Genomic DNA, 72,089 nt, shown 5'->3' on the forward strand with positions numbered 1-72,089 from the left:
CACAGCGGACACACCAGGAACCGCGGTGTTGGCCGTCGAATGGCGCTAGCTGCGCAGCATTTGTGCACCGCTGCCGTCACTGTCAGCCGGTTTGCCGTGGCATACGGAGCTCCATCGAAGTCTTTAACACTGGTAGCATGCCGCGACAGCGTGGACGTGACCGCATCGCCACTTCCCAGCAAATTAGGGACACTGTTGCTCCTGGGGTATCGGCGAGGACCATTCGCAACCGTCTCCATGAAGCTGGGCTACGGTCCCGCACACCGTGAGGCCGTCTTCCGCTCACGCCCCAACATCGTGCAGCCCGCCTCCAGTGGGAATGGAGGGACGAATGGAGACGTGTCGTCTTCAGTGATGAGAGTCGCTTCTGCCTTGGTGCCAATGATGGTCGTATGCGTGTTTGGCTCCGTGCAGGTGAGCGCCACAATCAGGACTGCATACGACTGAGGCACACAGGGCCAACACCCGGCATCATGGTGTGGGGAGCGATCTCCTACACTGGCCGTACACTTCTGGTGATCGTCGAGTGGACACTGAATAGTGCACGGTACATCCAAACCGTCATCGAACCCATCGTTCTACCATTCCTAGACCGGCAAGGGAACTTGCTGTTCCAACAGGACAATGCACGTCCGCATGTATCCCGTGCCACCCAACGTGCTCTAGAAGGTGTAAGTCAACTACCCTGGCCAGCAAGATCTCCGGATCTGTCCCCCATTGAGCATGTTTGGGACTGGATGAAGCGTCGTCTCACGCGGTCTGCACGTCCAGCACGAACGCTGGTCCAACTGAGGCGCCAGGTGGAAATGGCATGGCAAGCCGTTCCACAGGACTACATCCAGCATCTCTACGATCGTCTCCATGGGAGAATAGCAGCCTGCATTGCTGCGAAAGGTGGATATACACTGCACTAGTGCCGGCATTGTGTATGCTCTGATGCCTGTGTCTATGTGCCTGTGGTTCTGTCAGTGTGATCATGTGATGTATCTGACCCCAGGAATGTGTCAATAAAGTTTCCCCTTCCTGGGACAATGAATTCACGGTGTTCTTATTTCAATTTCCAGGAGTGTATTTCTATAGATTTTTATTTTCACAGCCATTCTCGTTGTGCATTGCAATAAACTTCACTCATTACTTGGTTGTTCTTGTTACGATTATTATAGTCATTCTCTCACTCGCAAGAGGTTTCACATCCCTATTTGTATCCATGCACATGAAGAGTGGCTATGAAAGAAGGGAATAATGAATGTTACATCATGCAGAATACACTCATTTACATCGGCACCTCGTTATCAACGCTTCAGGAGAAGTGAGATACATGAAGATGTCAATGGGAGGACAGATACGCTGGCACAGGTGTGCAACAACTCCTGTTGATTTAACAGTGTTACCAGATAAACTGGTGCTGCGGAATCAAAAATGTAGTACGGACTATGCCACAGTACCTGAGAGCTGCTAATTTCGGACCTTGACCGTGAATGACCCTTGGGTCAGCTGCTGGTTAGAATGTTGCAACTTTAATGGAAGGCTTTGTCGGATAGTCTTGTGCTGATACTGTCTGAATAAATTATGCCAGTGGATAAAACGCGGTTTAGTTTTGGAACCTAACCCTCGACGGGGGGCAGCACAGCGGTCTGCTTCATGAATTCCAAGCAAAAAAAACACAAAAAACAACGCAGGAAGGGTTCGAACAACTACTTTCATGCAGAGACATGCATTTGAAATCTGTTCATCGGATAAGGGGTCAAACAAGAGAGTAACATTACAGAAACAATGATCAGACTACTTAGTATATAATAGAGCATACACATGTCAAGTGGGATACGCATGAAGACGCAGACTTCCCCAATATCCATATGTGCGGTATATCTTTCGTGTTAACGAAAGTAATATCCCGCTTTACTTCTTCTTAAATCTCAAATGAAATGAATGGCATGTGCAATCGAATATTTGTTGACTGCGTCTCTTCTTGCTTCCATCCCTACTAAGATAATTCTTCAATCTCGTGGTAATCATGACATTCTGTATGTATGCTGCAAATGATTGCGCGTGGAAACATTCGACATCGAGGTGCAAAGCGTTTGATATCTTACATTATACTAAATTTAAATAATTTTTCGATGTATTTTTTTCTTCGTTTGTTTTTTGAGATGACTATGAACGTTACGGAAAATTATCTCACATGCTTGATGCTGAATGAGAAACACTGAATCATCCGTTTTTCTTCCCCTACGTTGTAATGGTGTAATGTCGGCGTCAACAGCCTTCTTCCACACCGGAAGCCGAAACTTACATCATTTTGGATTAATGATAATTGGATGCCTCAAATGTATGCATAGCCCACAAGGCGACGTCAGAAACTGTCAGGGGAGAACGCCGCATAAAAACCAAACGTGCGTGCGCGTCTTCCCTCTGAAGAACCGTATCGGACAATCACGACAAGCATTTCGCTAAAGAGCTGTCTCATAATAGAGCTGAGAATTGGCAGCGTCGTAACAAGTATTTGTCAACACTGTGATAGTGCATTTACTTCCGGGTGTAACCCGGCATTACGTCGCTAAATTCACTTGGAATTCGTTTTTCACATCGAAGACTCTTACGATATAATCCACTGTTAGATGAGACACTTAGAAATTATATATTTAATTTCTGGACTCCAAGAACGGCATTCTTCACATAAGTAACACATGTTTGTGTGTTTAATGTTGCGTTTTGACGCTCAGGCAATATCGCAATGACTATAGTCCACCTGTTGCCGCCAGTATGTCGTTAACTCAGTGATTTCCTTATGCGTTGCGAAGCCACTGCTATATGAAATGACAGTTCCGATCTCAGTGAAGGTCGCTGAACACAACCTCTTATTTTCCATTTTAATTAATGGGGTTACAAACAACTAGTAAAAATTCCATATACGAAATCTGAAGAACGCCTTTGTACATAAATCTTCGTGCAATTTCGACTTAGTATATTATATCATGGATGTCTGCTTTGCAAATGTCACGGTGCTTCGCTGTAAAATAGTTTCTGAAAATATTCAAACCGACTGTCAACCATACGAATCTGAGCTTTGTTCGTCATATAGTTATAACATGTCAGGAGGTTGTTTATGAAGTGAACATATTGATCAATATAGTTCCTCTCTTCTAAATTTTGCAATAGCATTTAACTGTAGACGTTTCTCTGAAATCTCAAAATCGATAACTTCTTCTGGTTTAAATCTCCTAAGTGTCACTTCCGATCAACTTTAAGTACTTCATGAATCCATTCATGGAACTCCAAATGTGCAGTGTTCCTGCACTGCTACAGAGCATGCATTGCAAGGTATTCACACAGTTTATCGAATAGACTTACCATATGGAATGAAACAGAAACTATAATACACTTTACACCACAGATGCTCACTGCTGCTTGACAAAAACATCCGATATTGGCCAAAAGTTGCACAAATAATTGACTTTGAAAGAAAAAAATGAGATATGAAGCTTTTATAATTCATCGAATGTAGTGAGGTGGTTTAACTTCGTCCCAGTCTATAAAATTAAATTCGGGCCATACTCAGTTCCTGCCGATTAATGTAATACAGTACCCATTTACTAATCAGGGCGTCTATCTCCGTTGCTTTCGAGCGTGAATGGAAATTGTAGAAATCTTCTGTGGAGTAATATTTAATAATAATAAAGCATTTTAAATTATCAAAAGGGATGAGCGGTAGCAGGCGCTTTCGATAAAGAACGAGGGAGTGCACCACCTCTGCTGTCGCCACGGCCGCTGCCGGTAGCCAGCAAATGGATCCCGGAGCTTTGCCGCATACAGCGTTCAGAGGAGGACAGTCTGCAAGAAATCTGCTGCAAAATGGTTACTGGATAAAAGTTTATTATCGGTGTGTCAGAAAGTGAAATAGATTGAATCTACATTACCATTACATTCACGTCTTCAGCATTCAGACAGCAGAAGTTATAAAAATTTTTTGCTCCAGCTGGTCTCGATCCCAGATATTTTAGACAGAAACGACGCACGGTACAGCTATACCAAGGTGCGAACCAGTTTGAATTTTCCCTAATATGGGAGAAGTCTTCCTCCAGGTAGTGCCGCAGTCTACAGTGTTGCCAGATTGTGCAGATATGCGGACTTAGAGAATTAGAGAGTTGGTCAGTTTATTTGTCCTATGTCGCGATCGGCGCGGACTTAGAATCTGCAGCGAACGACTGCCGGTCGAGTTTTATGTCAAAGAGTGTACATAGCTCTTATTTAAAACTGATATGACGCCTTCTAGCATAGCACACGATATCAACATGGACATAACTTGTATAGCACCACTTAATGTACTGAAGGAGAAGATTGTATAATGATGTCAACGTAGGTATGTTATTATTCGTGTATTTGCATATCTTTTATATAATTATTTTTGCTGTTATGTTGGTTGCTGTGTCATAGCATTTTCGGTCCCATCTTTCGCAGATCCGAAGATGCCAACAGGAATTGTTGAAGCCGGTAATATATATGAATAAATGATTTCAGCGGCCTTGGCAGTTGAAAAATTATTAATATTCGTTTTCTTTCTCTTTCCAATCTACATCTTTAGGAGGTGATCATAAAAAGTTTTAGTTCGAAGGTTGTACAGTTCAAATCGGTATGTTAATCAGGCAAAATCACCTTGATCATTGAAGCAATCACACCACCGTCGCAAAATCTGAAGATACTCGTTTGGTAAAACATCATGTTCTCATATGTGAAGAAGGACATAATGGCCTGCTCCACATCCTCGTCTGGCACGAATCGTTAACCCTTTAAGGCCTGTTTTAAGTGATCGAAACCGCGATAACCGCATGGAGAGAGATCTGGACTATATGGCGGGAGCTCGATTGTTTCCCACTTGAGTTGGCATAATTTCTGCTGGCCTCCCAGATCGATCGGCGTCTTATGTCGAATTGCAATCAGCACGGAGCTTAGCGCATTATTCCATAACGGTAGCTTTCGACATACATGCTGTCCCATACACATTATTCACAATCCGACGGATGTCTACCGGTGTTTATCCATGGGAGAAAGGAATAACAGCACGTTGGTCCTGTTTGGACGCATCTGGAAAAATTTCGCCACAGTCCACGTGTCTGCAGTTTCTGCACACATATCGGAAAGACACGATGCCACACTAATCCTTTGTCTACATGTTGGAGCTTATATACCGACAACGGAGTTGCCCTACGTAGCTTATTAGTTGCAGTGACACCCCCAACCGGAAACTTTTTCAAAAATGGTTCAAATGGCTCAAATGGCTCTGAGCACAATGGGACTTAAACATCTGAGGTCATCAGTCCCCTAGAACTTAGATCTACTTAAACGTAATTAACCTAAGGACACCACACACATCCATGCCAGAGGCAGGATTCGAACCTGCGATCGTAGCAGTCGCGCGGTTCCAGACTGAAGCGCCTAGAACCGCTCTGTCACACCGGACGGCGGAAAGTTTTTGATCGAGTTGTATACAGCCTCTTCACTTTGGCTATCTTCCGTTATTTAGCTAACCAAATAGCACATCCGATTCAATACTTTTTGTAGTGTCCTTCGGTCGACAGGAAAGAACTAACGATCAAGTTGTAGCACACTTTATTTAACTAAAACGCCTTCTTGGCGTGCACTAATTTCCAAACTCAAGAACAATAAGAAACACAATAAATCCTGTGGTGGCAAAAGCCACATAAAAGTTGTAAGACAATGAAAGGAAATAATAGTAACCAAAATACTACACTACACAATTCCCAAGTGGCGAGTATCTACTGGGCTAAAGCCGGCATAGGTATTCGCTGGAGCTGTCCTATCTGTAGGTGCACACTGACTGTCTGACTCTCCTTGCATGCTTATAACACCGATTCTCCGGAGTGCTACACTTTAGATCCAATTGGTCGATCTCTGTCACATGGCTTTTCACGAAGTAGTGCTTTGTTTATGCGGAAAGTCTGTTGATGTTTACATTCACTGGCGATGTTTTGATTTGAGCTCCTGAAGGGAGGTCGTCTGCCCACCTTGCTTGTCTGTTGTGCGGCCACTCTAACTGATAAGTGGCCACTACGACACTTCTACCCCTGAAAAAACAACAACACAAACGTCCATAGGAGTGGGGCATCCTGGTCAACATCCACATGTTCATGGATATCAGGGGATGGAGACCACGACTCAGCAGGGGCAGCTGGCGGCGGAGGCAGTAGCTGAGGTGAAGCCAGAAGTGGAGGTTCTGTCACAGGGCAGCTGTCAACAGTCACTGGCAGCTTCCCTGGGGCATCGAGATCCACTTGACAGGGGTGGAGCTGGTTGAGATGCCGGCAGGTGCCAGGTCCATTGGCCCACCGGAGAGATGCCATCGCCTGGCCGCAGAGCTTGGTGATGACGGCAGGCACCCACGACGCCCAAGGCTGAGAGAAGATCCACACCCAAAACTCCTGCCCGACGGAGAAGGAGTACGCCAGAGTGCAGGCGAGAGGGTGAGAAGTCTCGGGATCAAGGACAGATAAGGGAGAGCAGAATGTTCAACCATGAAGTATCTCTACTGGACATTTACCAGCATCTGAGGTGGCGAGGTATGTAGCCAAAAAAAAAAAAAAAAAAGTATGGCCTGCTCCAGCAGGTGATGGCGCAGCAGCTTATCGAGTTGGGTCTTGAATATCAGCACAAAATGTTTTGCCTGGTCATTGGATGCAGGGTGAAACAGGGCAGCGTGGATGACGGAAATCCCATTGGCAGCACAGAATTGCTTAAACTCGGTCAAAGTAAACTGTGGAATGTTATCCATAACGATGTTCTTTGGGAGCCCCTCGACAGCAAAGAGGCGCCAGAGAATTTTGATAGTCTCAGCAGAAGTAGTGTTCATCATGCAGGATACGTAAGGGTATCCCAACCCAGAGTAGATGAGGATGAGCCACTGGAATCCATGTAACGGCCCTAGTGAAATCGAAGTGGAGACATTCCCTCAGAGCAGCTGCAGCTAGTCACAAAAAATAATGGTGTGGCAGTGCTGCATGACGTGGTTGCCATGTGGTGCAGGCCGACACGAGGAAGGAAATGCCTTTATTCAATCCACACCAACAAAGGTGTCGGTGGGACAGCTGTTTGGTGAAGACGATTCTCCAATGGTCAGTGTGGAGGAGGTCGAGGACACGGCGGTGCAATGCATGCGGTATGACAACCTGGGGAATGTCCGAATCACTATGCAAAAGGATGACGCCACTGCAGAAAAAGAGACTGTGCTGAGGATCCTAAAAATTCTGGACTTCCACACTGCGGACGTACGACGGGTGTTTGGCCCACCCACAGTGATTTGGCAACAGAGAGATTTCAGTACCTGATCCTGAGCGAGTGGCCCATTGAACCGCATCGACATCCATTGGAAGCGCGTCCAGAACTGCTTCCACGTTCGGTTCCATCCGGAAACAAACCAAGGGAGACGCATCAAAGTCACGGTCCGCCCCGGTAGTCAGCCGGGAAAAGAAATCAGCGTTTGCGTGCCTTTCAGAGGTGCGATAGACAATATCAAACAACACCAGGAAGAGCGCCCAACGCTGGAGGTGGCGCAACTGTCTGGTTGGGCATTGTGGCACCCGGGTGAAACAATGAAATGAAAGGTTTGTGACTGGTCTGCAGAGTGAAATGCCGACCCTACACGAAATTGTAGAATTTAGTTAGGGCGAAAATCAGCACCAAAGCTTCCTTTTCAATTTAAGTATATTTTGTTTGAGCGTCGCTAATTTTTTGGATGCGGAGGCCAATGACCTCTCAACGCCTTTTAACATTTGCAAGAGAGCCGCACCAGGCCATGGTCCGATGCATTGGCGGCGATGATGAGACGCAGGGAACGGTCATAAGTGGTGAGACAAGGAGATCGGGAGACTTGTGAAAGACTGCTCACACGCCGCGTCCCAAACCCAACACACACACCCTTGAGCAACAATCCAGTCAGCGGCGCGGAAATCTCGCCGGCGTGGAGTACAAAACGCCGATAATAGTTAATTTGACCAAGGATGGGTTGCAGTTGCTTCACATTGGTGCGAGGAGGCAGGTACTGAATCACCTCGACATACTCCTAGGAGGTGTGTAGGCTGTGGGCATGAGTTGTGAGCCTGAGATAACAGACCTCGCATGCAAAAAAGTCACACTTTTCTTTTCAGTAATGCAGGTTAGCCTCGAAAAAAACCCGAAACAGTCTATCCAGCTTGTCCGCGAGGACAGACTAGCCACCAACGATAACATCGTTCAGATAATTTGCCGCACCGGGCACCTGATTTGTGAGGTGTTCCGAATAACGTTGGAAAATGGCGGGGCACTGGCAATGCCAAACAGGAGGCGGTTGTTCTGGAAAAGGCCACGCACGGTATTGATGACTAGGATCTGCTGCGATTCCTCATCCAACGACAGCTGCAAATAAGCATCACCCAAATCAATTTTGGTGGAAACGGTTCAGTCTGCAAGACATGTAAGTAGGTCAGCCACCGATGGGACAGGATATACATCAGTTATGGACTGATCGCCACAGACGCTTAAAGCACCGTTCGGCTTCTCGACTAACACAATAGTCATCGCCCAGCGATTGGGCGCGACGGTAGAAAGAGTGCCTTCTTCTTGTAAGCGGCGAAGTTCCACTTGGAGCCTATCTTGGAGAGCAAGGGGGACCGGCAGGCCTTAAAAAACGAGGGATGGCAAAGGGAAGAAGCTTAACATGTGCGGTGAAACCCTTCAGTCCTGGTGTGGAGGATGAGAACAACGTTTCATATTTACTGCGCAACGGGGTGAGAAGGGTATCCGAGGTGGGGATCGAAACCACCTGTAACTCGTCCTGTACTGACAAATCCAGACGACTGAAAATGTCCAAACCCAAAAGTTTATTAGTGCCGGGGGAGCCGACTACCAAAAACTGAGTGGTGATACAACGACCGTTTTAGGAGACTTGTGTTGAAAAAACGCCGTCGACTGATATTAGGTGATTGCCAAAACTCCGCAAGTCGCGAGTGCACAGAGACAAAGCTGGCGAGCCCGAGTGTTGGTATGTCGCACCATCCACCATCTGTTGCGTGAAATACCACCATATCGCGAATCAACGAAGAGGCATAAGACAGCTTGCAGGCACCGTTGGCGCACAGGAATTTGCAATCGCGGCAGAGACCCTGGAGCGTCGTAATCCATTCCCGATATTTCTGGCCAGGGGCTTTCCTCAAGAAAAGAAAGTCAAATGGGTGGAGGTGACATATGTTTGTGCATCAAAGTACTAAAAAAGGCAACAATTAATATGGGTAAACGAGAGATCTCGCGGTGATTGTTGAGGGTTCAATTGTTGAATTAACCGATACACCTGTGGACGGAGTGTTGCTAAAAAAAGCCCGAATTTGATTTTCGTCGTAGATCCCATATGCAAGTAAATGTTGTTCCAACCATTTGACATAATTTGGTACGACAGACCTATCGCAAGCCGAAAAATGTTGTTGGGACCATGTGCAAAGTGCTCAGTTCGTCTGCGATGGAATCAACTCTATTAGCTACATCTTGCAACACTTGGGAGTGAGGGCGATGTTATGACTTTGTGAGCGCTGCCTGAAGTGGCAATAGAGTTTTCGAGAAGGACTGAAGAAATTCCTCTGAGGTAGCAATTTCGACCGAAAATGAAATTCCCATCCTCATCACCAATAACTATAGTGTTCTTTGGTTGGCAGGAAAGAACTAACGATCAAGTTTGAACACACTTTATTTAACTAAAACGCCTTCTTGGCGTGCACTAATTTCCAAACTCAAGAACAACAAGAAACACAATAATTCTTGTGGTGGCAAGAGCCACATAAAAGTTAAAGGACAATGAAAAGAAATAATAATAACCAAAATACTACGCTACTCAATTCCCAAGATTCATTATGCCCAACAAGATACAAATTTCTATGGAAGACTGTGACGAGTGTCTACTGGGCTAGAACGAGTGTAGTTATTCGCCACAACTATCCTCGCTGTAGGTACCCACTGTAAGTCTGACTCTGCTGGCGTGCTTATAACGCCGATTCTGCGGAGTGCTACACTTAGTCACATTAGTCTGGCATTTCACGAAGTTGTGCAGTGTTTATGCGGAAATTCTGTTGATGTTTACATTCATTCACTGGCGATGTTTTGATATGAGCTATTGATGGGAGGTCGGCAACCCACTTTGCTTATCTGTTGTGTGGGCCATCTAACTGACAAGAGGCCGCTACGGCACTTGTAGACTACGGAGAGTGTCTATTGGGCTAGAGCCGCCTTAGGTATTTGCCAGAACTGACCTGGCTGTAGGTAAAAGAAACCACTGAAGTTTGTGGAAAGACAAGTATGACGGCAAGAGAGAAGGAAACATCTTGGTGGAATGAAAGTGTGAGAGCAGTAATCAGGGTAAGAAATCTCTTCAGGAAAGAGAGAAATCGGGAGAAAAATAAACCAGAACTTATTACAGATGAGGCAAAGATCAGAAACCTCGAACAAAGGTACCGAATCAAGAAACTGGAAGTTAAAAGAACAGTCTCAGAAGGAAAGACCATGGCTTTGAAGATATTCACTCAGAAATTGGAGGACAGTAGAGGAAATAAGAAACTGTTGTATATAGTTATCAGAGATAAAAGGAAACCAATGAATATCATAAAAGCACTTGAAAATGAAAATGGTAATCTGATTAGGACAGAAAGTGACATGAGAGAAGTCCTGAGAAACCAGTCTGACCACCTATTACATAGATCAGTTGAAGAACCAAACACGGAACTGGAAATCCACACTTACAATGAAGAACCTCCCATCACATGGACAGAAACAGAGGCAGCCTTAAAACCTATACCTAAAGGAAAATCTTCAGGTGCAGATGAAGTGAACGCAGGCAAGATAAAGGTAGCAGGTATCCAAGGCAAACAGTGGCTGCACTGAGTACTCACTGCCATATGGGCAGATAATGTAATACCTGTGGATTGTCGCAAGGGTGTAATAATTCCCCTGTTTAAGAAAGGCAACAGACGGAAACCCACCAACTGGAGAAGAATAACCATATCGTGTCATGGGCTGAAAATACTTGAGAAAATTATAGAAAAGAGACTGAGAACTATCATAGAACCACAGGTTGAAGAGGAACTAACTGATCAACAATAGATCTAATTTTTTGCATCCTCATATTGATGGCAAAGTATTGGGAGAAAGGCAAGACACTGGTCATTATATTTCTGGATTTAGAAGAAGTCTATGATAGTTTTGTAAAAGATGAGATCTGAGAATGCCTGAGGAGAAAGAATGTGCCAGAAGGACTAATAACAGAAATTCAGATGTTGCACAAAGACTGTACTAGCTGAGTACAAATTGGGGAAAGACGATCACCATGATTTGAGACCAAGAGTGGAGTTCAGCAAGGAAGTGCACTGTCGCCACTACTATTCATCACCGTTATGGATACCATAATGAAGAACATCAAGGAGAAGTCAGGTGGACTGAAAGCATTTGCCTTTGCTAATGACATTATGATTTGTGGTGAAACTGAGGAGAAAGTAGAAATCAGACTTCGTGAATGGAAATCTCAGTTCCAGAAATATAACCTCAACTTCAGCAAGACCAAGAGAGTGGTGATGACAGTCAACAGAAATGGGCAACCAGCAATTGTAAAACTATGGACCACCAACTAGAGTGTGTGGACAGATTTCCTTACCTTGGAAGTGTAATTTCTGGTGATAACTTGGTCAGAAATGAAATCACCAACAGAGTGAAAAAAGGATCTGAATTCTACCAACAAATAAGATCACTTTTATGGGATGACTTGATCCTAAAACCGGCCAAACTGATGATGTTCAATAGCTATTTCATACCAATATTGACCTATGGAATTGAATCATGCACCCTCACAAAAAGAGAATCATAAAGGGTGCAAGCAGCAGAGACCAAATTCCTTAGATCCACCATCCAGAAGATCAAGATGGACAAGTTAAGGAATGAGGAGGTGAGGAAAGAAGCCAGGGTAAAGACATCCCTATTAGATCGAATTGGGGCATCTAGACTTCGACGGTATGGGCATGTGATGAGAATAGAGTTAACTAAAACAGCCAAAATGGATTTGGGTAGGCAAGTGGATGGTAAAAGACCTCAAGGAAGACCTCGAACCCGACGGGATGGACTTGATCAAGGCTGAACTAGTGACCAGAGGATGGGCAGTGGATTATGTTCTCTGTGAACAGGTATATCTGGACAGGACAAATTGGAAGAGGCTCATTACCAGTACCCAGGAACCTGGAACTGTTGAATGATGATGATGAATATTCATCTGAGATCTCTTTACGACACTATATTCACATCGTTCTACTGGTCTTACTGGTCCTTTGCCGCCTCTTACGGAACTGCTGTACCATCAAAATCTTTAAAGATTTAATCTGTGCTCCCTGGACTTCAATTATCTTTCTAAATTTCTCCTTAGTTTCATTTACTGCTTGCTGAAAATAAGGATTTAGTAACGTTGAGGATAGGTTACAGCCCTGTCTCATTCCCTTCCCTTCTCAAGTGCTAATTTCCTGGCATATCCTTCGTCTCTTGGAATTGCAATCAGATTTGGCTCCCTGTATTTTATCCCTGCTACTTGTAGAATTTCTGGGAGCGTATTCCAGTCAACATTGTCAAAACCTTTATACCACGACTGCAGTTCTGCGACCTGAAATTGTTGCTGGAATTCGTGTTTAGTTAATTAGGTACATCACTTCTGATTATTTACTCTGTAGTATAATTAATATCTATTAATGTTTAAGCCTTGTAAATTTCAAATTTTACTTTTTATTTGCGCAATGGTTTTATTTTTATGTGATGTAACACTGGCTGCAAAATTAAATGATAGAGAGAGAATCTGCAATGTGGAAAATTTGTTCTTGAGCACTGTATCCCAAAGTTTTGTGTTAAAAAGTGTTTCGTGATTCGTCTTCTACGCTTGAAGAAATGGCACCAGGAGCATCCCAATAATGAGTTCTGTTTTGCCCGTAATATGGCGGAGACCTCCTTCCGTGGTGACATTTTCTGGGAAGACGATTAAATTGAAGAAAAATTCTACAATCAGTCGTTTTGAACCGTAAATTATTATTTTTCGCTTTGCTTTTTTACACCAACTGTTAATATATGTACAACACTAACACCGACTGCACAACACTCATTAATCATGTTAGATATTTTGTGGAACGATGACCTGTACTTTTTTCATGGTCTTTACTTGTAATACTCGCTTCTTTCTTGTGCCTTCTACATTCTATCCCCAATGCTAATTTTATCAGTATTTTTCACGCAGTCTCACGACATCCATTATAGCTCTCTTCTCTGCCGCTGTTCGACTCACAACGATACAGCATTCCTTCTTCCGCCCGCATCTACTTGCGTTGCACGGTGTCTTCACGTGAACAGCATTCAGGGGTTGACGCCAACAAAACATGCGTCTTTTCTTTACGGTACTGTTATAATCAAACAGCTACGTCAAAGGGGCAGTGAGTTGGGGGGTGACTTTAGATATTCATTTGTGTATTAATTATGATTTGAGATGACTTCTGAGGTCTCCGCAGATATTGTCACCTTCTCTAAATTTACAAATGATATAAATCTGTATTTGCCTTTCTTCAGTCTATCTTCTAAGATTAAACATAGGGTCAACATTGCGTTCTGTGTTCCTACATTTTTCTGGAATGCCAACTGATCTTCCCCAAGATCGGTACCTACAGTTTTTCCACGCTTTTGCAAACAATTTCTTTTCAATATTTTGCAATAATGACATATTTAATTGATTTTATAATATGCACATCTGTAGTCTTTGAGCTGGAATTTTTACACTCTTCTTAAAGCCCGAGAGAAATATTTATCTTACAAGTGTAGTTTTGCTGTGTCAGTGAAAGAATAAATTTATATCATGTATCTGGAGTAGACTGTAATGCTTTGAAACATTTCATGTATACTCTTCGAACATTACTTCGCATACTAATTATTTATTCACGTCCATATGCCTCTTTGGACTGTGCATATTTGATATATGCAGGAATATTCATAAGTATCTCTAGGGTTTTACATAAAGACTACGCAAAAACTGCAAAAAACGCAGCAAACATAATTACATGCATGGAATTCCTCGAAGTCTCTGGTGCGGGAAAGCATATCACAGTCCCCTTAGGAAAGCTGTTCCTTGGGTTACCCACCTGCAGGTGCATACTGATTCTGTGGACAGTATGCAGCGAATGATTCGCCCACATGCTCTAACATGCCTGTGTCCTCTAGCGGTATGCCCTGCAACAGCGCATATCGCAGGCAGCAACTTGGACCTATTCTTGAGCACTGCTCGAGCGTTTGGGATCCCTATCAGGTCGGATTGAGGGAGGACATAGAAGCAATTCAGAGGCGGGCTGCTAGATTTGCTGCTGGTAGGTTTGATCATCACGCGAGTGTTACGGAAATGCTTCAGGAACTCGGGTGGGAGTCTTTTCTTTTCGTGAATCGCTACTGAGGAAATGTAGAGAACCAGCATTTGAGGCTGACTGCAGTACAGTTTTACTGCCGCCAACTTACATTTCGCGGAAAGACCACAAAGATAAGATAAGAGAGATTAGGGCTCATACAGAGGCATATAGGTAGTCATTTTTCCCTCGTTCTGTTTAGGAGTGGAACAGGGAGAGAATATGCTAGTTGTGGTATGAGGTACCCTCCACCACGCACCGTATGGTGGATTGCGGAGTATGTATGTATGTAGATGTAGATGAGGATGAGAGATGCTCTATCCAATGATTCTTGTCATTTTTCTGTAAGTCTTACAGTTGCCTTTTGAACCCCTGGAGGTGCTAATGAATAACAGTGTATGAAATTCGGCGTCCACTAACGCATTTAAGCCGATAACTCCTTGCTTCCCATTTATTCGTATTCATTCATTTCCCTATACCATAGCAAAATTTCTTCATCAGTTATATCTGTTAACAACACGTAAGTATACAATGACAGAAGAAAGGACTCAGCACCAAAAACCAATTAGTGAGAGTAATGAAATTTTGGGAAAACATTTGTCTAGGTAACATATTTAAGTGATTAAAACTGCAACATCACAAGTTAATGTAAGTGCGAAATTAGGCCATTGCAACTGTGAAATGTTGGTGCATTATAACCGGTATATCCACCAGAATGTTGAATGTAAGCACGCAAGGTGCATGAATGGTGATTTACAGGTATCGTATGTCAGTTTGTGGCATGGAATTCCATGCCTGTTGCACTTGGTCGGTCAATACAGGAACGGTTAATATTCTACGTGGATGACGCTGGACTGTCGTCTAATGATGTCCCGTATGTGATCGATTAGAAACATGTGGTGATCGAGCAGACCAAGGCAACACATCGACACCCTGTAGAGTATCTTGGGTTACAGCAATGTATGTGGGAGAGGGTCACCTTGTTGGAAAACACCCCTGAAATGCTGCTCATAAATGGCAGCTTAACAGGTAGAATTACTAGATTACGTGCAAATTTGAAGTCAGGGTGCTTGGGTTAGCCGCGAGAGTGTTCTCGTTGTCATACTAAAATATGCCGAAGGTAAGCCTCTTTACAGGAAGGGAAATAAAGAAATGCCATTAAACTATCGACTAATTTCACTTTTGCCGGCTTTCTCAAAAATATTTGAAAAGGTTGTGTTCAAGCGTTTCATTAAGGATCCGACTGCAAATAATATATGGTCAAAATCACAGTTTCGGTATCTTAAGGGTTCTGACATAGAGAATGATATATAAACAATGAAAATGTACTTAATTTATTAGATAATAAATTGGAGGCTTCAGGCACTTTGTGTGTCTTGTTGAAAGTCTTTGAACCACAGCTTTCTCTTAAGTAGATTAGAATAGTATGGTGTCACTGACAATGTTGTGAAATCGTTGGAGTCTTATTTAACTAACAGGAGACAAATGGTGTTGTTGCGAAATACCTGTGCAGTAAGCAATCAGTCTGCATTTGATTGTGAATTAATTACATGTGGTGTTCCTCAAGGTTCCATGTTGCGTCTGTTGCTTTTCCTTGTGGACAGTAATGACCTCTCGTCTGTTACATTGCCAGATGCTAAGTTTGCTATGATTGCAAATGATACAAAGATTAGATTACATGAGATTTACTTTCATTCCAATTGATCCGTAATGTGGAGGTCCTACAAGATGTAGAAGACAGAATAACAATAATTACTGACAAATATTTACAACTAAAACAAATAAACTAATGTACCTTCCACAGGTCCCAAGTGGAACGCTCGTCATTTGTTTTAATCAACTTTATATGAAAGAATCATTTTACAACACTCATTTACTAAGACTGCATTAATGCACTGAATTTAAAATTTAAAAAATTATTTATAAGGTAATGAACATGTAATAGAACTGCTACAGTACTTATTTACAATGAACACATTACTGCACTGAAATGGTGCAGACGTTACAGACACACACACACACACACACACACACACACACACACACACCAAATCAGTTGGTTCTACTGAGAAATTCGTCAGTGGAGTAGGAGTTGGCCACCAATAAATCCTTTAGGCTTTTCAAAAACGGAATTTCAGTGGTTGTTAAGCGTTTTATGGCTACTGGCAAGTTATTAAAAATGTGTGTTCCTGAATAATGTTCACCTTTTTGTACAAGTGTTAGTGACTTTAAATGCTTGTGAAGATTATTCCTATTTCTAGTATTGATTCCATGAACTGAGCTGTTGGTTTGAAAAAGTGATATATTTTTAATGAAAAATTTCATTAAGGAATAAATACACTCCTGGAAATTGAAATAAGAACACCGTGAATTCATTGTCGCAGGAAGGGGAAACGTAATTGACACATTCCTGGGGTCAGATAAATCACATGATCACACTGACAGAACCACAGGCACATAGACACAGGCAACAGAGCATGCACAATGTCGGCACTAGTACAGTGTATATCCACCTTTCGCAGCAATGCAGGCTGCTATTCTCCCATGGAGACGATCGTAGAGATGCTGGATGTAGTCCTGTGAAACGGCTTGCCATGCCATTTCCACCTGGCGCCTCAGTTGGACCAGCGTTCGTGCTGGACGTGCAGACCGCGTGAGACGACGTTTCATCCAGTCCCAAACATGCTCAATGGGGGACAGATCCGGAGATCTTGCTGGCCAGGGTAGTTGACTTACACCTTCTAGAGCACGTTGGGTGGCACGGGATACATGCGGACGTGCATTGTCCTGTTGGAACAGCAAGTTCCCTTTCCGGTCTAGGAATGGTAGAACGATGGGTTCGATGACGGTATGGATGTACCGTGCACTATTCAGTGTCCCCTCGACGATCACCAGAGGTGTACGTCCAGTGTAGGAGATCGCTCCCCACACCATGATGCCAGGTGTTGCCCTTCCGCTCATCTGCACGGCGCCAAACACGCATACGACCATCATTGGCACCAAGGCAGAAGCGACTCTCATCGCTGAAGACGACACGTCTCCATTCGTCCCTCCATTCACGCCTGTCGCGACACCACTGGAGGTGGGCTGCACGATGTTGGGGCGTGAGCGGAAGACGGCCTAACGGTGTGCGGGACCGTAGCCCAGCTTCATGGAGACGGTTGCGAATGGTCCTCGCCGATACCCCAGGAGCAACAGTGTCCCTAATTTGCTGGGAAGTGGCGGTGCGATCCCCTACGGCACTGCGTAGGATCCTACGGTCTTGGCGTGCATCTGTGCGTCGCTACGGTCCGGTCCCAGGTCGACGGGCACGTGCACCTTCCGCCGACCACTGGCGACAACATCGATGTACTGTGGAGACCTCACGCCCCACGTGTTGAGCAATTCGGCGGTACGTCCACCCGGCCTCCCGCATGCCTACTATACGCCCTCGCTCAAAGTCCGTCAACTGCACATACGGTTCACGTCCACGCTGTCGCGGCATGCTACCAGTGTTAAAAGACTGCGATGGAGCTCCGTATGCCACGGCAAACTGGCTGACACTGACGGCGGCGGTGCACAAATGCTGCGCAGCTAGCGCCATTCGACGGCCAACACCGCGGTTCCTGGTGTGTCCGCTGTGCCGTGCGTGTGATCATTGCTTGTACAGCCCTCTCGCAGTGTCCGGAGCAAGTATGGTGGGTCTGACACACCGGTGTCAATGTGTTCTTTTTTCCATTTCCAGGAGTGTATATTGGGAAACAGTTGTTAGTATCCCGAGTTCCCTAAACAGGCCTCTGCATAATGCTCTTGAGTTCACACCACATACAACTCTTATTGCACGTTTTCATGCCTGGAAAACTGTAGCTTGGCTTGATGAATTACCCCAAAAAATGATCCCATATGACATTATGGAGTGAAAGCAAGCATAGTATGCCATCTTTTTCATTTTATATCCCCTATGTCTGACAGAAAACCCATTGCAAATAGAGATTTGTTTAGACGCTTCAGCAGTTCTGTGGTGTGCTCCTGGCAGTTGAATTTATTATCAAGCTGTAATCCCAAGAATTTAAAACTGTCCACTTCTTCTATATGCATGTCATCATATTTTAGGCATATACTTGTGGAACACCCCTTAAAAGTTCTGAAGTGCATGTAGTGTGTTTTGTCAAAGTTTTGTGACAAATAATTGGTTAGGAACCAGTGATAATTGTCCACAAATATTTTATCAGCCGATCTTTCTAAGGTTAGAGTTGATTTGCTATTTATTGAAATGTTTGTACCTTCAGCAAACAAAACAAACTTGGCATCTGGTAATGTTATTGATGAAAGGTAATTGATATACACAAGAAAAAGTAAGGGCCCTAAGATGGAACCTTGTGGGACCCCACATGTAATTAGTTCCTAGTTGGATGTTGCCTGATAGCTTAATACATGCCTCTTTCCTAATAACATCCTTTGTTTCCTGCCAGAGATATAAGATTTCAACATTGCAATAAGTAGCAAGTCAAAGTACAGAGTTAGAAATAGCTGCTAATAAAAATTTTTACTGAGATTAATAAATGGTTTAAAGCTAATTCGCTGTCATTAAACTATGAATAGATTCAATATATGCAGTTCAGGACCTGTAAGAGATTTCCTTCCAGCATGTGTATAACATATGCAGACACACAGATCAAAAAGGTTGACAATGTTAAATTTCTGGGATTAGAACTTGATAATAAATTCAGTTGGGAAGGGCATATCATACAATTGCTTAAGCGCCTAAACAAGTCTGTATTTTCAGTGAGAATGATGTCAGATGTAGGAGACATGAAAATAAAAATACTTGCATACTTTTCTTACTTTCGTTCTGTTATGTCATAGGGTACCATATTCTGGGGTGATTCATCAAACTGAGAAAAAAATTTAGCGTGCAAAAGCGTCTTATAAGAATCATTTTTGGTGTACATTCGAGAACATCTTGTAGAAACCAGTTCAAATAACTTTGTATTCTAACAGCTGCTTCTCAGTTTATTTATTCCGTAATGAATTTTGTTGCAAGTAATATATATCTATTTCCAACAAATAACTCAATATATAATATCAATACTAGCAATAAAAACATCTAAAACCACTGACTTTGGTCCAAAAAGGGGTCTAATATTCAGGAACACACATTTTCAATAAATTGCCAGCTACCACTAAAAACTTGGTTTCAGATAAAGCACGGTTTAAAATGAGTTTGAAAGACTCTTTGATAGGCAACTTCTTCTAGTCTATAGATGAATATCTTAAAAGGGAGTGTTAGACCAGCTTAAGTAAAAATGTCTGTTAGATTTCAGTTTTGACAACCCTTGGTCACAACAGTCAGGATTAGGTATTTTGTGTATGATAAATTTATTAAACGTGCATAAAAATTTTTCATTCTGACAGAATATTAATTCCGTATATATCAGCAGTTTAGTGTAATGTAATCACCTATTTTGACAATAAATGACCAGGATATTAAGTATTATTTTCAAATGTTTTATGTTATATTTTTTAAGATGTTCCACACCCACGAGAATGATCCCAATTTTGGTCTATGGAACTAAAACGGAATCTAATCTGATGTAATCTGATACGAAGTCCCACTCCAGACCATAACTTCAGGTATAGGTACACTAAGTCTAGCACGCAGACACGTTGGTTCCAGGCCCTCAAGTGGCCTCCTCCTAACCAACACAAGGCCATTACTGGCACCGAGTCAGAGCCAATTTTCATCAGAAGACGCAACATATGTCCACTCGGCCCGTACCCGGACCTGCAACATGCGGTCGTGCATTATCCTGCTGAAATGGAGGACTTCGCAAGGGATCGAATGAAGGCTAGAGCTACTGGTAACACATATGAAATGTAACGTCCATTGTTCAAAGTGCCGTCCTTGCGATCAAGAGGTGACCGAGACGTGTAACCAATGACACCCCCTACCACCACGCCAGGTGATACGCCAGTATGGCGATGACGAATACACGCTTCCACTGTGCGTTCACCGCGATGTCACCAAACACGGATGCGACCATCATGATGCTGTAAACAGAACCTGAAAATAACGACGTTTTGCCTTTCGTGCACCAAGGTTCGTCGTTGAGTACACCATCGCAGATGCCCCTGTCTGTGATGCAGCGTCAAGGACAACTGCAGCCACGGTCTCCGAGCTGATAGTCCATGCTGCTGCAAATGTCGTCGAACTGTTCGTGCAGATGGTTGTTGTCTTGCAAACGTCCCCATCTGTTGACTCACGGATCGAAACGTGGCTGCACGATCCGTTACAGCCATACGGATAAGATGCCTGTCATCTCGACTGTTAGTGATACGAGGCCGTTGGGATCCACCACGGCGTTCCGTATTACCCTTCTGAACCCACCGATTCCATATTCTGCTAACAGTCATTGGATCTCGACCAACGCGAGCAGCAATGTCGCGACACGATAAACCGCAATCGCGATTGGCTTCAATGCGACCTTTATCGAAGTCGGAAACGTTATGGTACGCATTTCTCCTTCTTACACGAGGCATCACTGCAACGTTTCACCTGGCAACGCCGGTCAACTGCTGTTTGTGTATGAGAAATCGGTTGGAAACTTTCCTCATGTGAGCACGTTGTAGGTGTCACCACCGGTGCCAACATTGTGTGAATACTCTCAAAAACTACTCATTTGCATATCAATTCATCTTCTTCCTGTCGGTTAAATTTCGCGTCTGTAGCACGTCATTTTCGTGGTGTAGCAATTTTAATGGCCAGTAGTGTATATTGCACACTTTGTGTAAGAATCAATACAACCTGTGTTCCAGTTACAGGTAACAGGCTACAACGGAATGGAATAAATACATAAATAAATGTTCAAATGTATACTTATCATTTCCCAAAGACGTCCATTTCATGATTAAAGCGTACGTGACGTGATCGTACGATCCTTAATGGCTGAGCGAAAAATGTTAGTCCTCTCGTTCGTGTGAGGCCTTTGAAATCCTGCACGGCGTAAAGTATGGTAGTACTGACGTCATCGATTTTATATTCTCATGACAGTAGTGCTATCGTGATCAGTGCGAATAGCAGCACGGCAAGATGGTAAACTGCAGCCTCACTAGGCTACGATTTGTCCACTGTCGAATTCTGACACGTGCTGGTAGATATTGATCCTTCTTACGGTTGTCGTAACATGATACCTAAATCTCTAATGTCTGTATACACCGGTTGCATAGAGGACAGATTTTCAGCAGTTCAAGTTTCACTAGAACAAACCACCTCTGCCTAGGCGACGATCTTATTTGGCACATGGGACACAGTGAATTATAACTGAGTAATACAAGAAATTACCCTACTGGAAAAAAAGTAGTGAACGTAGAATGACGACGTCGATTTTGAGCCAATGGTGGCATATGCCACCTGTGGATATTACATGTCCTGATAATGGTTTCCCCGTCGTCGGACAATAGGCAGCCCAGTAGCGTAGCTACCAGAGCGCCATCTGTGACTGCCCTCTAATAGCGAAGGCTCACATCCAAAGTCCTCAATGTGGCCCAAACGTGTGAAACAAGCAGGCAACCATTTCACGGAGACGCACTCGTGCTTCCTATAGGCAACTGAGCGACTTTAAAAGGTGTCAAATTTTTCCCATCTGAGTACCGGGATGGACCTTCCGGAGATGGGGTACAGAAGTTGGACGAGCTTCATCATTTGTGCGACGATGCTGGTATCAGTGTCACGGTCATCCTCACACCTGTAGACAAGGTTCTGGATGTCCAAACAGCATAGACGCCCTTCAGGATCGTCATATTGTAAGGGCAGCGGTAGAAAATCGTAAAGCGAACCAATTATTAGCATTGGAATTATGGGCACGCACACCTCTATCCCGTCTTCCACTCACGCCACAGCATCGACTTGAGCAGCACGAGTGGTGCAGTCAGAAGATCACTTTGAAGGTGAAATGGTCCGCCTTGGTCTTCAGCGATGAAATCAGATTCTGCTCCATGCAAGTTATGGCCGTCCTCGCCTACAACGTAGACCTGGTGAGCGCTGTCTCGTAGACTGTATTCTTCCAAGACACACTGGCCCCACCCGAGGCCTTATTCTCTGGGAAGCGATAAGCTACAATCCTCGTTCACCTCTGGTGTTTCTGGAGGGGGCGCTAACCAGGGCTTGTTACGTGCAGACTGTTGTTACACCCGTTATTTTGGTGATCCTGCAACAGGAAGGTGATGTATTGTTCGAATTGGATAATGATCTCCCACACAGCAGCTGTGAAACTGACCGTGGTCTGCAAGACGTGCAGCAACTTCCCTGGCAAGCACAATCTCTGGTCTTGTCTACAATCGAGCATGTATGGGATAAAATGGGACTAGAAATGACTCATGCGGTACATCAGCCAGCAACTTACAGAACTATGTGAGCAGATCGAGCATGTCTGGAATACGTTTCCCAGAACAGTATTCACCATCTGTACGATCGACTGGATGGCAGAGTCAGCGACTGCACTGTCACACGTGGAGGCTACATCACGTACTAATATGGATGTTTCAGGATGGGAGGATATCTGGTACCTTAGAACAGCTTGTCTGTTGATCTGTAAATGTAATCATTTCATGTGCTCCATATGCACTATTACAACAATAAATTTTGAGGGAATTGGAAACCTCTAAAAGCATACACTATTTTTTTCCGGCAGTATTGTTTAATCAATAATTCAAGGTAATGATTAGACTAGCTGGGCGACCTGTTCAAAACAATATGTGAGTCCACTCCGATGCTAATTTCTGTGGGCTACTGAGACCCTGGACAGCGTTGGATATCGTCCTCCTGAAACCTGTGTTCCACATGCGCTTGCCAGCCATGCGATCCCAACCAACGAAAGCAGCAGTGTAGGGGAACGATGAATCACAGTCAAACACGCTCGACCCTATAGTGTCCAATTCTGACACTTGACGCTTTAGTGTTTCTCCTTCTTACACGATCTTCTCACGAGTAACGAACATTCAAGTGTGATTTCTGAATGAGAAACCTGCTACGTGATCTTCTGTCATATCCAGAATGTAGACTGCGTTACTCCTACCTATATTGTGCTGAATTGCTAATAATTTTCTCATCGAAGCACTTCACGCCAGCTTGATGTTCCTTGTATGCTGCCTTCGTGGTGGTGTAATTTTAAAACCCAGCATCATCATATTATCCATTAATTTAAATCGATCTCTGTTCTAATCTCTTAAAAGTAATCGCTGACCTTTTACCTTATAAACTAGATACTAATAAGCTATGTAAATATAGCAGAATTTTCGAGTAATGGAATAATGTAGTATTTTTTGTAAGCAGATTATGTTGCCTGTATGTAGCAGGAGTTTTAAAGATTAAGTGACCCAGCAACGAGATATTAACATGCATGAAGGACATTTACAATATGTCACCTGGAATATGCATAAGAAAATTCAAATCTTAACACTCTGTCGGCTCCGAGCCGTTTATATTTTCGGTTCGTATTCAGCTCAAACTGGGATGCGGAAGCTGCTGACGCTTTACGCATTACTCGAAGCGTCGAGGCCGTTGCTCGGCTAATTGACCTGTTGAGGAGGCAGCGATGAAGTGTCGGAGGGTAAGCCACTCAGGTCGATGGAGTAGTAAATTATTTACGGGTGGGAGCACGTGTCAGCATTTTTCGTCTTCCCTGGAACTTCAAGGAGGCTTACGTCGGCTCATTAAGCTAGATAACATTTCAAGCACTACGTAGTAAGGGCGGTAAGAGAGAAGCTCGAAAGTAACGCCTCTGCTGACAGTTCGGGTAACTGTAGACACAGAAATCTTCATACGGCATGGAAATATTACATGGCTGTGCGGGGTAGCCGTGCGGTCTAGGGTGTCTTGTCACGGTTTGTATGGCTCCCCCCGACCTAGGTTTGAGTCTCCCTCGGGCATAGGTGTGAGTGTCGTCCATAGCGTAAGTTAGTTTAAGTTAGATTAAATAGAGTGTAAGCTTTGGTCCCTTAAGACGTTTTCACAATTTTCTAATTTCCAAATATTACACGTTGTTCCGACGTGAAACCCAAAGGGCGTTGTTTTCCATATTGTCACGTAAAGTAATGTGACGTTTTATTACATGTATTCGTAGTGTATATGTTGTGCTGTTGTTTGGTGTTCACTGCTTGTGCAATGTACTATCTATCATGATCAGAAGTATTCCAACGACTTCAAATACGTTGCGCCTGGTTTTTACGCAATCCATATAACGCAACAGTCTTGCAGGTCCTCTGATATCTTTTAGGTACTGTCGCTTGACTATACAGAGTGGTTACTACAACACACCACCGGGAACTTTGCTGCGTATGACAATCAGTCCAGATGCAAATTAATACCGCGATAATGAAAACATCAGGAAACTCATTGTTAGAGATAACAACTCTTTAACGCTTGTAAACTCAACCATATTACAATAAATAACATTTCAAAAAACAAGTTTCAGTTTGATATTACAAGACGACAGTTCTGTACTAGACCAGGACCCGAGATTCTGATCCAACAACTCTTCTACCTGTTAACTAAGCAGGTAAGACATTATATATGGTTTCAATCACAAATAACAAACTGTTTGCCTGTTTAAACTTGAAATGACATGGCGCAAAGTTTTATGATGGACGGGTATTCGAACCCAGCACGTAATCGATTGTTAACTAAGCACAATCAAAAGATAGATATCGAAACCTTTCACCAGTAACGAGATGACTGAAACTGAAGCGCGGAGACAAAAAAGTTTGGTCTTACTGGGATTCGAATTCGGTACATATCCCCGTTGTTTTCTAGCTGTGTGTGTGTGTGTGTGTGTGTGTGTGTGTGTGTGTGTGTGTGTGTGTGTGTGTGAATTCCTAAGGGACCAAACTGCTGAGGTTATCGTTCCATAGACTTACATACTACGTAAACTTACATAAGCTAACTTACGCTAAGAACAACACACACACCCATGCCCGAGTGAGGACTCTAACCTCCGCCGGGAGTGACCGCGCAATCCGTAATATCTTGCCTCCAACCGCGAGGCCACTCCGCGCTGTGATTGGGACTGGCACCAATCGCTATTGTTAACAAACGAAGACACGTCAAAAATTATTATTGTTTTTCACTAGTAGATTGGTGCGCACATGGTACAGCTTGAAATGACACGATGACTTTTTTTTTTGAAGACTCGAACCCAGGCACGTGCCTTTTGTGGAGACTGTGAGGAGTTTCGAATCCTGGGACAATGACTAAATGATGGAACTGTATCGTCTTGAGGAGTTCAGATCCTGTGAAAGGGGAGATTTGATTTCTGATCCCAGTCCAGCACCAATATTTCCAACATCTCAAGTCCAAATACAATAAGAAATTAGTGTTCTGCGAATTTACGTTACGACTGGTTCATGAGAAAATTAAACTTCTGGTATAAGAAAGCTTACTGTGACAAAAATGCTACTTGTTGTGACTTCTGCCTCTGTCATGGTCCAGCCTACACCGACTTACTTTCAGTCGGTAGCAAAGGGTCATCATGCTTAATGTGTATTTTGGAACGTGGTGCAAACCTTCGCTGTTCAGGTGACGATACCATAGTTAAAGAAGGTCTCTTCATGCTTATTAATAATAGCAGCCTGAATTGGGGATCAAACACAGACCTAGAGCATATAAAGCTAGAACTATTGTAACAGACCACGGAACTACACACTGGTGTATTATTTTATCGTGAAGAAAGAAGAGTACTCCGCACTGCATGAGGGGTATAACCCCCTGGAAGTGGATTACAGCCTGTTCAAAACATTCATTTCCTTGTACGTCCGCATTGCCATTCACCGGCTGCCTTGGCAGCCAAATGAGTACTTAAAACTTGATTTTGTAATCACTGAAATAAAATCACATAACGGCCAATTGCATGAACTGGCCAAACGGTAGGATGCTGAAATTTGGACGTGAACTATTGCTTTCCATTTGAGATGCTGTGGTACTGTATGTATTCGTGGTGAAGTGGCAAATGTGGTACAGTGTACACGCAGATGCATTTCTCGTTTCAAAGTAGGACCACTTAGACTTGGATTATTTTCCACATTCAAAAAGATTAACGGTCTTTGATGAATAGTCTGTTTACGGTTTAATACTATGGTGTAACCTATTATTGGCAAATGCGATGAACTGTTATCATTTAACCTTTGTGAGACACTTGCATTCGGGCTAATGCGATGAACTGCGATCATTGAACCTTCGTGAGACACTTGCATTCAGAGGGTAAGAAAGAAGGGCGATTACGGTTTAAAATCCTACCCACGACGGGGCCCTTAAGGACAAAACAGAAGCTAGTATTGGGAAGAAAATCGATTGTGCCCTTTCAAAGGAAACATCCCAGAATTTGCCTTAATCGCTTTAAGGAAACGACGGAAAACTGACATCAGGCTGGGCAGACGGGAATTTGAACCACAGTGTGTTAACTTAAAAAAAATAAAATAAGTATTGGCCCTAACAATAATACCTGGCGCAAAGAAGGTGTTACGAACTGCTTTCGCCGGCCGGGGTGGCCGAGCTGTTCTCGGCGCTACAGTCTGGAACCGCGCGGCCACTACGGTCGCAGGTTTGAATCCTGCCTCGGGCATGGATGTAGTGATGTCCTTAGGTTAGTTAGATTTAAGTAGTTCCAAGTTCTAGGGGACTGATGGCCTCAGACGTTAAGTCCCATAGTGCTCAGGGCCATTTGAACCATTTTTGAACTGCTTTCCTGCGGTGTGTCCATTGCAGTTATCATCTTTTACCAACAGATTAGACGCCTTGCTGTCACCATACAAGAAAAGTGACCAAGTAAACTCCATCAAGTGTTGCTTGTGGTGGACGAGAACGGCCGTGCGTATGTGCTGATTTCACAACAGAACTTACCCATGAGCTTGGCCTGAAAGCAGTCCCTACTGCACATATTACTGTGCCTCAAACGTTAATATTTCTCGCTCCATATCGAACAACCACAAAGAAAATTTCTTCGAACGAAAATGTATTTTACACTTGAACTGACAAGATCTTTATCTCTGAACCAGTAGTTTTGTACAAGCGTGGGATCCAAGAACTGCCTGAGCACTGTCAGATTGTTTTAATTAATTTGAGACAATAAGTTGTTGATGATTAAATTTTCTTTCATGTCTTTTTATTATGTTCAATAACTCGGCGAAAAGCGCTGTAAAAGCACACACTTTTGTAATATTAATGAATTTCAGGTTACCACGAGAACCTTTTGACCAAGGTGTAATTTAATAAAACAAATGGTTCTGTAATACGACCTTGACCAAAATTTCGCGCAATACTGAAATATTACGGAATTTTCTTTGCCTATGTGAAGTTTTATGTTGTACCCAAGAAACTTTTCGGGACTACAGCAAACGTACGTAAATCTGGCGCTGAGAGTGGACACCCTCCCCCCCTCCCCCCCCCAAAAAAACGCTGTTAACAAATTATATTATGCCACACATCAACCAATCAAACTGATTACTCACAGAAAACTAGATATTTTGTCGGTATACGCACAAAAATACAAGTTTTAACAAGAATGCAATCCCATAAGTTCTTTAATTTTTCACCTTTAGGTCAAGGAGGTACTCGACTGAGATTACTTATGGTGCAGAAATTGAGATCTGTTTAGTGATTTTCGAACAGGGAATTTGTACCTCGGTAAGAGAAGAGGCAGAAATCTGAAAAAAAATTGACTAGGTCTGCAGCAATGATGGAAACAGGAGTTAAGTCATCTTTTCCTTCCCAAACCGAGCTCATTATTACTGAGCTAGCAAGCTGGTACTGCCTGCAGTACGCTCTGATTGTCATAGTGATTCATAGCATAGGCAATTCACAGAGTAAAATATGAGGTTAGTTGTAGAATCTGCGTGGAAAGACCTTCGTAGAATCAATGATAAATTTGCTAACCCATCATTACACCTAAGATGAGAATAATTCAGGTTATTTAATCGAAATTACTAGAAAATATCAAATGCATTTACCAGTATAATTCTGAACGACTTCGCCGGCCGATGTCGCCGAGTGGTTCTAGGCGCATTAGTCCAGAACCTCACTGCTGCTACGGTCGCAGTTTCGAATCCTGTCTCGGGCATGGATGTGTGTGATGTCCTTAGGTTAGTCAGGTTTAAGTAGTTCTATGTTCTAGGGGACTGATGACCTCAGATGTTAAGTCCCGTAGTGCTTAGAGCCATTTGAACCATCCGAACGACTTCAGGAAGTAAACCGATCGTCACACAATTTCAGCTGCATTCTAAATTGTTACCATTTCTCCACTAGACTAGCGGCAGGAAGAAGAAGTTTGCCCAGCGAATGTGTTTCTTGAACTGGCTAGCACTTGTGAGTTTCGCACTTCAAAGAGGCGGAGGCGCCGTCTGCCACCACGTTGACAGGTAGCCGAAATACCTACGTATAGTCCAACGGACTTTATTTGTATATGGGGAAACATGATTTGGGGTTAAAACGTAGTTATGAATAATATCCATATGCACTGCTTTAACAGGAACATCATAGATAAAGAACAGGAGGATTATTTGGGTGAACTTCTCTTTAGTAGCTGTGGTAGCTGTTTTTGTTTTTTGTTTTAAGCATGCTGGAAACTAAAAGAGTCATTCACCGGAATCAATTCGCTTTCTTAGCAACACCAGGCGCTGTTAACATTATACACTGAAAAATAATTTGCTTGTACTGGCAGCTCCTCTCATACGTAATAACACAAATAAAAAATAGTGTTGATGACAAAATTTTGTATCCCGCCTGGAAGGCGGCTCGCGGGTCTGCTCCTGGAAGCTGAAAGGTTGGCCGAATGAAGGAAGTGAGTATGAGCAGGAAAAGGTAATACATGTCGGTACTGTAGTATGAATTTAAATAACCTTTACTCTAGCAAGAATACATAACTTTGCAATGAGGTGCGACGTGTCCCGACCGTCTGCTCTAGATCAAATGGGCTGAATCTGCAGCGGCGCTCGTAGACCTCAACAGCGCCTGCTAGAGGGCGCTGTCGTAGGTGTCTGTCGAAGTGCCAACTTAACTTGCACCTAAGCCGTGGCATCGTTGCTGTCGATACCACACAAAACGCTAGCACCTAAAACTGAATTTCATAAGATGTGTATAACAGTTTCAAACGTCAAAAGTAGGCTATGTGAAGAAGCAAAAACTGAACAATAGGTCTCACAAAGCTGTGTAGAAAAAGAAATACGTGAATGAGTGCAGTGTAAGTTAGATTCAGTTACATTCCAGCTTTTGATAACAGTTGTGGTTGATTGGTTGGTTTAAAAGAGGAGGGGCGGGACCAAACTGCTAGGTCATCGGTCCCTTGTTCCGAATAAAACAATGCTACAGAGGTGAGAGTAAAAGAAGCGAGACTGACAACACAAAACAGAGAGAAAGAAAAGACCACAATAACGACGGAAGGGCAACAAACACTTAACTGGACAAAAGGGGGGAACAAAACCACAGAAACGCAAGAAACAGGTAGAAGAGATTAAGACGACAATACAGATTACCATGGCTGGCTGACCATGAGAATAAAAAGGAGAAGCCAGCCACTCTGCAACACATTAAAACCTCCACCCTAAAAGCACTGGGGTGGAGGACACAGAGGGACAAATGACATGTGCAAAAATTTAGCTCAAATGATGAAACCCACCCTCACGAATTAAACGTAAAACTAAATCAGCCGATGAGGCGTTATCAGATAAAATTAGCTGCAACGAGTCTGGTAAGCGAAGATTTCGTCACAGGGCAGTCAAACTGGGACAGTGCACCAGAATATGGGCCACTGTCAACCGGGCGCCGCATCGAGACTGATGCGGGTCTTCACGACGCAGGAGGTAGGCGTGGGTCGCTCAAGCGTGGCCAATGCGGAGCTGGCAGAGAACCACAGAATAGCTGCGAGAGACCCGCATGCAGGACTGCCACACATTCGTAGTCTCCTTAATGGAACGCAGTTTGTTGTGCGTACTGAGACTATGTCAGTCCGTCTCCCAAAGCCGAAAAACCTGGTGGCGTAAAAACGAACACAGGTCAGTTATTGGAATGACGATCTCCATGAGCGGTTTCCGTGTAGTCTCTTTGGCCAGCCTATCACCAAGTTTGGTTTTCTGCATATGGTTATTTACTTACATGGTTAGGCGGTATTTATAACTGTTGATTCTGATTATTATAACGTCTTCTTCTTCCGAGATTGGTTTGTGATGTGTTCTCTTAGATGTTCCTGCAGAAAACCTAAGATAATACAATCACAGCCCGGAGTCTAAAGAGGAGGACATGACAATAATTATAATTATCACTGTCTTTCTAAGTCTTTCCGTAGATGCTCACGACAGTAGCACGTGAACATTCGATCAGCTTCGCCGTTTTCGATATTCTCGCTCACAGGCTCTGCGTAATAATAATCTGCCCTTTGTCAAAGTCGCTTTTGTGAATGGTTTCCCCATTTGCAACCCATATCTCCGCTAGGGTGATCCCCCGTTCGTGTCTGCTCCGCTTACATGTTTCTGTTACCCCATCACATGCCCGCAACGCCACCAGACGGAATTCAACGTATCATTTATACTGTGTTAGAGCGCTATCAAATAACTCCAAGGGAACGGTCTACTGACACACAGTCAGCATAGATTCAGAAAATATCGTTCTTGTGAAACACAATTACCTCTTTGTTCCCACGAAGTAACGAGTGCTATCGACAGGGAGTCTCAAATTGATTATGTATTTCTATAATTCCAGAAGGCTTTTGACACTGTTTCTCACAAGAGACTTCTCATCAAATTGCCTGTGGAGATTCGCTTGAGTTGAATCCGTGATATCCTCGCAGAAGGGCTACAATGAGTAGTAATGGACAGGAACGAACAAAGTAGAAGCTATATACGACGTTCCCCGAGGAAGGGTTATATGCTTTCTGCTGTTACTAATTTACTTTACATCACAATGTGCAAGTAATTAGTACAGAGTAAACTGAGAATATTGTAAATACTTTTGCTGTCGACACTATAGTAATCGAATTAGCCGATTTGCTTCTATGAACTATGTAAATATTACACACACACAAGCTGAGTCGTTGTGGCGCAGGGGGTCAGGACCTTGATTATTGATTTCGTTGCACTGTTGTATCATAAAGGAGTAGTAGTTTTTTTCGTGAGAAGAAGTCTTGCAGGATAGTATTAGTCTTGTCGGATAAGCGCCGGCCCTTGTGGCTGAGCCGTTCTAGGCGCTGCAGTCTGGAGCCACGCGACCGCTACGGTCGCAGGTTCGAATCCTGCCTCGGGCATGGATGTGCGTGATGTCCTTAGGTTAGTTAGGTTTATGTAGTTCATCTACATCTACATCTACATCTACATCTACATCTACATCTACATCTACATGACTACTCTGCAATTCACATTTAAGTGCTTGGCAGAGGGTTCATCGAACCACAATCATACTATCTCTCTACTATTCCACTCCCGAACAGCGAGCGGGAAAAACGAACACCTAAACCTTTCTGTTCGAGCTCTGATTTCTCTTATTTTATTTTGATGATCATTCCTACCTATGTAGGTTGGGCTCAACAAAATATTTTCGCATTCGGAAGAGAAAGTTGGTGACTGAAAATTCGTAAAAAGGTCTCGCCGCGACGAAAAACGTCTATGCTGTAATGACTTCCATCCCAACTCGTGTATCATATCTGCCACACTCTCTCCCCTATAACGTGATAATACAAAACGAGCTGCCCTTTTTTGCACCCTTTCGATGTCCTCCGTCAATCCCACCTGGTAAGGATCCCACACCGCGGAGCAATATTCTAACAGAGGACGAACGAGTGTAGTGTAAGCTGTCTATTTAGTGGACTTGTTGCATCTTCTAAGTGTCCTGCCAATGAAACGCAACCTTCGGCTCGCCTTCCCGACAATATTATCTATGTGGTCCTTCCAACTGAAGATGTTCGTAATTTTAACACCCAGGTACTTAGTTGAATTGACAGCCTTGAGAATTGTACTATTTATCGAGTAATCGAATTCTAACGGATTTCTTTTGGAACTCATGTGGATCATCTCACACTTTTCGTTATTTAGCGTCAACTGCCACCTGCCACACCATACAGCAATCTTTTCTAAATCGCTTTGCAACTGATACTGGTCTTCGGATGACCTTACTAGACGGTAAATTATAGCATCATCTGCGAACAGTCTAAGAGAACTGCTCAGATTGTCACCCAGGTCATTTACATAGATCAGGAACAGTAGAGGTCCCAGGACGCTTCCCTGGGGAACACCTGATATCACTTCAGTTTTACTCGATGATTTGCCGTCTATTACTACGAACTGCGACCTTCCTGATAGGAAATCACGAATCCAGTCGCACAACTGAGACGATACCCCATAGGTCCGCAGCTTGATTGGAAGTCGCTTATGAGGAACGGTGTCAAAAGCTTTCCGGAAATCCAGAAACACGGAATCAACTTGACATCCCCTGTCGATAGCGGCCATTACTTCGTGCGAATAAAGAGCTAGCTGCGTTGCACAAGAGCGATGTTTTCTGAAGCCATGCTGATTACGTGTCAATAGATCGTTCCCTTCGAGGTGATTCATAATGTTTGAATAAAGTATATGCTTGAAAACCCTACTGCAAACCGACGTCAATGATATAGGTCTGTAGTTAAATGGATTACTCCTACTACCCTTCTTAAACACTGGTGCGACCTGCGCAATTTTCCAATCTGTAGGTACAGATCTATCGGTGAGCGAGCGGTTGTATATGAGTGCTAAGTAGGGAGCTATAGTATCAGCGTAATCTGAAAGGAACCTAATCGGTATACAATCTGGACCTGAAGACTTGTCCGTATCAAGCGATTTGAGTTGCTTCACAACCCCTAAGGTTCCATCTCTTACCAATTTATGAGGTATGAATATCTCAATTGCTGTTGCTACTATATCTCTGAATTTGAGCCACATCTCGTCTACATTCGCATAGTCAGTTCGGAAGGAATGGAAATTGTCTTTTAGGAAGGCTTCTAGTGGCACTTTATCCGCTTTTTTAAATAAAATTATTTTGCGTTTGTTTCTGATGGATTTGGAAGAAATGGTATTGAGCCTAGCTACAATGACCTTGTGATCACTAATCCCTGTATCAGTCATGATGGTCTCTATCAGCTCTGGATTGTTTGTGGCTAAGAGGTCAAGTGTGTTTTCGCAACCATTTACAATTCGCGTGGGTTCGTGAACTAACTGCTCGAAATAATTTTCGGAGAATGCATTTAGGACAATCTCGGAAGACGTTTTCTGCCTACCACCGGTTTTGAACAAGTATTTTTGCCAACATACCGAAGGTAGGTTGAAGTCCCCACCAACTATAACCGTATGAGTGGGGTATTTATTTGTTACGAGACTCAAACTTTCTCTGAACTGTTCCGCAACTGTATCATCGGAGTCTGGGGGTCGGTAGAAGGAGCCAATTATTAACTTAATTCGGCTGTTAAGTATAACCTCCACCCATACCAATTCGCACGGAGTATCTACTTCGACTTCACTACAAGATAAACCACTACTGACAGACACAAACACTCCACCACCAATTCTGCTTAATCTATCTTTCCTGAACACCGTCTGAGACTTCGTAAAAATTTCTGCAGAACTTATTTCAGGCTTTAGCCAGCTTTCTGTACCTATAACGATATCAGCTTCTGTGCTTTCTATTAGCGCTTGAAGCTCAGGGACTTTTCCAGCGCAACTACAACAATTTACAACTATAATTCCGACTGTTCCTTGATCCAAGCACGTCCTGTAATTGCCAAGCACCCTTTGACATTGCAGCCCATCCCGCACTTTCCCGAGGCCTTCTAACCTAAAAAACCGCCCAGTCCACGCCACACAGCCTCCGCTACCCGTGTAGCCGCCAGCTGAGTGTAGTGAACTCCTGACCTATTCAGCGGAACCCGAAACCCCACCACCCTATGGCGCAAGTCAAGGAATCTGCAGCCAATACGGTCGCAAAACCGTCTGAGCCTCTGATTCTATGTTCTAGTGGAGTGATGACCTCAGTTGCTAAGTCCCATAGTGATAAGAGCTATTTGAACCATTTTTGTAGGATAAGCAGCGCCAGGGAGTTGCATTTATGCTGAATTCTAAGTTAAACTGCATCTGTATTTGGTAGTGACAAGAGCAGTGACTCGGTACACATTGACATTTTCGCAAAGAAGAGGTATTACTCAATTTAAAGAGATAAATGAAGAAAAAGAGCCATTAGCTGAAATGATATCTATTACACAGTCATATAGTAACTCCTACAAATAGCACAAAGTTTCTAATACAACTGCTATTATCTTTAGAACGCGAAAGCAAATGAAGTTAGTTACGTTTACAGAAGTTAATACTAGGAACGAATTTATGAAGTGAAGGACATGATAAGATCATCAATGCAGGAGGCAGAATTCAGGGCCAGTGTCTGTTTCCTATAGTTTTACGATATTTGTACACGCAACAGTTGACACATACTATGGGTTTTCTTTGTGGGAAACAATAATTCCTGTAACACCTTGCTGCAGACAATGAACAATTAACACTTGCAGTAGGAAAGTATACCCTCATACAACACACGAAAGTATGAAAAATGACGTCAGAGTGTAGCCTGAACGACCAGACGGCGTTTCACACAGATCGGTGCAAAGTCACGTCAAAGTCCATAAGTAATTTAGTGCTCAAAACTACCTGTAGTATTTTTCAGCCATTCCAGGCATCTGTGCTGTTTTGAGTAGCAGAGTAAGATTCTCTGACAGTATGAAAAACAACGACGTCATGTACGTAAGGAACTAGCACTACTACACTGCCAACAAAAATCACACAGAAAACGATCGTTTCTCACAACCAGTATTGCAGACGTTTCGGTCAGGCAGGAACTGCACGCCTATGACATATATTGCAGCAGGTGTATTTCTACACGAACACGATGAGACCTATATCACGATCAACCAATATACGATATTATCGACAGTCTACGGAGAATGTCAGATTCTGACGGTTAATACAGAGCAAATAGTTGCATAATCCCTAACGAGAGAGAGACAATCGTTGCCATAAGTGACAGTAAAAAACTTTATAGCCCAATCCTGCGAAGCGGCAGAGCTAGTTCGGTCGACCAGAGCTGCAGACTAAGTAAGCAGTCTCCTGTATCATACCACCACACGTAGAGAGACTCTGAAACGTTGCTGGGATAACAGCCGAGTATGTGCCTAACGCTAAACATGTTATGGATGTGACTGCTTCCAGTAATTGTTACGCAGTCGTATAATCACACCGTAATGGCTTTTCCGTGTATTAAGCCATATATACCACATTGTTTTGTATGTTGAGTGCATCTACCAATCCATGGAGCAACCGTCTGTTCTCCAGCAATTTATTGTTGTCGAAAACGACGTGCATAATCTCTGTAACGAGGCCCTGTACAGAAACGTGCAAAAAGCATCTCTGAACACCCTCTGCAACTTTGTTCGTGAAATTCACGAGGCCCTGTACAGAAACGTGCAAAAAGCATCTCTGAACACCCTCTGCAACTTTGTTCGTGAAGTTCTTAGTCATCCTATACACTTTTCGTAATTTGAAATAAGTCTATTATAGCAAAACTTCAGTAATGAAAAATTTCGAGCGATTAGTTTACTTTTTCTTTGTTTTTAATTCATTAAAAAAGGGTTCAAATGGCTCTGAGCACTATGGGACTCAACTGCTGTGGTCATTAGTCCCCTAGAACTTAGAACTACTTAAACCTAACTAACCTAAGGACATCACACACATCCATGCCCGAGGCAGGATTCGAACCTGCGACCGTAGCAGTCGCACAGTTCCGGACTGCGCGCCTGGAACCGCGAGACCACCGAGGCCGGCATTAAAAGGTAACATGAATTGTCGGTTAACAGACGCGTTGTAGACAGCTACAGTGTGTCGCAGGATGTATGATCAATATTCAGGGATATGGCAAGCACCGTTATTCCAAGCAAAAAATGTCTAATAAACATGGCATCTAAAACGGAAACCTCAAGAGCTGAACAATAGTTCCGAAACGTCCATATTTGTCGGACATGATCATTTTGGTGGTTCAGGTGCTCTGATGTGTGGAGTCACGCAAGGCTGCTGCTTCCCTACAGGTGTTATTTTGGGGTGCGTTCAGCTCTGACTTTATTTTTTATGGACGCCAATGTGCGACCAGACTGAACTGTATAAGCGGATTGTGGGTGTATGTTGCAGAGCGTGCAGTGCCACCTGTGGTGTTCACACGCTCTATTATTAAGAACCAAGTCTTGCCTGTTGTAATGCTCTGAGCCTATCATGAATCACGGTGACATCAGTGTAATTATTTTCTTCGAGTAAAGGTGTCATTTCTCCTCATCTAACTGTGTTGTACTTTCAATTCAGGTCTATACTGCAGCAGTTATTTCTGTGAATGTCATACGATTTGTGGAACTACTTTACTAGACAGGAATACACAATACGAAAGTGACTTCTGTTGTGAGTTTTGCGCACACCTCCATCTGTCAATGAACCTGCAAAGGCCAAAAAAAAAAGTACAGGAGACAAATAACAGGCTGGTCGAATGTTCACGTGGTACTGTCGTGAACATCTAAGGAAAGAGGTAGAAGGACAGTGAAGCTACAATTAGGAGCTAAATGGTTGGACGTCCACGACTCTTCAGAGGACGTGGGTTTCGGAGGCTCGTCTGCTTTGTAAAGTAGGATAGATGATGGACTTTGGCCTCTCTGCTGAAAGACCACAATGATGGTGCACGCACAAGTGTTTCAGAGCACGTCGTTCATCGTACATTGTTGAACATGCAGCTCCACAGCAGACCACTACTACCTGTTCACACGCTGACTCATCGACGTTGCAATGACGATTGCAGTGGTCACGAAACCATCGGGATTCGACAGTCGATCAGTGAAAACGTGTGGGCTTTTCGGGTGAATCACAATTTTGCTACACTAGGTCGATGGTCGTCTCCACAATGCCGTAATCGAGGATAACGGTCGCTGAAAACGTGCAGCGCACCACAGATACGGGTTTGTAAGAACAGTACTATTCTATGGGAAGCATTCTTCTGCGCTTGCATGGGATCTGTAGTAGCAATCGAAGACACGCTGACAGCTGCGAACCACTTGCATCCCTCCAGGCTTGATGTCTTCCCCGACGGGGATATTGTCTTTCACCAGTACAGTTCTCTGTTTCTAGGAGCCAGAACCGTGCTACAGTGGTTTCACGAGTATTTCACTTTGATGTCTTGGCCTCACGTAAATGCTATGAACCGTCCTGGGTCGTTATCATGCACCATCGCCTCGTACACAAATCAACGGCTCGTCCTTTACTCCAATCACATGAGCTATTCGTAGACATCTAATGCCAGATACGTACATAAACCTACCAAGAAACTTCCAGATCCCTGATACGCAGAGTAAGTAACGTAATTCGTTCCAAAGGTAGACAAAAAGGCTATTAAACAGATGGTCATAATGTTTTGGCTGATCAGTGTAGAATGTGCGCAACAAGGTGTAACTAGGCTGTTTAGGTTTTCGTATTGGTAACGCCACGTAGCGCTCTGTATGAAAATCACTGGCTGTGCCCTGTGCAGTCTGTGACTAGTTTACATTGTTGTCTGCCATTGTAGTGTTGGGCAGCTGGATGTTAATAGCGCGTAGCGTTGCGCAGTTGGAGGTGAGCCGCCAGCAGTCGTGGATGTGGGGAGAGAAATGGCGGAGTTTTGAAATTTGTAAGACTGGATGTCATGAACTGCTATATATATATTATGACTTTTGATGATATTAAGGTAAATACATTGTTCGTTCTCTATTAAAATCTTTCATTTGCTAACTATCCGTATCAGTAGTTAGTGCCTTCCGTAGTTTGAATCTTTTATTTAGCTGGCAGTAGTGGCGCGCGCTGTATTGCAGTAGTTCGAGTAACCAAGATTTTTGTGAGGTAAGCGATTTATGAAACGCATAGGTTAATGTTAGTCAGGGCCATTTTTTTGTAGGGATTTTTGAACGTCAGATTGCGTTGCGCTAAAAATATTGTGTGTCAGTTTAAGCACAGTCCTGTATAATTTTCCTAAGGGGACGTTTCAAAGGGTCCCCAGGACACTTCTTTGGTCCATAGTGATTCGCTTTCTAGCCCAACTGCGCTAGATTTTGGCAGCGTGTGCCGGTTTCTTGCGGGACCGTTAACCGCTATGTGTTACCCATTAGTTATTAGCCGTTAGTCGTTGGAAGTTATGTGCTTCTTTTTTTGTAATAGACGCTAGGCATTCGGCACATGCCTTCAGGTCACTCAAGTACCCACTGCTTTGTAGGATAGTCTTCTATTTATGATAAATAGAAAAAGCAACCAAATTGTTAACTATTCCATGACGATGGATTTTCAAATTTGTAGTGGTAGACAGGAGTAGAGATCGCACGAGCTTGCTTCACTACATGGTTCCTGTTAATTGTTGTTTCTCTATCATGTAGTTGTTTTGACAGTTCTTACGATTTGCTGTCGATAGCATTAGGTGACACGTCAAATGCGATATCATAGGTTTGTTCCAAAAAAATTAGAAGAATCAGTGTGTAAGAGCGGTCTATCAATAAGAGATACAATAGTAACTGACTAGTATTGTCGTAGCGGCCCCATATCAGTTAGACGGCCCGTACAACAGACAAGCAAGGTGGGCTGCGAACCTCCCTTCAAGAGCTCATATCAAAACATCGGAGGTGAATGTAAATACACTCCTGGAAATGGAAAAAAGAACACATTGACACCGGTGGGTCAGACCCACCATACTTGCTCCGGACACTGCGAGAGGACTGTACAAGCAATGGTCACACGCACGCCACAGCGGACACACCAGGAACCGCGGTGTTGGCCGTCGAATGGCGCTAGCTGCGCAGCATTTGTGCACCGCGGAAGGTGCACGTGCCCGTCGACCTGGGACCGGACCGCAGCGACGCACGGATGCATGCCAAGACCGTAGGATCCTACGTAGTGCCGTAGGGGACCGCACCGCCACTTCCCAGCAAATTAGGGACACTGTTGCTCCTGGGTTATCAGCGAGGACCATTCGCAACCGTCTCCATGAAGCTGGGCTACGGTCCCGCACACCGTTAGGCCGTCTTCCGCTCACGCCCCAACATCGTGCAGCCCGCCTCCAGTGGTGTCGCGACAGGCGTGAATTGAGGGACGAATGGAGACGTGTCGTCTTCAGAGATGAGAGTCGCTTCTGCCTTGGTGCCAATGATGGTCGTATGCATGTTTGGCGCCGTGCAGGTGAGCGCCACAATCAGGACTGCATACGACCGAGGCACACAGGGCCAACACCCGGCATCATGGTGTGGGGAGCGATCTCCTACACTGGCCGTACACCTCTGGTGATCGTCGAGGGGACACTGAATAGTGCACGGTACATCCAAACCATCATCGAACCCATCGTTCTACCATTCCTAGACCGGCAAGGGACTTGCTGTTCCAACAGGACAATGCACGTCCGCATGTATCCCGTGCCACCCAACGTGCTCTAGAAGGTGTAAGTCAACTACCCTGGCCAGCAAGATCTCCGGATCTGTCCCCCATTGAGCATGTTTGGGACTGGATGAAGCGTCGTCTCACGCGGTCTGCACGTCCAGCACGAACGCTGGTCCAACTGAGGCGCCAGGTGGAAATGGCATGGCAAGCCGTTCCACAGGACTACATCCAGCATCTCTACGATCGTCTCCATCGAAGAATAGCAGCCTGCATTGCTGAGAAAGGTGGATATACACTGTACTAGAGCCGACATTGTGCAAGCTCTGTTGCCTGTGTCTATGTGCCTGTGGTTCTGTCAGTGTGATCATGTGATGTATCTGACCCCAGGAATGTGTCAATAAAGTTTCCCCTTCCTGGGACAATGAATTCACGGTGTTCTTATTTCAATTTCCAGGATTGTATGTAAATGTCAACAGACTTTACACATAAACACGGCACTAATTCGTGAATAGCCATGTGACAGAGATCCACCAAATGGAACTAATGTGAGTAAGTGTAGCACTCCGCAGAATTGGTATTATAAGCACGCCAGCAGAGTCAGACTGGCGTCAGTCAGGTTGGCGCCCTGACAGTGTTTACTTCAGAGTACGTGCACGTTGTTCGTAATGCTCATCAGTGCTGCTTGGCGTTGTGTAGTCGTAGTGTCTGAGTCGATGTTTATTTTTCGTTCGCCTTTAAGGCAACGTTGTTATTTTGTACTCGTCCTGTTGTACCAGGTACATACAGGCGACAGGCGTTCGTGTCTATAGCCTGCCAGTATCCTGACTTCGTCAATCAGGCCAGAAGAACAACCATCGTCAACAAAGACCTTCCTTGCAAAGTTACAGAAACAGACGTCAGTCCTGCTGTCTCATATTCCTGGACCCTTTGTTCCATCAATACTACAAGAGAGACCCTGAGACCTGTAAATTAATCCCTATGCCCACCCATGTTTCCTCCCTTATTAGAAGAGAGGACATCAAATGCATTTACCAAATCAGGTGTCTCCTGCGCACCAAGGTTTGTATTGGATCGCTCCTCCATATGCTGTAGGTGTCAATGTTTATGCCACACGGGCAATTACTGTTTACTGCCTTTTCGCTGTGTCAAGTGTGCTGGCTTGCATCTGTCAGAGGACTGCAAAATTCCCAGCCTCAGAAAAACCCATGTGTGCCCACTCTTTGGGCACCTCTCATGTTCCCCACCACCTGGCTTCCTGGAAGGGTTGTCCTCTATACCAGAAGGCAATGAAGACTTCCTGCCCTCCATGAAGGTAACCGAGGATGTATCGGCCACCCCAATCATCACAGGACCACAACCATTTCCATGCCTTACAGGGTAAATCCGACTACCATCTCACCACTGATGCTCAGGCACCAGACGTTTCTTCTTCTACACAGGAGCCCCCTCCAGTTCCAACCCCTACAACCACATTCACTGCTGCAGCCCAGTCTCCTCCTGCTCATCCGTCTTCTGTGATACATAGCAACGCCCACCAAGCTGAAAGACAGTCTGTGGTATCCTCCCACCCACCTGCTGAAGTGCCACAACCCTCCATTGCTGCACCTTCTCCACCAGTCACCTTGCCCAACCCTGCACATTGCAGGGTCAAGCAGCCCACCCGAGATGTTCCTCCAGTGGTGGAGACATATGCTTCTGAGATGACTTGCAAGAGATCCTACAGGTCATTTCTCTGTTCAAGCGGTCCCTCATCAGAGCTGTCATTAGTGACACAACTCAAAAGATCCCTCGGGTGGAGGACGGGCTCATTAAGGTCATTGCCGATGTTGAAGGGCTCAGAAAGATTTTGTTATAATGGCGAATCGCCCACCACATAACCAACTATCAATCCCTCGGGATCTAGTCGTCTGTATTTTTACTGCTAATGGCCTTAAAGGTATGAAGACTGAACACTTTCCTCTACGACCACCATGTGGACATTTTACTTGTCTCAGAAACCCACCTGAAACCCGCTGACGATTTACGTCTTTGCAAACTGGTTTGGTATCGCCCAACTCCATCACCAAGGTGGGGCCACGGGAGTGTTTCTACCTAAGTTACTCCACCACAATCATGAGGTTCTCCAACCACTGTTTCCACCCAACTTGGCGCTATCAATTTTGCTGTGGCGTATTTGACCCCTAACCTACCACTTCTTGAAGCTGATCTCCGTACCTTGACATCATTTGACAAACTCATTGTTGGGGCAGATCTAAATGCCAAGCATCTGGCTGGGCATTCTCGAATTGCTAATGCCAGGGGCACATTCCTCGTTGACCTATAAAATCCTCTGGTGCTGTTGGTCTATGGACCCCACACTCCCACCTGTATACCAGTCCACTCTGACTGTCAACCAGACGTTCTGGATGTGTCTATTTTCAAGAACATTGTGGTGCAGATTTCGTTGGAAACTCTCCACGAACTGGCCTCTGAGCATGATCCCATGCTCCTGTACCTTACCGTCGTCACTCTGTGTTTAGACATCTGTGCTACCTTGAACATGACAGACTCGCTTCTACTTCCATTGTCCCATGGGCTTTAACTCCACTCGATGACTTGACTCCTCTCTTGCATGAACTCAAAATCTAAAAGAATCACTACTATAGGTGGTGGAAGCAGTTTCATGATAAGCATCACATGAAGCATCTCCAGCATTAATTCTGCCACCGGTTCGCCGATTGGAAAATGGAACAATGGGAGGACAAAATGTCTGCCTCTCTCTTCCAACATAAATCCGAATTGGCTTTTGTCCGAGCCTTGCAACGCTCTGCAGTGAAGACCTACCATTCCATTTATGCAGTGGATGACTTAACTTATGGTGCCTTCTATTTGGTAGAAACTCTGGCCGATGAGTTTAAGGCCCAGAACCAATTGTTCATCCAGGACCTCACGCCTGATGAACTACATGATGAACGTGATATTCTAGCAGCCGTTACCGCTTTCAGGCAAAGACCACCTCTGACTGCCCTTCACCTTACGTCCCCAGTGGAAATCCAATGGATCCTCCAATGGAAGCATGGGCATTCGGCTCCAGGTTTGGATGGCATCTTAAATTAACACCTCCCCCATCTGCCACACAAGCCACTGGTCTTATTTGCCAGGATCCTGAACAGCTGACTCACAACTTGCCTTTTTCCCCCCACATTGGATGCAGACCAAAATGATTGCCATCCCCAAGCCCTTGGAGGATTCTACAGTCTCTACTAACAACAGGCCCATTAGCCTTGTTAATACTTTGACCAAGGTTCCAGGATCACTGATTCTCTGTTGCATTTCCGAGCCTCTGGCGATGGCTTGGACAGAACAGTTTGGATTGTGGATAATTTCCTACACAATAGGATTTTCTTGGTTACTCAGAAAGGTCAACGCTCACGCTTACGTCACATGTTGATGATCCCACAGGACTGTGTCTTGTTTCCTGTCCTTTTTAACATTTATGTTAATGATATGCCAGTCCTCCCACACTGCCACCTGGCACAATACGTCGATGATATGGCGCTCAATAGCACTGGCTGCAACGCAGACCAGCTTATTGCTCGCCTCCAGAGGCAGGTGGATGCGACATTGACCTGATGTCGTTTCAACAAGACTGTCCCCAATGCCGCCAAAACTACAACAGTCTACTTCACTAAACGGCACCCCATCCTCTGTCACAACATCACTATTGCCGGAATCCAGGTCCCATGGTTCACTGATACCAAGTATCTAGGTATCCAGATGGATAAAAGACTGCTCTTCCATCGCCATGCAGAACATGTGACCCAAAAAGGACTCAAGCTGATACAATCGTTGTACCCAGTATTCACCAGCTGGGAACAGAACCTCGACACCAAACTCCAGCTGTACCAGATAGTTGCCAACCCTTCCCTCACCTATGACTCCACTGTATGGGCTACGATTAATGCCTCCCAGATGCAGACCCTCCAGCGCCTGCACAATAAGGTGCTTTGGTGGAGCCTGCGTGCCCCTCCCCTCACGAATGTAGTTACCCTCCAAGAGGAAACGGACATGGCCATTCTCAAGATGTCCATGCGAGAGGAAGCAAGCCATCTCTATGCCAGAGTAGAATCCCTATGTGACATGGTTGCTGGTTTACAAACATCAGCACCACTACGCCCTGTCACTGGCACGGACACCCTGTTCCTCTCACAATGCTTGAGGACTCCGACTCCAACCATGGTTAACGACAGCCTTCTTACGACCACTCATGCAGCGTTAGTATTGACTTCACCACTCAATGTGTGTCGACCATAATAAACCACCAATGTTGATACCTAATGTTGTTCGTCGTTATGTTACCTTTTGCAACCGGCACTTTCACCGTCGGAGGGTGGTAAAGGACTTCAAGTCCCACTACCACACCTTCAAAGCGCATTCCAGTGATGTCTTTGGAACGGCATCAATGTCGAATAGAACAGTTTTACCATCCACCAACATTGTCAAACCATGAGCAACAGATGAAGCTGTATTTCAACCTCTCACGAAAAAAAAAAAGAAAAGAAGTGTCAGACCGACAGTGTGTACCTACAGCTAGGACAGCTCCAGCCAGTACCTACGCTAGCTGTAGCCCAGTAGACACTCGTCACAGTCTTCCATAGACATTTGTGTCTTGTTGGGCATAACGCGACTTGGGAATTGTGTAGCGTAATATTTTTGTTGTTATTATTTCTTTTCATTGTCTTATAACTTTTATCTGGCTTTTGCCACCACCAGAATTATTATGTTTCTTGTTGTTCTTGAGTATGGAGACTAGTGCACGCCAAGAAGGCGTTTCTGTTAAATGAAGTGTTTTCAAACTAGAGCGCAGGATACTACAGTTATTGGCGACGAGGGTAAAACATTCATTTTATGTCGAAATGGCTACCCTAGAGAAATTTATTCAGTCCTTGACGGAAACTCTACAGAAGATTCGGGCAGCACTCAAATAGTCATAACATCGCCCTCACTCCCCAACGTTGCAAGATTTAGCTAATACTTGATTCCATCGCGGGTAAATTGAATACTTTGCACGTGGCTCCACAGACGTTTCTGGCTTTCGGTAGGTGTGTAGAACCATGGTCAAATTATGTCGAACGGTTGGAACGACATTTACTTGTACATGGGATCCACGACGAAAATCGAAGTCGTGCATTTATTTTCCAGCAACACTCGATCCACAGGTGTATCGTTTAATTCAACAATTGAACCCTGAGCGATCATCTCGATCTCTCTCGTTTACCCATATTAAGGGCTGCCTTTTTAAGTACTTTGACGCACAATTACACGTCACCTTTGCCGATGAGACTTCCTTTCTTGTCAAAAGTCCCCCGGTCAGACATATCGGGAATGGATTACGACGCTACAGGGTTTCTGCCGCGATTGCAAATTCCGGTGCGCCAACTTTTCCTGCAAGCAGTCTTATGCCTCTTCGATAATTCGCGATATGGTGGTATTTCACGCAACAGATGAGGGTCTTCGGACTGATATTTTGAAGTTACAGTACCCTTCCCTCGATAACTGCCTGCCGATCATTCATGTGTTTGAAAAGTGTTACCGGCTACAACCGCCGCGTTTTGATCCGGCTATTTTCGCGGCACGCTAGTTGCCTAGCGCCGAGCGGGAGTCTCGTCGGTCCGTTAGTACATTCGGCGACAGAAAATCTTTCGCACGTTTTCCATGATGTCCGGACAGTTTCCGGACTCACCAACGGTCGGAGTGCTCCCACCGGCGAGCGAAGCGCACGGCTTGCAGCCGAAGGGGCAACATCGCCGTTGTGTGACAGGCTTCCTAGGAACATCGCGTAGGTGCCACGCTTCCTGCGGACGCACAGGCTCGTCACGAATCGTCACAGCAGGACCTGGAAGCTCTGCATTCCATTGACGGACAAGTATTCTCCACCATCTCCCAGTCGGGAGCCCTTTTCCTCCTTGCCATGGAGGTCGCTCATATCCCTGTGGTCTTCCGAATTGACACAGCATCTTTCGTTTCTGTTGTGGATGGTGCCGTATAACAACGCTTGGGCTCGCCAGCTTTGTCTCCATACCTTCGTGACTTGCATAGTTTCAGTAATCACCGAATATCAGTTGACGCCGTTTTTTCAACACAAATCTCCTACAACGGTCGTTCCTTCACGTCTCAGTTTCTGATGATCTGCTCCCCCGGCGCTGCTAACCTCCTGGGTTTGGACATTTTCAGTCGTTGGGTTTGTTAGGGCAGGATGAGTTAAAGGCGGTTTCGATCCCCTCCCCTGATACCCTCCTCGCCCTGTTGATCAGTAAATACGAAACGTTGTTCTCATCCTCCTCACCAGGGCTGAAAGGTTTCACCGCACATTTTAAGCTTCTTTCCTCTGCTATCCCTCGTTTTTTCAGGCCTGCCCGTTCCCCTTTGTAGTCCGTCATTGATGCATATACTGTCCTATCGATGCATGACATACTCACATGTTTTGCGGGCACAAACGTTTTCACCAAAATTGATTTGCCTGATGCTTATTTGCAGCTGCCTTTGGACGAGGATTTGCAGCAGATCCTAGTCATCAAACCCAGTGTGGCCTTTTGCCGTACAACCACCTCCCGTTTGGCATTGCCAGCACCCCCGCCATTTTCCAACGTTATTTGAAACACTTCACAAGTCAAGTGACCAGTGCGGAAAATTATTTGGTCGATATCATCGTAGGTGGCTCGTCTGCGGTGGAACTTGCGGACAGGTTTCAAGGTCAACCTGCATTGCCAGAAAGAAAAGTGTAACTTTTTTGCGTGCGATGTCAGCTATACCGGGTTCATGATTGATACCCGAGGGCTACTCGCCTCTGAGTATTTCGAGGCGATTCAGTACCTGCCTCCTCCCACCTATGTGAAGCAACTGCAATCTGTCCTCGATCAAGTTAACTATAATCAGCGTTTGATACCCCATGCCACCGGGAATTTTGCGCTCCTGACCGGCTTGTTGTGCAAGGGTGTGTGTGTTGGATTTGTGATGCGGCGTGTGAGCACGCTTTCGTAAGTCTCAAGTCAGCTCTCTCTCGACCTCCTTTTGAGGCTTCTTACGGCCCTTCCCTGCCCTTCATCGTCGCCGCCGATGCATAGGACCATGGCCTGGGTGCAGTCCTCTCGCAAGTGGTAAACAGCGTTGAGAGGCCGGTGGCCTTCGCATCCAAAAAATTGACGGACGCTCTAATCAAATACAGTCAAATTTAAAAGGAAGCTTTGGCGCTGATTTTCGCGCTAATGAAATTATACAACTTCGTGTATGGTCGTCATTTCACTCTGCAGACCGACCACAAACCTTTGGTTTCTTTGTTACACCCAGGTGCGCAGTGCCCATCCAGACAGCGCACTCCCTTCAGCATTGGGCACTCTTCCTGGCACGTTCTAATTTGATAATGTCAATCTCACCTCTGAAAGGCACGCAAAATCCGTTTTCCTTTCCTAACTGACTGCCTGCCAGGGTGGACTGTGTGTTTGTTCCCATCCCGCCCCCCCTCCTTGGTTTGTTTCCAGGTGGATGCCAATGCAGTCCAGCGGACCACCGCTCAGGATCAGACACTGCAAGCTCTACGTCGCCAAATCAGTGTAGTTTGGCCAAACAGCCGTCTTAGCGTCCACGATGTGGAAGTCCAGCATTTATGTGATCATTGGCACAGTCTCTTTTTCCGCAGTGGCGTCATCCTTTTGCATAGTGATTTGGACGTCCCCAGGGTGGTCATACTGGATGCATTGCGCCTGCATGTCCTCCACCTTCTCCACATGGTCATTAAAGAATCGTCCTTCCCAAACAATTGGCCTGCCGACACCATTATTGGTGTGGATTGGATAAAGGCGTTACCTCCCTTGTGTCGTCCTGCACCACAAAGCAAACACGCCAGGCAGCACCCCCACGCTAGTGTTTTTCGTGACCAGGTGCAGCTGTTCCATTGCAACATCTACACTTGGATTTCACAGGGCCGTTTCATGGATGCCAGTGGCTCATCTTGATCAACTCTGGGTCAGGATACCCATACATATCCCGCATGATGAACACCACTTCTGATGAGACTATCAAAATCCTCCAGCGCCTCTTTGCTGTCGACAGACATCCCAAAATAATCATTACGGATAACAGCCCACCGTTTGCTTCAAACGAGTTTAAGCAATTCTGTGCTGCCAATAGGATTTCCCTCGTACACACCATCCTGTTTCACCCTGCGTCATATGGCCAGGCAGAATGTTTTTGCGGACGTTCAAGACCCGACTCTATAAGCTGCTGCGCCATTACCCATTGAAGGAGGCCGTGCTTCTTTTTTTCGCTCCATACCACGCCGTCGTGCAAGCCGGAAAAAGTCCAGTGGAGATACTTCACGGTCGACCACTCCAATCTCTATTATCTTTCCTTGTTCCCAAGACTTATTACCCATCTGCCTGACTCGGGCAAACTCCTTCCGTGCTGGGCAAGAGGCCTTTGTGTGGATTTTCTCTCTTCCTCGGGTGCACTGGGTGCCTGTCGTCATCACCAAGCTCTGCGGCCATCCTAGGGCATCTCTCTGGTGGGCCGATGGTTCCAACAACCGCCGGCACCTCAACCAGCTCTGCCCCCATCTGGTGGACCATGACGCCCTGGGGGGAGCTGCCAGTGCCTGTCAACGACTGCACTGTGATGAAATCTCCGCTTCTGCCTCCGCCTCAGCCACTGCCTCCGACGCCAACTGCCCCTTCTGCATCACTGCCTCCAGCCCATGACTGCCACGAACCTATGGACGTCGACCAGGACGCCCCCATTCCTATTGACGTTTCTGGTGCTGTGCATTCTTTTTCCTGAGGGAGAAATTTCGTAGCGGCCCCTTATCAGTTAGACGGCCTGCACAACAGACAAGCAAGGTGTGCTGCCGACCTCCCTTCAAGAGCTTATATCAAAACATCGCCAGTGAATGTAAACATCGACAGACTTTCCACATAAACACAGCACTACTTTGTGAAAAGCCATGTGACAGAGATCGACCAATTAGAACTAATGTGACTAAGTGCAGCACTTTATTGTTAGTTCTTTCCTGCAGAAAGCAGAACACTACAAGTACGCTGTGCACATGGGTTATAACAGTACATAAACGTCTGAGTGAATAGCTTCGGTGTACCACCATAGATACAGAGGTGGGACATACGGTGTGCTATATCAGTGTAGCAGAATGTGTTGCTCAGGCCGTCAGACCTCTTGGCCATGTACAAGTTGACAGAGAGGAAAAATAAAAGGAGGCAAGACTCGACTACGATTATTGAAAACCACATGTGGTAGTGTTAAGAAGTAGAGATCATTTACCAGAAATTTCTGAAGAATATCTGTCGCTGGAGCATCACGTGTGCATATATATGTATCTGTGTGTGTTCTTAACATATTAATCTTCATAAACAATGATTGGTTTCAGGGCTATCCTTACCGTAGCCTTCTTCCGCAAAAAGAGAGACATCAGGACGAATTGGCAATGTCAAATAAAGCCATGAACTTTACGAAGAGACCTATCGTTACTGATATTTTAGACATAGTGATACTTCTTGCTTGCGATACTTAGTGGTTTCAGTCAACAAAGTAAGCAAGCAAAAGTGATTATTTCAATAGACACTTATTAGCTTCATATACCATGTACGTAATGACAGACGTTTGAGGTGCACTATCTTTACCATTTAGACCTTAAATTTGAGGTCAATCTTGTCCCATGTCACCTCAGCAACGAATCAGCGTAAATAGAAACATACAGTAATTGTTGTCAATAATACGGCCGAGGAGCCACTTGTCTGTGTGTTTGACAATGGAAACGGTACTATGTGCTTGGCATTCATGACGTCCTATATAAGGGGAGAAAATCACAGTATGCTTTTTGAGAGTTTTTTGAAATATTAGGAGGGAGGGACTATAAAAAGGTATTTTCTACTGCTAAAATAGGTTTCATATGATACAGATGTCGGAAAACAATTATTACAGTACGTAAATAACGCAAAAAAGCATTTGTTATTGAGTTAGACGCATCTCCTGACTATACCTCTTTAATCATCCAGCCTTAGGACAGCCTCCCACAAGACGCTGAAAGCATTAGGCTTGTTCTCGACGTACGATGGCTGCTGCAATTTGGGTAGAATTAGGCCGGCATATCCTTCGCAACAGCCTCCTAGATTTCTTACTAGATGAGCGAGCTTCCTGTATGTACACTCCTGTGTCCCACAGAAACGTTTCGCTGTACACTGTCTGACAAAAGTGAAGCATTCAGAAGGGGAGGTGGAAACGAGAAACACTTCATGAATTCCGAGGATATGTAATGTCGTTGTGAGTTTTTACAAAGCACTTGGCGGCATGAGCCCACTAGCCTGACTACAACTACTCTCCGACCAGTGGTGCGGAGTGACCCAGAATGTTGCAAGGAGCCCATTACGTCCTCTCGGATGGCAAGCGTAAATGTGAGGTGGCTACAATACCTTTGGAGCTAGAGTTGTAAATAAGGAGCTACCTTTGCTGCCTACACAAATACATATTTAAAAAATGTGTAGTGGCCACTGTGTATTCATATCAGACTCGTATAAAGAAAATTACCAAATCGATCTATGCTGCGAGTAAATGTTTTTTCCTACTCGGTGATGTTTGAATAGATACTTGTAAAATGTCTTGTTTACAACTGACAGTCATTATTTAAAATCTTACTGTAGCAGTAATTATACGTAATCTTTTTGTGTCCTAAGCCGGTAACACATACTTCACTTATTCAATAGATTGTTATGGCTGCAAATATTACAAAGCTGTCGTAATGTTTGTAAAAATTTTTTGGTGTGTGTGTGTGTGTGTGTGTGTGTCTGGGAAAGATGAAAAAAATGTCGTGTATCGACCCTATTCCCCATTTACACTTCTTTTATTATCTCATATACTGTTTAGATTGTCAGTTTCCAGTGTTTTATTATTAAGGGATTTCGGGGTTTTGCTATTGGGGAGACTTTTTTTTTGGACTCTACCACTGAGTAATAGAGTTCGGAGGGCTGGTTGCGCGCTGTCGCGCAGCGTGCCATTACGTAAGATTAACCTTTCCCCTCATATTCCAACACTATTCATACACCGAAGAGCCAAAGAAAATGGTACACCTACCTAAAATCGCGTAGGGCCCCGCGAGCACGCAGAAGTGTCACAACACGACATAGTATGGACTCGACTAATGTCTGAAGTAGTGATGGAGGGAAATGACACCAGGAATCCTGCAGGGCTCTCCATAAATCCGTAGAAGTACAAAGGGTGGAGAGGTCTTCTGAACAACACGTTGCAAGGCATCCCAAATATGCTCAGTAACGTTCATGTATGGGGAGTTTGTTGGCCAGCGGAAGTGTGTAAACTCAGAAGAGTTCACACACACACACAGGAGAGTCCGTACTTAGTCGGTAGCAATGGTCGCCGACCTCGGTCTGCTGCTCCGGAGGACTTGGTTAGAAAGCTTACTGTCACTTGCAACGATTATCTCTCTCTGTCGTTAGTGTTTATACAGTATTATTTGCTCCGTATAAAGCATCTGATGCAGAGATCGTCTCTCTCCCGCAGTTACCATTTCCATAGAGCGCTGATTCTATCGTGTACTGGTGACTCAACGATATCTAATTGTGTTCATATAGGAACATGACTGCTGCGATGTGGATCACGTTTCAGAAACGCCACAGGCGTGCATTTCTTGCCTGACCGAAACGACTAAAATATTGGTTGTGAAAAAGGATTGTGAATTGTTTTCTGTGTGAATTTTGCTTGCAGTGTTGTAAAGTTCGTTTCTTACCTGCACGACATCATTTTTTTTCGTACTGTCAGAAAATTTTACTCTGCCTCTCACTACATCACAGATGCTCGAGTGGTTGATAAATACTACAGTTACTTTTGCGCACTAAATTACTTACAAATATTGACGTGACGTTGCACCGATCTCTGTGAGCCGATGTCAGGTCGTGCTGGTACAGTTTCTATGGACAAGATAATAATTTGTTGTTATAACGAACAGCCAAGTTCTGAGCTATAACGCAGAGCATATTGCTCGAAGTACATATAGCACACACGACTGTGGTGTAACCATTTACAGCCTGACTTCCTACCAATTTCAAGATGTTGGTGTCACCCTACCAACATTTTGTTTGTGGGCTATGCCCTGGAGTCATTTTTTCATAGTGTCATGTGTTGTATGAGGGTAGAATTTTCAGCTTCCGGTGTAAACTGTTCATTGCTTGCAGCAGGACGTTATAGGAATTATTGCTTTCAACAACTAAAACCCATAGTATATGTCAACTGTTGCTTTTACAAATGTCGTAAAACTATAGCAAATATGTAATGGACCCTGACTTCTGACTCCTGCATTGATGGTCTTATTGTGTTCTTCACTCCATAAATTCTTTTCTAATAGCAACTTCTGGGCACATAACTAACTTCACTTGATTATTTTACTTCTAAAGGTACGTGTATTAGAAACTTTTTGCTATTGTGATCCATTTCCATTACTTGCGTGGATATTGTACGTAGCGAAAGACATTGATTATTTGCCTGTCGCCAATTGCTTGTGACACGACACTGTAAATCAAAGTCAAGTATTGTCAATCTGCTTTATTGTAATAAAAACCATTAATGTGATTTTTCTTGAATTGTTGTATAGCTATCTGAGAAAGCAGAAGCCTTTAGGCAACCTATAAGAGGCGAGTCTGCAGGACACCACATAAAAAAGACATATATCATTTTCATTTTTCAACATATTGAAATACAACTTTTCTACCATAGACCTATGCGTACTACGACCACACCCCCAATGTTCCAACAATTCTACATTTAACTGAGGAGTCACTGCTTCATTTCTGTCAACACGCACTCCCCGTCAGAGCGTAGGGAGTGAGGGACACCCGCCGTCCTCAGTATTGAAGACATAATATTCTGGTGATCCTCTGTAACCCATTCACTTTCTCGAAGCCCTTCGGGAAGACACGCGACTCGGCTGGAATAACTGAACGTATGAAACTCTACAACATCTCCAAAGGCATGCCAACTGAGTTATTACTCTGCCGGTGGTGATTCACCATTAACCAGTTTGTAAAACTTACGTACATCTCATTGAAGAACGCTTCAGGTCTAACATAAAAGCTCGTGATGCAATCATCCTACCTCTGTCACCTTCCAGCACCCGAAATGCTACTTCTTTGCAACAAGTCAATTAATCGTAATGTGAAATACCTGGCAATCAACGAAAGCGTCGTACATGGTCGTACTTTCAGACTAATACTGCTGCTGCTGCTGCTGCTATGAGCACACGATGCGTTTTTATAACTGGATAACTTATTACATCTTCAGGAGCGCGCCAAACACCGCTTTCTCTCTAATGGCTTATAAAACCGGTGGTAGAGGGTGTGTTCCCTTCGCCACACAGATTCAGCTTGTATGTGTGTAATGTTTATACAGGGTGGTCCACTGATAGTGACCGGGCCAAATATTTCACGGAATAAGCGTCAAACAAAAAAACTACAAAGAACGAAACTTGTCTAGCTTGAAGGGGGAAACCAGATTACGCTGTGGTTGGCCCGCTAGATGGCGCTGCCATCGGTCAAACGGATATCAACTGCGTTTTTTAAAATAGGAACCCCCATTTTATTATATGTTCGTGTAGTACGTAAAGAAACATGAATGATTTAGTTGGACCACTTTTTAGCTTTGTGACAGATGGCGCTGTAATAGTTACAAACATATGGCTCACAATTTTAGACGAACAGTTGGTAACAGGTTAGGTAGGCCAGGAACAGCAGAGGGCCTACGATACTCTCTCAAGAAACGTCTGATTTTTGTTATGTTTTACTCGATGATTTTCTTTCGATTACTACGTACTGTGACCAATCTGAGAGGATACCACGGATTCAGTCGCACAACTGAAGCAATATTTCACAGGTACGCAATCTGGTTAGAAGTCTCTTAAGAGCAAAACGCCTTCTGGAAGTCGAGAAACATATAATTAATTTGAGATTCCCTGTCAATAGCACTCACTAGTTTGTGAGCTAGTTGTGTTTCATAAGAACGATAATTTCTGAATCTGTGTTGGCAATTTGTCAATAAAACATTTGCTTCGATGTGATTCTAATGTTTGAGTACAGTATAGGTTCCCGAAACCCATTGGAAATCGACGTTAGTGATATGAGTCTCTAATTCAGCAGATTACTCCTGTTTCCTTTCTTGAGTATTGGCGTGACCTGTGCAGCTTTCCAGTATGGATCTTCCGTTGAGCGATCGATCGTATGTTATTGATAAGTATGGGACATTTTATCAGCATGCTCTTTGTTGTTGTGGTCTTCAGTCCTGAGACTGGTTTGATGCAGCTCTCCATGCTATCCTATCCTGTGCAAGCTTCTTCATCTCCCAGTACCTACTGCAACCTACATCCTTCTGAATCTGCTTAGTGTACTCATCTCTCGGTCTCCCTCTACGATTTTTACCCTCCACGCTGCCCTCCAATGCTAAATTTGTGATCCCTTGATGCCTCAAAACATGTCCTACCAACCGATCCCTTCTTCTAGTCAAGTTGTGCCACAAACTTCTCTTCTCCCCAATCCTATTCAATACCTCCTCATTAGTTACGTGATCTATCCACCTTATCTTCAGTATTCTTCTGTAGCACCACATTTCGAAAGCTTCTATTCTCTTCTTGTCCAAACTAGTTATCGTCCATGTTTCACTTCCATACATGGCTACACTCCAAACAAATACTTTCAGAAACGACTTCCTGATACATAAATCTATATTCGATGTTAACAAATTTCTCTTCTTCAGAAAAGCTTTCCTTGCCATTGCCAGTCTACATTTTATATCCTCTCTACTTCGACCATCATCAGTTACTTTACTTCCTAAATAGCAAAACTCCTTTACTACTTTAAGTGTCTCATTTCCTAATCTAATTCCCTCAGCATCACCCGATTTAATTTGACTACATTCCATTATCCTCGTTTTGCTTTTGTTAATGTTCATCTTATATCCTCCTTTCAAGACACTGTCCATTCCGTTCAACTGCTCTTCCAAGTCCTTTGCCGTCTCTGACAGAATTACAATGTCATCGGCGAACCTCAAAGTTTTTACTTCGTCTCCATGAATTTTAATACCTACTCCAAATTTTTCTTTTGTTTCCTTTACTGCTTGCTCAATATACAGATTGAATAACATCGGGGAGAGGCTACAGCCCTGTCTCACTCCTTTTCCAACCACTGCTTCCCTTTCATGCCCCTCAACTCTTATTACTGCCATCTGGTTTCTGTACAAATTATAAACAGCCTTTCGCTCCCTGTATTTTACCCCTGCCACCTTTAGAATTTGAAAAAGAGTATTCCAGTCAACATTGTCAAAAGCTTTCTCTAAGTCTACAAATGCTAGAAACGTAGGTTTGCCTTTTCTTAATCTTTCTTCTAAGATAAGTCGTAAGGTCAGTATTGCCTCACGTGTTCCAACATTTCGACGGAATCCAAACTGATCCTCCCCGAGTTCTGCATCTACCAGTTTTTCCATTCGTCTGTAAAGAATTCGCGTCAGTATTTTGCAGCCGTGGCTTATTAAACTGATAGTTCGGTAATTTTCACATCTGTCAGCACCTGCTTTCTTTGGGATTGGAATTATTATATTCTTCTTGAAGTCTGAAGGTATTTCGCCTGTCTCATACATCTTGCTCACCAGCTGGTAGAGTTTTGTCATGACTGGCTCTCCCAAGGCCGTCAGTAGTTCTAATGGAATGTTGTCTACTACTGCTCTTAAAGGAGCCTTATTGGTACGGTATCTGACTTGCCTTTATTGTGTGGTTTAAGCTGCTTCGCTACACCAAGGATATCTAGTTCTAAGTTACTCATGTTGGCAGCTGTTCTCGTTTCGAATTCTGGGAAATTTACTTCGTTTTCTTTAGCGAAGGAATTTCGGAAAACTGTGTTTAATAACACCGCATTAGAGGCGCTGTCATCAGTATTATGACTACTGGTTGATAAAAACTGCAGGTACTTTTGATCACTATATTCTCTGCTGACGTTATGCTGATGTGTGACGGCGTCCGATCGGTTGCGGTACAATATTTGTTATAACAAACACCGAAGAAATGAGCAATTATGTATATTACACAGGTGTGTGTGTGTGTGTGTGTGTGTGTGTGTGTGTGTGTGTGTGTGTGTGAGTGTGTGTGTGTGTGTGTGTGTGTGTGACGCCGAAGTTCCACAGAGGAGATGCATGAGTAACTTCGCCATATCGTTCGAGTACTTGAAATTAATTTGTTACTATAACAAATGCCCAAGCACTAAATATATTGGTCGAAAGTGGTTGGGAGATCCACTATTGATGATGATGTCGATGAGCGGCTAGGCGCAAGGTGCAGGGCCGCTGGCGAGAGGGCACTCTATGTGTGTGTTCTCGGTATGACAAGAAAGCGCTGATGCGAAATATAACGCATGTCTGTGTTCTCGGTATGGTACGAAAGGTTGCGCCAACGTCGAAATATAGCTAGCGCGCCAGGATGCAGGGGGCGGGGCGGTGGGTGCTTCATGCTGACCACACACACACACACACACACACACACACACACACACACACACACACACACACACACACACAATAAATTTAAATTTGCACGCCATTATTCATGCATTAGAGCGGGGGCGTGTATGCCCTCTCCTCTCATCCTTGACGTTGGCACGTGGCCGGATGAGGAAGTGCTGGTGCTCTAGTCAGCGCAATACAGGGTGATTATAATTAAAGTTAAACTTTCCGACCGCTGTATAGATAACACCACTGGGCAGAATGACGTCAAATTGCAACGGAATATTATCGGAGAAAACGTATGGCAGAAGAAAAACAAATAGTTACAAAATGTAACAATAGATTGCACTGTAAGCATCATAGCTTAATAGTGTTCGACTACGAATGACAAATGACAAATGACTCATACAACAATACCTGAGGTGTACGTTTGACGTTAAACAAGCTGTACTACTCACTGCGCATAGGTGTACAGGTGTGATACTGTTATTTACGTAAGCCCATCCACGACAGCAAGGTCATATAACACCGGATAGGAAAAATCGGTTTTTCATTGTCCTGAGACCAAATCCGCATAAAAAGCAACACTGACATCAGTTTTTAATTCTCCTGGGGCCAAAACCAGCATAAAAAGCATCAATCCCATCGGGTTTTAATTGTCCTGAGGCCAAAAACCGTGTAAAAACCATCAATCTAACTGAAATCAGATTATTAATATCCTAGCGATTGGCGCAAAACGCTTTCCACAGTTTCCTGCAACAAGTTGAAGTCGAGGAACAGCACGTGTTTCCGCGTTCGCATTCAGAATGTGTTGCACAATGCGTGCATTCGATGCAGCTAAGTCTGCAATTGGAACACTGAACACGACAACTTTCAAAAATGGTTCATATGGCTCTGAGCACTATGGGACTTCCTGAGATCATCAGTCCCCTAGAACTTAGAACTACTTAAACCTAGCTAACCTAAGGACATCACAAACAGGATACGAACCTGCGACAGTAGCAGTCGCGCGGTTCCAGACGGAAGCGCCTAGAACCGCTCGGTCACCGCAGCTGGCTAAGCATCTTTCAGATATCCCCACAGCCAGAAGTCAGACGGATTAAGATCAGGTAATCGGGACAGCCAGGCTGTAGTGAAATGGCGGCTGATAATTCTAGCATATCTGAAATAGCGCTTCAGCAGCTGCTAAATAGGATTTGCAATGTGCGGAGATGCGCCATCTTGCACAAAAATGAGCCCATCTACACATCCACGCTGTTGGAGAGCTGGAATGACGTGGTTGCTCAAAAGACACTTATAGCGCTTACCAGTGACTGTCTCTTCGAAAAAAAAAAATGGTCCTATGATAAACGATGCCGTAAACTCGCACCACACAGTGACCTTTTCAGGATGAAGTGGTACTGGTTTATTTGCGTGTGGATTTTCTGTTGCCCATATTCGACAATTCTGTGTATTGACATATCCTGTCGGATGGAAGTGGGCTTCTTCTGTCCACAAAATTTTCCACGGCCAATCATTGTCCACTTCCATGCGAGCAAGAAATTCCAAAGCAAAGGCACTCTTGCTGGAAGGTCGCGCGGTTGAGTCATGGAGAGCAGCAGGTTGCAACACTACACTGGGCTTGTGGTAGGTTTTGGAAGGCGACAGGCGACTATGAGTTACCGCCCTGACAGCAATAACCTCCCACTTGATTATCTGTCCCACGCAACTTCTAAATTGATTTTGCCCTTTGACTGTGTTTGTTGTTGATATCCTGCTTTAGCGGTAATCACATTTATCAGAATATAAATTACCTTGAATGCTGAAATAGTATTAATGAAAAGAGACCCTGTCGTTATTTTAGTCAATTGTTGATGGTTGACTAATATATCAACACAGGATTGTTCTTCTATAAAAGTTATGGCAGCAATTTATAAATAAAAAAATAGGACAAAAATACACGTTAAGTGTGATGACAAAACAGAACATGAACTGATGGCAACACAAATATTCTACTACAGTTAATACTCCCCTGTATGGCGGCAGGTTGGCAAAGACTAAGGTTTGAACGATTGAAGTATTTACTCTGGCTCAAAATATGGATAATGCACTCTGTAATTATGTAACGCTGAATACATTTTGATGGATTTATTCTAAACCAAAGTTATACTACATTGGCGCAGCTGAGAACAAGGGACGAGATTGTGATCCTGTTTGCACTGACAAGCCGGAGCAGCAATACAATACCCCTTTTGTCGACGTTTGGCGCTGTTCGCAGGTGACAGTCGTGGTTCCAGGGTCTGCAGAGCAAGGATTTGCGGTGCCTGTAATTCCCTATTGCGGGAAAAAGACATGCAAAGTCGCAGTTGGCGATCTGTAAGACGGATCGCAGTTGCTCTCTAATGGAGCCCGAAACCTCAACAGATTCCAGTGTGTGATACTCTCATTCGCCGGTCATACCATGGAACAATTTGACTCACTTATACGGCAGTGTGCATAAGGAGATCAACATCAAAGTGGCAGACCTGTCACGAATAAGATTTCCACCACCACAGCAAGTTGTCCGCGATGACTGAGGTCTACACTGTAGATATAGCTAAGGGCTCACCACAGGCTCCCCAGTCAAGACGAGTGCTATAGTGAAGTCTCAGTCAGGAGAGTGTTCCAAGACCAGAATGCTCTACATTGCAGTCTGAATCAGAAGTCCCACTCCTCTCCTTTCTTTCCATCAAACCTCGATAAGTTCCGCAAAGGCACTCCTGTAACCCCCCCCCCCCTCCCCCCCAACAGGGGCTTCATGCCAATAACAAGACTCCACAAGTTCCATGTCTCTTCCCTAACTCATCTGCTCTACTCATCGGTCAATCCTAATCAAAGTTAACTACATTCTCCTCTTTTCAGGAGAAGCAGCCAATCTGCGACTTCCAAATTCCCTTGTTGAGTGGAGATGATAATGTGTTCTCGACTTTTTTCCCCCCCTCGGCCACTTTACACAGCGTGTTTTGAGTTTCCGTACAGTTCTAATGTGAACAACACATTTATCATTGAGATCATTATCTGGATGTCCCAAACATTACCGTGTGTCTGTCCAGGTACCCAGGCTAAACTAAGGGAAGTGCTTTTCAGTCCCAACATAGATCATTCCAGAGCCACCATAAATGTTGCGTTCCCTCTAAAATTGTTTTGAAGGTCTGAGGCTCCACAAAAAGCTCCGTGGGCAGAGGGACATACCACCTGAAACCTCCCTCAATAGCGTCCGGTCCACAGTGGACATGAAAATTCGCAAATTTTTGTGGCCGCCATCTTTGTTAATAAGGAGCGTTTACTACATTGTCGTAACGTGTTGACTTGGTAGCCTAGATATTTCTCTCGTGCCCCTTGCCTCTGCTGTGGCAAGAGATGTCTAACACGTAGGTCCAGGTAGGTCGTTTTTTCGCCTCTTTGACAGAACTCATTGTATGCACACCGAAGCGAGAAATTCTTGGGCCCAACCATCTGTCCCCACACTGGTGCGAGAAATTCTTGGGCCCAGCGTTCTGTCTCCCGTAAGTGCTTCAAGATGTTCCTTTCGCTAGCAGCTACACGTGGATTTCGAAGCCCAAACGTCCGCTTCAAGATTGACTGTTAAAATAGCAAACTGCCTGCTTGTTCTCTACTCCAAGAAATTACTATTTGAAGGAGAGCCGCCATAAGGATCCCACATGCATTAAAACATACACGCTCCCATCAATGCTTGCGCATGCTGATAACTTCCTGTCGTATAAAAAAAAACGATGTCTTGAGTATAAAATCAACATTAAATAGCAACCTCGATTATGCAGAAAAGTGAAGCAGTGACTCGTCCTGTCTCACTGCCCCCATAACAGTTGATTTCTGCATGTGTACTGTCTCACTTCAAAATGTTACAGTCTGACATCAGAAGAAATCATCAAATAGTAACGACAGCGATGACATGAGCGTTGGGAGCGACGTCGTCAACGAAGACCACACCTAAAAAGGTCCTAACTTACCTCATTCATCTCAGGGGTCACTCACTCGTACAAAGCGGTGGTCGTTGTTGAGTATAGCATGGTTCATGGTTCATATGCATATGGACCCAAGGGTCGTGGCTTCACCCCAGCCTTCGGACAGACAATTAATAAGCTGTTAAAAGGCTTTGCAGCGTTTTTTTTTTTTTTTACTCACTCATTCAGAGTTTGACGTAGGGGACGACTAATGTCCCTAATTATATTACAGTTCTCAGTTCTGTGGACTTTGTACCGTTTGATTACAGTAAATAATAAGTGCACTGGACAAAGCCTTTGGCACAAAAAAATAGATGTTACCTGTGTACGTTCTGCTTTGATTCCACTAGTGTTCCAAAATTGTATTTAATTCTTGAATGCATTCTCAAATTCGTAAGACCTCCATTTCACATAATTTATTTTCTTGGCTTAAATGAAATTTACATGGGACCTAATTAGGTTCCATACTACGTCGTAAAAGTGCTCCAACTTAGAACACTCGCCCTTATATAGTTTACTGCAGTTTGGGAACTTTAGCGTCAATTCTTTAAGCCCAGAAACGCCTAAGTTTCCATGATAAGATATTTGTTACTCAGGTACCGGTGACTACACGGTCCGAAATGGGTGAGACGTGACTGTTAGTGAAAAGTGTGTGTTATTTCTGAATTCATGTACATCCTGTCAGGTGTTAAAAGAAAAGTAAAACTTATGGTCAGAGAAGGATAGAAGTGATGTAACGTGCTGTGACAAAATAGTTTCACTCTTGACTGCCAGTAAGGAGAAGGTATAGATCCTCTAGGAGCATTAACTGAAGACAGGAATAAAATCATGTTACTGACATCAATCCCACATTCCCGTTATGAAAAAGATGTATAAATAGTATTCCTCTCTTTGAATACTAAACTAGGAAGTTTTCGTATTCGCTGTAAACATTAAAACCATCTTAACTCTATATTGGTCGACGAATGTCATTTTCCTAATTAATACCTTGTCTTTGACTGATGTTTCGTATTTCTCCGTTACTCTGTCATCTTGTTCTTCTAATGTACTCCTTTTATTATCTCCGTCCAAATTGCTCGAGTTTGTTTATTCTTTCATTATAAGCATCACTTAAATTTAGTGTGTCGTTTTTAAAACAGCCACCCTTTTCGCATTTTCAGTTTCGAATGTTATTACTTTTCAGATTACTATTGATTTCTATGATAGAAGCTATTTTTTATATCCGGTTAAACAGTTGCTGCAATAGATTTTAATTAGTCTTCATTCAGCCTGTAAAAATATTAAAAAATACTAACCTCCACGTTGTACACACCTCTAATATTCGGTGAACCTTATTACTTCATTTTCAACTATAGTTTGTATTACACCCTTATTTTTACTACAGTTCATCTTTTTCATGTCCGAGGAGTGTCAAGATCATAACTGATCATTAGTTGTCCACATGCATCGTAGACATGTAGTATGAGGGCGTGCTAAAAAGAAATACCTCTGAATTTTTATGTGAAAGAAGTCTTTTTAAATAAAACACACGTTATTAACATTCTACATCTTTAATCTTCATGTGTAAATATTTGCAGCCCTCTGCCGCTAGAATGACCGAATTGTAACGTGTAGGATGGTTGGGTGTAACATAACTACGTCGGTGCATGTGAAACGTCATGCTATAATCGAGTTTCGAACTTTAAAAGTTCTTACGCGCAAGAAGCACTCTCCTCCTTCAGCATGAAAATGCCAGACCACAGACGAGCGCTACGATACCTGCAACAATCTGACGTTTGGGGTTCACTGTCATCGCTCATCCTCCATACAGTCCTTTCTTTACCCCAACCATTTTCATCTGTTCCCAAAACTTAAAGAACACCTCAAATCAATTCAATAGTGATGAAGCGGTGGAAGTAGAGGTGAGGTTGTGGCCCCATCAGCATAATCGAACATTCTACAGTGACAGTATCAACAGACTGTTCTGTTATTGGGAGAACTGTGTCCGTCACCAGGAATAAGTATGTAGACATAAAGAATAAAGATGCAGAATGCTAATAACGTTTGCTTTATTTAAAAACCTTTATAACGTTTCGCATAAAAAATACGGTGTTGCCCATCAGCACTCCCTCTTAGTGCAGTAATTCTGCAGTTCCCAGAATGAGATTTTCACTCTGCAGCGGAGTGTGCACTGATATGAAACTTCCTGGCAGATTAAAACTGTGTGCCGGACCGAGACTCGAAATCGGGACCTTTGCCTTTCGCGGGCAAGTGCTCTACCAACTGAGCTACCCAAGCACGACTCACGCCCCGTCCTCACAGCTTTACTTCTGCCAGTATCTCGTCTCCTACCTTCCAAGCTTTACAGAAGCTCTCCTGCGAACCTTGCAGAACTAGCACTCCTGAAAGAAAGGAGGGGCTGTGAGGACGGGGCGTGAATCGTGCTTGGGTAGCTCAGTTGGTAGAGCACTTGCCAGCGAGAGGCAAAGGTCTCGAGTTCGAGTCTCGGTCCGGCACACAGTTTTAATCTGCCAGGAAGTTTCAATTCCACAGTTGTTTTCGTCGTTATGGAGAATCTTAGTCACCGCGCTATTCTTTCGTCTGTTGAGTACAAGACTAAAACATCAGTTCTCGTTTCAACAGTTAACTGTGTTTCATACTTCATTCTTCACTCAGTGATATTGAGGATAGTTTCAGCAATCACTATTTGATTTAATCATGCAAATAGTAGCCGGTGGTAAACCTAAGAATTTGTCTTTGCACTGAACGGAACAATGAATCCTTGAATGGCGGTTTCAGAGTTATTTGATCTGCAACGGAGGTTTCTCGTCAACAACGCGATCAATAACTTGTTTACCTCCGCTTACAAAACGTGCAGTTGTCGCTATAAGAGAAGATTTGTGTTGCCATGGCGACGGCGAATAGGTGGGGCGGGCGATCACGGAGAAACGCAGTGGCAGTCGTTCCTGGATGGGCGCAAAGCGCGGTCCTCAGCCAGCTGCCCGGTGAGTACCGCTCGCAAGCGGCGCAGAGTGGCGTGCACTGCAGGGCGTTGCGATCGAAGCCAGTTCCACTTGTAACCATACACATGGGATAGAACTTTGTTTATTACTTGTATATGCCAAAATGTTATGAGAATATTTAGTAACAAGCTAAATATACAGTGTTCAGTAATGAAAACTGCCGTATCTGGGAGTAGAATACGTTGCTATATACTTCTCACGTTTTGTGGTGATTAATCACATTTACCACTATACCTGCAATACATAGTGAGTAAGTAGTGTGGTCTAGTTTGTTACGTTAAGCGCATTGCGGAAATATAACCACGGCAAGAAACGGTGAATTTAAATTTCATCTCAAACTTAAATTTTCTCTTGTTCATAAGACAGATTGGATTACGCGGCTCCACGATGTTAATCCGTGTCAGATATGTATTACCGTTCTGATGATTTGACTGAAATATAGTGCGTAGTGGAATCAGTGTCTTCTCATTTCTGTCATAAAATTTAGAAGTATATGTTTTATGAACGAATACTGTTAATTCATTTCGACGTAACTTCCTACAATCATGATTTATATAGGCAAATCATTTAAATCCTCTGAAGTGCAACACACAAATCATAAAGTATTTTCTATCTGTCTGATTCGTCTCATCTACGAGAGTTGTGTCACTTTGTGATATGTTACTCAAAACACTACAGATTCCAATTTTACGCGATTTTTTAGTTCGTAGTATCTAGTTTACAATTTGTTTTAGTGTTGACTACAAATTGCCAAACGTGTCATAGTTAACTTTGGAAGAAACAAAATTCATGAGTATTTATTAGTGGTTAAGAAGGTTACTGAAACACCTCAGTGCTTTAGGGAGTGAACAGATATTTAAAGTGAAAAATTTAGACCGATTCTCGTAATTTCCGGAGCCGCAGAAGACAGATAGTCGACAGTAGTCCCCAAGAATGCAACTCTTGTAGCTGAGCGTTCACAGAGGCTCATAATAAATTTTCGGTGCATTTCCAGTATCTTCTGGAAACCCTGTTTTATAATCAATGTCAGCTTGCGTCTTATTCAGTTGTTTTATATAAGATAACTTTACTCTGTTTTCTAATATGTGTGTTACATATTGATCGAGTGTAATATTTTAGCGATTATGCATAAGAGGAGTAGTGGGCATCATATGAGAAGTAAATACCGCGAGGTAGTTCGTATGTTGAACAACTACCAGAAAGTGCCAAAAATCTTAACGTAATGTAAAAACTTACAAAATTAATTACTCCATGATTGAAGAAGCATTAAGCAAAGACTCGGTCTTAAGGTATTATACAATTTTCCCTTTTTGTTTTTTCTTGACTTCATGCAATTTGTCCATCCACATACTTTTAATGTTATTTCCCTGTGTTTTAAGGGCGTCACTTCTCTCCCTATTACTTTACTCTGGCCTGGGGTAACGTTATTATATTTGGAGTACGCAATTCACCTTCAGAGTGGCTTAGATTTGGCGTGCCGCAAATAATGTTTTACCATCTGAGATTAATGCTGGAGCTGAACAGTAATCATATTAACATTACAGGTATGGCAATGCCAATTACTACAATCATATTTATGCAACATGAATTGAAACATCGTCGGTAAGTCTTCATGACGTCTATTCTCAGTTTTCGAGAGTATTGTAATCTGGTCAGATACCCTGTATTTTAAAAATTGGAATTTTTTTTAAAAATCAATTCTCCTATCAAATTCCATACACGTTCAAATTTTTTGAGGTAGTTGTTACTTTCACCATTGCGTATCATACTCAGCGTTTTCAATTTCAGGACCTCACTTACACATAAGCATTTCTTTAAAAGTATGTTGCGGGTAAACATTAACAACAAATAAAGAAAATTGCTATTTGTTAAATGACTTTTGTATTGGTCATAAAATGTCCCACACATGGAAACACACGTCATTGAAAGTGCGTTTTTAGCTAGGAGTGTGTTAAAACATACTTTCAGGTCCTAGTAGCCGCAGATGAGGGTTTGTTTACACTGGGAGGCAGGCAAAGCTAACCTTTATTCGACCCGGGGCCTACTTTACAGATCCGTTCCGCGGGTGGCCGGTGTTGAAGGCGCACGGCGTAAACACATTATCTACCTACCCTAGTACCTTTAAAAAATTTCCCAAAAATTTTTGCATGAGAACGTATAAGCGCGCTTTTTAACATGCAGCTAACCTCTCACTTCCACAAAATGCTGTAACTACAACTTACAAACACCCACTAGGCCATCGCTGTAAGTCGCTCATACACATCTACTCTTACCTACCCATTCACACTCTCATTCAGCTCAACTTATTGTCATAATCTTTTTGCGTCTCTGTAACTTCACTGTGTCCCGTGCCACAATCACAGTCTCCTTCGTCCTGTCCTACTAATATTGACTCCTCTCACAGGTACTGTCTCCCTCTTGCTCTCTCTCTTACTGCTGTTATCCGATTCATTCCTTCCCAATGCTACTTATTCATTTCTTCTCAGTGCTGTTCTGTCTTCTCACTTTCGCTATCTCTCCCCCTCCCTCTTCCTCCTTGTCATTGTCATAGACTATCATTATGCCTGTCTCTCACTTACTTGCACTTTCTCCTTCTCCTTACCCCTCTCCCGCTAGCACTGTCTCCACCACTCTTTGCCTGGAACTTTTCCGTCAGTGTCAATTATATTCCAATTACATGATGTCCCTGTCCTCTCGTACTGCTATTGTCTCCTTCGCTCTTTCCATACGAGCACTGTGTATTGTCTCACAATATTTATTACTTTTCCGTCTATTTACCACTGTCACTGTTTCCATTTCTGTCAGCATAAAAGTGATAGATATGTTCACATGCCCAAATTTTTGGGAAAAATTTTAAAGGTGGTGAGGAAGGTAGAAAGAGGCAGATGGTACCTCACTTTTCAGCGTCTTAAACAGCGGCATATTCGCCTTTTTTTACTCCAATAGGAGCATTATTCCGCTCGTTCCCTTCTTTTATCTGATACAGTAGGACTTGTAAGCCAGTTACGGGTCAGTAACATTTATAGTTTACTCATGTGAAAATGAAAACAAGCAAAACTAATTTGACACCTCAGACCGGATTTTATGTGCACAAAAATGTTGCATGTATTTCAGTACTACATCGTGGGGTTCACAGAACCATTCTGATGATAACGGAAACACTTAACAACATATTTCTCTGTGATACGTCACTTTACATACACGTTTTCGCCTTACATCGGATTCTAAGATTGTATTTTACGTATACAAACAGGGTAACTTTGAACCTGTCTGTCTAGGAAATGGGTAAAGGTATCAAGAACACTTTCATGCTTTTCCAGTTAGAAATCTCAGAAATATATCGTGAAAAATTCAGCTAAGTACTGTGCATAGCCTTCTTGGAATCTGGGGCTCGGATTTGGTACAAAAGACTTTTGTCGTGTTTTTCGATAACGGATAAAGATTGTTGAAAATGTGAAGATGGCGCTTCGAGTCAAACGCTTAGAGAACATACTCTTAAAATTCGAGCAATTTGCAGCAGTTATTTATCATATAGATTTCTTTTCACTCCGATATTTACGTGTGTATTTTACATGCGTACTTTAAGTGTAGAAATAGCGTAAGTTTGAACCCCTTTGAGCTTCTTAAGGCACACAGTAGATGTCTAATGAAAAAAGAACCAACTGATTTGCTCCATTTGTCTAAGCTGGAGGCAGTGTTTAACATTCAAAACTGGACTCTGTGTTGTAGATAGTTACAGTAAGAATATCCATGAATACCGCATGAAACATATTGGTAGTGCATGCTGTTGCATGAGTACTGATAACAGAGTACGGAAAACCTAACAGAGAAAGAGAAAACAGGATTAAAATTAAAAATGAAGTTCAATAATCAAATCGAAAGGTCTTGTCCCAATTATGTAGGAGATACAAGCATTCTCTAGTTCTCATCACGGCACTAATCAGAATATTGTTACATATGTCACAATGCGGCACAAATTGTTGAATAGAGTCTCATGAACGTTCATTTCAGAAACTGTCAGCTTTGCAACTCAACACTACTTGTATCTGCCACTACCTGCTACCTTATTAATATGGTGAAGAGTCTAGCACATAAAAATTTGTAATATCACGGCAGACAATTTCCGTCTTACGCGTGTTTATTTTAGCTTTAATCAAACGTGGTTCAACACTTTCTGAACTACTTTCATTGAGCTTCTGTTTATTATTTTGTCTCACATGGCGCAATGAGTTATTTTGTGCTGGTAGTTTTATATCAGCCACTAATTCTACAGATTTTCATGTTTTTTTTCGCTGTAGTTCTGTTTATCGCTGTGGAAAACATGTTAAAACACGTACTTCTTTCCCTGTTACAGATTTTAACAGTTACAAATGTCTTTCATTGCAAAACCACAAGGTTTACGTCTTCAGCTCATGTGTTACTGCAGATAACATGGCGAAAGCCAAGAAAGTAAGTGTTTTAACACTTCTTACACAGCGAAAAAGAAGAGTACAACATCTGAAACCGTAGCAACCTGTAAGTTGTTTATTTATTTATTTACTTACACGTCATGTTCCGTAGGACCAAATTGAGGAACAAATCTCCAAGGTCAAGGAACGTGTCAGTACATGAAATTACAACAAAAAGTAATAACAGATAAAATAAAATGTGTATGAACCTGAAAAAAGTCAATCCATAAGTTGAAGTAAACGCAGTCCACAATACAACAAGAATCAGATTAATTTTTCAAGAAACGCCTCCACAGAATAGAAAGAGTGGCCCATGAGGAAACTCTTCAGATTAGATTTGAAAGTGCGTGGCTTACTACTAAGATTTTTGAATTCGAGTGGTAGCTTATGGGAAATAAATGCAGCAGTATACTGCACACCTTTCCGCGCAAGAGTTAAGGAAGTTCGATCCAAATGCAGGTTTGATTTCTGCCGCGTATTAACTGAGTGAAAGCTGCTGATTCTTGGGAATAAGCTAATATTGTTAGCAAGTAATGACAGTAAGGAATATATACATTGAGAGGCCAATGTCAAAATATCCAGACTCGTAAACAGGGGTCGACAAGAGGTTCGCGAACTTCCACCACTTATTGGCCGAACAGCCCGTTTCTGAGCCAAAAAATATCCTTTTAGAATGGGAAGAGTTACACCAAAATATAATACCATACGACATAAGCGAATGAAAATAAGTGAAGTAGACTAATTTTCGGGTCGAAAGGTCACTCACTTCAGATACCGTTCTAATAGTAAAAATGACAGCAGTAAGTCTTTGAACAAGATCCTGAACATGGGCTTTCCATGACAGTTTACTATCTGAACACCTAGAAATTTGAACTGTTCAGTTTCACTAATCATATGTCCATTCTGTGAAATTAAAACGTCAAGTTTTGTTGAATCGCGTGTTAGAAACTGTAAAAACTGAGTCTTACTGTGATTTAGCATTAGTTTATTTTCTAGTGTCATCAGCTAACAAATACACTCCTGGAAATTGAAATAAGAACACCGTGAATTCATTGACCAAGGAAGGGGAAACTTTATTGACACATTCCTGGGGTCAGATACATAACATGATCACACTGACAGAACCACAGGCACATAGACACAGGCAACAGAGCATGTCGGCACTAGTACAGTGTATATCCACCTTTCGCAGCAATGCAGGCTGCTATTCTCTCATGGAGACGATCGTAGAGATGCTGGATGTAATCCTGTGGAACGGTTTGCCATGCCATTTCCACCTGGCGCCTCAGTTGGACCAGCGTTCGTGCTGGACGTGCAGACCGCGTGAGACGACGCTTCGTCCAGTCCCAAACATGCTCAATGGGGGACAGATCCGGAGATCTTGCTGGCCAGGGTAGTTGACTTACACCTTCTAGAGCACGTTTGGTGGCACGGGATACATGCGGACGTGCATTGCCCTTTGGAACAGCAAGTTCCCTTGCCGGTCTAGGAATGGTAGAACGATGGGTTCGATGACGGTTTGGATGTACCGTGCACTATTCAGTGTCCCCTCGACGATCACCAGAGGTGTATGGCCAGTGTAGGAGATCGCTCCCCACACCATGATGCCGGGTGTTGGCCCTGTGTGCCTCGGTCGTATGCAGTCCTGATTGTGGCGCTCACCTGCACGGCGCCAAACACGCATACGACCATCATTGGCACCAAGGCAGAAGCGACTCTCATCGCTGAAGACGACACGTCTCCATTCGTCCCTCCATTCACGCCTGTCGCGACACCACTGGAGGCGGGCTGCACGATGTTGGATCGTGAGCGGAAGACGGCCTAACGGTGTGCGGGACCGTAGCCCAGCTTCATGGAGACGGTTGCGAATGGTCCTCGCCGATACCCCAGGAGCAACAGTGTCCCTAATTTGCTGGGAAGTGGCGGTGCGGTCCCCTACGGCACTGCGTTGGATCCTACGGTCTTGGCGTGCCTCCGTGCGTCGCTGCCGTCCGGTGCCAGGTCGACGGGCACGTGCACCTTCCGCCGACCACTGGCGACAACATCGATGTACTGTGGAGACCTCACGCCCCACGTGTTGAGCAATTCGGCGGTACGTCCACCCGGCCTCCCGCATGCCCACTATACGCCCTCGCTCAAAGTCCGTCAACTGCACATACGGTTCACGTCCACGCTGTCGCGGCATGCTACCAGTGTTAAAGACTGCGATGGAGCTCCGTATGCCACGGCAAACTGGCTGACACTGACGGCGGCGGTGCACAAATGCTGCGCAGCTAGCGCCATTCGACGGCCAACACCGCGGTTCCTGGTGTGTCCGCTGTGCCGTGCGTGTGATCATTGCTTGTACAGCCCTCTCGCAGTGTCCGGAGCAAGTATGGTGGGTCTTACACACCGGTGTCAATGTGTTCTTTTTTCCATTTCCAGGAGTGTATTTTAGAGTTACCCATAATACTAGAGGGCATATAATTTATATAAGTAAGGAACAGAAGTAGCCCCAACACTGGTCCTTGGGGTACCCCCCACTTCACGGTACCCCACTCGGACCCCACATCAGAGCCATTGTGAATAATGACCTTTTGCTATCTGTTGCTAAAGCAAGAGATGGACCAATGGTGAGCTACTCCCCATATTCTGTAATGGTCCAACTTCTGGAGCAATATTTTCTAATCAACACAAACGCCATAGTTAAATAAAAAAATGTGCCTTGCGTTCGAAACCTATTTATCTATGTTATCGACACTATAAACATCCTGCCACTCTTGTTCCTTGACAAGGTTTAAAAAACGCTCTATTGCCGTTGGATTAACTTTCCTACATAGTTTGTAATTATTTGTGACATTTGCTTGACCACAAAACCTTTTTAGTGTTAAAATATTTGCATTTTAGTCTTAAAGACCATTCACCCTTTTACTAACAGAATGCCCTCCTAATAATGAAGAATGAATAAAAATATTGTCAATGACTGTGCTACTGTTTCCCTGCGCCATAGTTGGAGAATGCACTGTCTGCATCAGATCATATGAATTTAGGAGATATCTACCAACATCCTTTTTCTTACACCATCATATACAAAATTTATATTTAAGTCAGCAATATAACTAATTTCTGGTATTTTCTACAAAGTGAATCAAGAACCCCCTCTAGATTGAGCAGAAATGCTCTGTAGTTAGAGTTAGGGGACCTATAAACAACAACAATTAGAAGTTTAGTTTGACTAAATTCAACTGCTCCTGCACACATTCAAATATCTGTTCAGTGCAGTGTAGTGATACGTCTATGGACTCAAATGGAATACTGTTTTTTGCGTACATAGCCACACCCTCACCCCGCAAGGAACTCCTTAAAAACAGCCAGCTAATTTGTATCCTCGTTAAGGAAGCCTCTGAACTGTCAAGTTACTTAAGTGGTCCGACATACCAATAATTTCAGAGTCAACATCTATAAGCAGTTCACCAACTTTAACTCTAAAACCTCTTATATTTAGATGAAATGTGCTAATTGCTTCTCTGCTTGGAAACATGACGACCTCTGAAGGTGAGCCCTTAGTTAGAGGGACTTACTTTAAGAAGGTATACCTATCAGATGACTATTCTAAAAATGGTGCAGATCTAGAACCAACTACTACAGGAATTTTTCCATGAGTGATCCTACCACCACCCACTACACTGTCACCTGTAAGCTTTGCCAGCCTCCCCTTCCCATACCTATTGAGATGTAGGCCATGCCTAGTGAAACCCAATCTAATGATAGACCCAACTGGCACCACTGAAATGTGACCCATGACCTCTGCCATCGGCGCCCTCCCCAGCCCCATGTTAATGGGCCTAACAGCCACATTAAGATGAGGCCGATCATGACGCTGAAACAGTTCCACGAAATGCACATTAGTGCCACCAGTTTGAGTAGTTATCTTCACCAGGTCACCACCTAAATCATATTTCCCATCGCTATCAAGACTTTTCCCTGCTTCACCCATCATCAGTACTTGATCCTCCTCCGTAAAATTCCTACGTAACTCCCCTACGCTGTCAGTCACCTGGGCCATCCCTGCACTAGGCTTCACAATGCTGGTGACCTGGTAATTACTCCCCAACTCTTCCTGCAACTGCTGGACCACACATATATCGTACGAACTACATAGCAGCAGAACCTTCTTTCTGTTAGACTCAGTAACTGACCTAGGCCTCCTAAATACTGAGCACTGCTGCATGCTCCCTGCGTCTACAGCTACAAGAGGCTCCTCTC

Source organism: Schistocerca gregaria, chromosome X (assembly GCF_023897955.1).
Source record: "Schistocerca gregaria isolate iqSchGreg1 chromosome X, iqSchGreg1.2, whole genome shotgun sequence".
NCBI lineage: Eukaryota > Metazoa > Arthropoda > Insecta > Orthoptera > Acrididae > Schistocerca > Schistocerca gregaria.